The sequence below is a fragment of the Hibiscus syriacus genome, unplaced genomic scaffold (assembly GCF_006381635.1).
Source record: "Hibiscus syriacus cultivar Baekdansim isolate YM2019G1 unplaced genomic scaffold, ASM638163v2 tig00110627_pilon, whole genome shotgun sequence".
Classification (NCBI taxonomy): Eukaryota; Viridiplantae; Streptophyta; class Magnoliopsida; order Malvales; family Malvaceae; genus Hibiscus; species Hibiscus syriacus.
In genome coordinates this window covers 105,875-158,799 of record NW_024062804.1, presented here as the reverse complement: position 1 = coordinate 158,799, position 52,925 = coordinate 105,875, and the positions used below count along the sequence as shown (strand labels likewise).

The following is a 52,925-nucleotide window of genomic DNA, read 5'->3' as shown; positions in this document are numbered from 1 at the left end:
TCGAACTCACTGATGAGGATTTTCGCGTTGGTGTTACTCATGGAATCCCATTCATTGATTTCTCTCTGAGAGTTCACGCTCTCACGCTAAAAAGCATGGAATTCACCCTAGTTCTCAAAACCCTAGGGCGAAAAGTGGGCTATACTACTCCTTACAATAGGCTCCTAACAATCTGGAAACCTTCAAAACTAATCAAGTTAAGTGACATGAGAATGACTTCTCCCTAGTCAAATTCTCCTCTCGACTAGACTATATCACAGCACTCACTGATGGTCCCTGGACTATTTTCGGGCACTACATATCAGTGGAACCTTGGTCGAAAGACTTTAATCCGACTCAATCTCTTCCTAGCCGTATCATGGCGTGGGTTCGTCTTCCTGTCTACCAATCACCTGGTATAAAAGAAGTATGATCGAAGCTATTGCTACTCGTATCGAATCCATGGTCAAGATCAATTACCAAACCGATAATGGTCGTCATTGCCGTTTTGCCCGCATGGCAATCAAAATAAACCTCAAACAACCGTTGATCTCGAAAATAATTATTATTGGGTGCCTTCAAATCGTTGAATATGAATCTCTCCCGACACAACCCTCCCTGGCTCCTGGAACATACCTCTCTTTCACCAACTCCTCCAACCCCAGGTTATTGATTTTCTGTACAACATTGCTCCTCCCCATCCTTCCCTCGGAAAAGACCATTGTTACTGGACTGGTGAGAAGAAGCGGATATTTACTGTCAAGAGTGCCTATAATCTTGTATCAAATCAGCGTTGGGATAACCCCGACCCCGTTGGAAATTAATTTGGAAGCTTCGTGTTCCTGAACGGTTGTGGACACATATTTTCGTCTATTATTTCATGTGACGTATATGATACTATTATATTATAACGTGCATACATGTACGCGTATAATATATAGTATTATATGCATATATTGTATTATATGCATATATTATGTTATTCAATATAACATTTGGTTTTATTTCAGGCCTAAAACATTTGGCCCAGAATAATTACAAAGCAACCCATTACAACAGTGGCACAGAAAACATGCGACCCAACAGAACCCGTGACCCACTTGGAGCCCTGAAGGCCTTTAACCCGAACCGGTCCAGTTAGGGTTTGGAAACCCTAGCTCCTTGCTTTGCTTCCAGTCGCGCGCCACAACATCCTCTGTTCGAAGACCCACAGTCGTACGCCTCTCCTCCAAATTTCTCGGCGACAACGTGAAGACCCAACCACCAACATATAACAAATGTTAAGCTCAACAAATCGAGTTTTACTCGAAATCAAATGCTCGAAATAGTCTAAAAATAGGGTTCATAAACATTATAAATAAACATGTAAATCCAACATAAAGGGGGGATCATACGAAAATACAGAGTTATTCAAAGAAAATACCGAGGGAAACGTGGATCCAAAATCAGAGGAAGGGGCAACGATTTTGAAAAACCGAGGGAGGGAACCAAACACAGAGCAAAGATTTCAGATTCAAGAGCAAAAAAATTCTAAAAGATTTTACCTGTCTTGAAACCGGTAGATCGGACGATCAGGTTCTCAATGGCGGAGCTAACTCGGTGGCTCATGGCTACACTAAAGGCGATGGTCTTGGTGTTGAAATTGTTGGGACCTCTGTTCTTGTGTACACTGCCTTTGAAGGCCACACCAAGCATGCTGGAGAATGGATTTAAGAAGTTTGGACCTATTAAAAGTGGTGGTATTCAAGTTCGAAGCCAGAAGGGGTTCTGTTTTGGTTTCGTGGAATTTGAAATGGCAAGTTATGGGTAAAGTACTTTAGAGGTGTAATTTATTATGGGGCATGTGCATTGCACCCTCTCATGCGAACAGTACATGTGGTCTTAAGCATAGTAGGTTGCATCATCAACTTCAACACCATTTCTCCCGAATTTTTATTGTTATTGTTTTCCTTTTTATTTAATATTTTTTCATTATTTTATTTATTGTTTATTTTTTTCTTTTTTTCTTTGATTTTTTCTTTATTATTTTTATCTAACATTTTGTCCTTTTTTAAAGGAATTTCAATCAATCAAAGGTGAGTAATTCGAGTCGAATGTTTTAAATTTCAATTTTAATTTTCGCGATTAAAGGCAACCGACAAGTTAATTGGTACCGAAAGGGCAGTTCAAGGGTGCTAATCATTCCTTGATCGTAACCGACTCCCGAACTCGACATATTTATGGTAAAGCACAGATCATGTAAGATGGTGTCCAATCTACCTAAATATCATTTTAAAATGATCGGTGGCGACTCCAATTCATTTAATCCAAGTCGAAGCCCAATTCCGTGCCCAACCAAAAGACGACTGTGACAGCTTGACGACTCCGCTGGGCACAGGTAAGTGAATCAGGCCAGAAATTAATTTTTGGTTGTCTTTTTGAGCGAAAATTACGAGTTTAAATTTTAATTTATTTATTCGATTCTAATTATTTATCTTTGATTATTTTCAAATAAATAGTTCTATAACGTTTTTTTCCAATGATTTCAGATTTTTGAAAAAGTTTTCATCTTAGACTCTAAACTGAGCTTCAAACCCTTTTTAAGTGGGGGTGAAAGCGACGCTTTTGTGAGAATTTATTCTCCGTATGGGCCTAGCAAGTAACCTTCGGGATTCATATACCTTATGTCTTCGTGTGAATTTATTCTACGTATGGGCATAAGGGAATGTATCCTCTCGAGTTTAACTTAGTCCACATTAGCTTATAATGGGCTTAAGACTAAGGGTCTGACAAGCCCAAGGGGGCACCGACAAGGAGAACTCGGGTACCTTCTTTAGAACCTAAACCGGGAGACTATAGAGAATTACAGCCCACCCCAAAACCTCATTTCAAACCCTAGATTATGTTAAGATTATTTCCTGCTTTATTTTCTGTTCAAAGCATGTGAACTAGAAATTTATACGGTTTGTCTTGTTCAAAACTAACATGCGTGATAGAGATCATGTCCGAGTAGGAATATAAGCATGTGGGGTAGATATCATGTGGGGTAGGACTTTTATTTTCATGATTGTTTTGATTATTATGTTTATCTCACTAACTCTTTTCATTTTTGTTCTCTTTTATTTTATTTTCATTATTTGCATCATTCAAAAGAGGTGTTGATCCACCAAAAACGTGTTCGTTAAACGTAAATAATCTGCATTAATAGACAAAGGGGTTATAATACAAGAGATGAAAAGCTCAGAAGTCCAACTATGGTCAGAGAATACTCAGAATGGATCGGGATTTACACTATGCACACTAAAAGTTGACTTTTTGATCTGACAAAGGTTGCAGGGGCAAGACGAGAAAAGGTTATTGACATGGAGAGCTCCTTCAAAGACAACAGGCCATTGTTGACAAATCCAAGAAGCAAACAAGTGAGTTTTCTCCCTTCGACAAAGGCTTCCAAAAGCGCTTTCGTTGAGGGCAGACTCGGCAGATAGTGAAAACCAGAGATGCAATATTTTTGGGACAGGTACAAAAAGAAGCTCGTCACTTGTAGGGCTTAGCCAAAGAAGCCAGAGCGGTTTGACAGGGTGTTCAACCGATGATATATGGAGGCAGAAGGCGAGTCAACCTGTCAGAAGCTCTTCGGGGTCTAGAAGACTTAGTAGTTTTTTATCTCTTAAGAAATAACACTTTTGTCTTAATAAGAATTATTTATAATAACAAACGTGTTTTTGGATCAATGCCTCAAACATTTCATGCATCATGCATTCTTGCATATTTCACATTTTTTTATTTCATTCACATTAACTAACAAGAGTTGGACACACCTCATCCACATAACACTCGTTCAAATAGAAAAGAGTAGGAATTTTAAGATGAAAGCAAGGACATTCCCGAAGCAGAAATTTATTCATCTGAGAGTATATCAAAAAGACCCAGCAAGTGAAACGGTTAAAAAATGAGGAGCAAGATGAAGGCTCTAATCCTCAACATTCTGGAAATAATGGGGCATCCTAATGAGGCTTTATTCCATTTTGCAACATCCTCTTTGGACTTGTTTTGAACTTTCTCATATTTCTTTTTGAACCCTGCTTTTAAACTTTGACATATTTCTTTTTATGAGGATATTTCAATGAATTTATGCTGAGCATTGAATCAAATTTACAACTTGAAATTCTTTGAATATCAACTTAATTAAAAAACTCTATAAATAATTCAAAGTCATAGATTTTTAACAAAATGACATGATTTGACCCTTACCCCATAAGATACGCTCAAACACCATACACTCCTCTTACAAAGAACCGATATAACATTCTTCTCTCATAAGGGAATGAATAAAAGGCTTAGTATAGATAGGAGCGGACAACATGGGGCATCTTTTGCGTAGGATATTTCTATACTTTTTTTAGGACGTTCGATGATGATAATAATCTTCACAGATGGAATAGTCTAGTAGGTGAATCTAGTTTAGGTCAGTTGCTTGAAATTGAACTCTAAGGATGAGATTTCTTGTCTTTCAACATCACCTAGACTATAACAGGTTCTTCTTGACAAACTTAAGAAATTGGACCCGTATACCCAGATTATAATATTATATATATATATACAATAAAGCTTGAATTGTCCCTCTAAAGCAAATGGTTAAACACTCAGGCTTTTTGGATAAGTTTCAGCTAGCCTGATAAAAGTGATTATAATATACAATAAAGCTCGAGTTGTCCCTATTGGTTAAACGCCCCAGCTTTATAGATAATATTCAGCTAGCCTGATAAAGGTGATTATAATATATATACAATGATGTTGAGATATCCCTCTAAAGCAATTGGTTAAACGCCCTAACTTTATGGATAAGATTCAGCTAGCCTGATAAAGTGATTATAATATACAATAAAACTTGAGTTGTCCCTCTAGAGCAATTGGTTAAACGCCCCGGCTTTATGGATAATATTCAGATAACCTGATAAAGGTGATTATAATATCTATACAAGGATATTAAGTTATCCCTATAGAGCAATTGGTTAAACGTCCTGGCTTTATGGATTCAGCTAGCCAGACAATGGCAAATTTAAATAAAGAGTTTCGGTAAAAATGGACCAAGGGAGTTAAGGAACACCTGTTATAGTCAAATTCACATGAGCACTCAAGAATTTCATTTTTAGACCGATATTTTTGCACTACCTTTGTTAGAGGAGCTTAAAAAACTTGAACAAATGGAAGATTTTAGAGAACCGAAATAGAAGGTCTAGTAATTGATAATGCTAGTTGCGTCATTTTGTCCGTATCCAATTAAAATGCCAAGCCAAAGAAAAAGCATGTTGCAATAACCGAAAAAATGCATTTTTTATGGCTGAAACCTTAGGTCAACCTAAAGCCAACTTATCCACTTGAATATTTGTCAAAGAGCTATAACTCTGAAAATATTAAAAGAGCTATTGATTCCTTTGATATTCTTTGAACTCATGTTTATGATTTGATTCGATTTGATTACGAGCCTGAATTAAGGGGTAATGTTTTACAGAATTCTTCTATTTTCATATCTTTTTTCCCTCCTAAATAATAGAAAGGAAAAATGTTTTCAAACAGGACAGTCTCAAATGTGAAAGGCTGCAACCCGAGAAGAAAATGGGGCATGATCGATTCCAAGGATCAAGATCGGTAGACAAAGCACGAGACTTCGTCCAAGGCTAATTCCTATTGCATGTATCTTAGACATACTTAAGAGCATTACATTTATCATTTTTCACATGAATAATTTTTTGCAGCTTTCAGATTCAAGTTTCGACTTCATGACGAAAGATACTCGATTCAAAAGCTCTCTTAAAGATCAATGGTGGTTGCTTGACTCAGTAGTGAGAAGCTACACCTCAACCGACTTGACATATCTACAGATCTCAGAATCAATTTCAGATGGGTTCGGGAGCCAATTCAGAACGAATCTAGATCAACTTAACTCAATAATGAGTAACAGGTTTCCAGTTAACATTTTCAAGCCAGATTTTAATTCCACGACGGAAGATATCTAGCTGACAGGATTTATCAGTGGGCTGGCCCGTGAAGGGGAGTCATCCAAAATATCATATCACTTGGTTCAGACCGACTTAGATCCGTGAAGGGAAGCCATTTTTTAAAGGAACTATTGACAACATAACTCAAGGCGAGAAGATTTGTCTGTCAGCCAAGACCTTCGAGTTCGATTACACTCAGCTCAAAGGCACATCATTTGCAGCATAGCTCAAGGCAAGAAAGGTTATCTGCCAACAAAAGACCTTCGAGTTCGATTCCACTCAACTCAAAGGCACATCATTTATAACATATCTCAAGTCTAGAAGGGTATCTGTCAACAAAGACCTTCGAGTTCGATTACACTCAGCTCAAGGCACAACATTTGCAGTATAGCTCAAGGCGAGAAGGGTATCTGCCAACAAAAGACCTTCGAGTTCGACTACAGTCAGCTCCAAGGCACATCATTTGCAGCATAACTCAAGGCTAGAAGGGTTATCTGCCAACAAACGACCTTCGAGTTTGACTACGCTCAGCTCCAAGGCACATCATTTGCAACATAGCTAGAGACAAGAAGGGTTATTTACCAATAAAAGACCTTCGAGTTCGACTACACTCAGCTCCAAGGCACATTATTTGCAGCATAACTTAAGGCTAGAAGGGTTATCTGCCAATAAAAGACCTTCGAGTTCGATTACACTCAGCTCAAAGGCACAACATTTGCAGCATAGCTCAAGGCGAGAAGGGCTATCTGCCAACAAAAGACCTTCGAGTTGACTATGCTCAGCTCTAAGGCACATCATTTGCATAACTCAAAGCTAGAAGGGTTCTCTGCCAACAAAAGACCTTCAAGTTCGATTACACTCAGCTCAAAGGCACATCATTTGCAATATAACTCAAGGCAAGAAGTGTTATCTGCCAAAGACTTCGAGTTCGATTACACTCAGCTCAAAGGCACATCATTTACAGTATAACTCAAGGCTAGAAGGGTTATATGTCAACAAAGACTTCGAGTTCGATTACAGCTCAAAGGCACATAATTTATAGCATAACTAAAGGCTAGAAGGGTTATCTGTCAACGAAGACCTTTGAGATCGATTACACTCAGTGAAACATTTGCAGCATAGCTCAAGGCAAGAAGGGCTATCTGCCAAAGACCTTCGAGTTCGATTACACGCAGCTCAAAGGCACATCATTTGCAGCATAGCTCAAGACAAGAAGGGTTATCTGCCAAAGACCTTCGAGTTCGATTACATTCAGCTCAAATGCATATCAAATTTACAACGTAGCTCAAGGCAAGAAGCGTAACACCCCAACTTATATCCGATCCGAATACGAGTCCGAGATGTCACATTGACTTTTTAAAACAATATTCTTACAAAATAACAAAACATTTGAACAATAACGAATGCTAAAATTTTCTAGAATGCTACAGGGGTATTGATACCCTGCTACAGTGTACCGATACCCTTGCTAAAGTAATTTCAGTCAACATGTATAAAACTCGTATAACATCATATAATTCCTGTGAAACATTTCATATTCCCAAAAGCATAGCCCATGTACATTATTGAGAACTCAAGGTATGTGAGTACACTAAGGTTGTGCACACATATGCTGTCACCACAGCTCTTATAATAATCTGTCCATATGTCCCGAAGAACATAGATAAACTATTCATATGTCCTGAAGAACATAGGTAAACTGTCTATATGTCCCGAAAGACATAGGTAATACTATCTATATGTCCCGAAAGACGTAGGTAATACTGTCCATATGTCCCAAAAGACATAGGTAATATTGTCCATATGTCCCGAAAGACATTGGTAACCCTCAACTCTTGGCATGCCAACTATACCACTAACTTTCATATCACATAACATGGGCATAATCATTATAACAGTTCAAATCACTTGAATCATTCTTATACAATCTCATAGATCATTATATAATATTCTTGTATTCATATCATTTCTTTTATAATCATGTGCATGTTCTTTCTCTTCTGTCACATACCACATGTATGTGTAAACATATATCTCATATCATATAACATATATTACATATTACATGTAATCACGTAGATCGTTTCATATGTCTTATATCAACTTTTCATGTCATTTCACACTTCTTGTTACATTACTTATATCTTATTCTTATGTCTTCTCATATATATATTCTCATATACATATCATTTCATTATCCTTATTATTATTCTTATCATCACCATTAATTCCTTTTACTTACCATATTCATATCAAATAACACATATACTCATGCACACATATAAATCATAACAAACATATACTTCTATGAATTCATGCATTTTACTATTGGAGATAGACTTATCGCAAGTCTTATTTTCCATTGAACATCATATATTAAATAATGTGCACTCACCTTAGCCTTGATTGCTTTGATTCGATCTTACTTGTCACTTGTTCCAGAACTCGTTTAGGCTCAATATATACATAAACATAATTTCTGAGACGATTATCAGAAGCCTAAACCATATAACTTGATGTTAATAACTTAAGCTAATTTAATAAATCATAATTCCATTTTTTTCCTTTAGGGGGTATCGATACCCACCCTAAGGTATTGGTACCCTTATTCTATTCTGGAATTTTTCGTTCAAGAGGGTATCGGTACACATACATAGGGTACCGATACACTCTGCTCAAAACAGGCTTTTTCACCCGAAAAAATCATCATCTCTTCACTGAATTTCCTCATACAAAGCTCCTTTCATATCACCAAACTCAACTACAACCATTTTAACTAACTTCTATCATTCCCACACCTTATTGTCTGTCACACTTCATTCAAATTCTTAAAGCTAAAAATCATACCAAATTTTCACATGTTTTAAATCCAATTCTAACACTCCATATTCCTTAATTAGGTTGATGAAAAGTCAAATATAGATTCGAATTCAACTGATCAACTCTGTTCCAGAAATTCATTTAAAAACCCATTCACTTTAATCTTTCATAACTTCTTCATCTTTTGATTTTAAGACAAATTAAGCTTTCCTTAAGCTTAATTATCATATAAGGATCAAAACCAAAGCTTTAATTGAACAAATAATTAACAAATTAAGAAACTCACCTCTACTTGTATGCTTCACGTTAGAGAAGAGAAGAAGATGGAGAAGATAAGTCTGGAAACTTATCTCCTCAACACATGCTCCACATGGGTATTATAATACTCACTAATTATTATTTAATTATTTTCCTTGTTCAATGACCTATTTTCCTTTTAACTCTTTCAATAATTACCAATAACCCTTCAAAAAATTTTTTAAATAAGTCATTGAACTATTTAACTTTTCCACTTTAATCACCAAATTATAAAATTTTATAATTTAGTCACTAACCCGTAGTTTGGGATGTTACAAGAAGGGTTATCTGTCAACAAAATTATCGAGTTCGATTCCGTTCAACTCGATGACACATTTATCACACTACTTTCCATTGGCAGCTGAGGTTTTCAAGTCGAGAAGAAGACCTGGTTAGTCGTACCTTAGTGACAAGAAACTGTTTTCCGACAGCACATCTTAAGTCGAGAAAAGCTATCTGTTAACGAAGACCTTTCGAGTTCGATTTCATTCAGCTTGAGGGCCTATCAACCACATGGTGAAGTCAAAGAATTATTTTCCAATCGAAATTTTAAACCAAGGTCTTTAAACCGAGAAGAAGACCAAAGCGGACTATAATTTGACAACGAGAAGCCATTCAATTTAAATTTCGAACTACGGCTTAAATTCCATATCATTTCAGGATGGACTCGACTTCGCATCAGATGAGTCATCCAAAACTCAATTCGACATGGAGTTACTTTAATGGAAATATCAGAGTTTATTTTTCGACTCTATCGAACAAAAATTTGTGTCCTTTTGTCTTTGTCCTATTTTTCGTTCCACGAAAAAAGACAAAGAGGGGCAGCTGTAGACTCCAATTTTCGTCTGATATTTCATGTGACGTATATGATACTATTATATTATAACGTGCATATATGTACGTATATAATATATAGTATTATACATATATTATGTTATTCAATAATAACATTTGGTTTTATTTCAGGCCTAAAACATTTGGCCCAAATTAAAAGCAACCCATTAAACAGTGGCCCGGAACACATGCTACCCAACAGTAACCCGTGACCCACTTGGAGCCCCGAACCGACCTTTAACCCGAATCGATCAACTAGGGTTTAGAAACCTTAGCTCTTTGCTTTGCTTTCAGTCGCGTACCGCAACCTCCTCTGTTCAAAGACCCACAGTCGCACGCCTCTCCTTCGGATTTCTCTGCGACAACGTGAAGACCCAACCACCAACAGATAACAAATGTTAGGCTCAACAAACCGAGTTTTACTCAGAATCAAACGCTCGAAATAGTCTAAAAATATGGTTCATAAACATTATAAATAAACATGTAAATCTAACACAAAGGGGGATCATACAAAATACAGAGTTATTCAAAGAAAATACCGAGGGAAACGTGGATCCAAAATCAGAGAAGGGGCAACGATTTTGAAAAACTGAGGGAGGGAACCAAACACAGAGCAAAGATTTCATATTCAAGAGCAAAAAAATTCTAAAAGATTTTACCTGTCTTGAAACCGGTAGATCGGACGGTCAGCTTCTCGGCGGTAGAGCTAACTCGATGGCTCATGGCTACACCAAAGGCGATGGTCTTGGTACTGAAATTGTTGGGGCCTCTGCTCTTGTGTACACTGCCTTTGAAGGCCACACCAAGCATGCTGGAGAATGGATTTAAGAAGTTTGGACCTATTAAAAGTGGTGGTATTCAAGTTCGAAGCCAGAAGGGGTTCTGTTTTAGTTTCGTGGAATTTGAAATGGCAAGTTATGGGCAAAGTGCTTTAAAGAGGTGCAATTAATTATGGGGCATGTGCATTGTACCCCCACATGCGAACCGTACACGTGGTCTTAAGCATAGTGGGTTGCATCATCAACTTCACATCATTTCGTCCGAATTTTTATTGTTGTTGTTTTCCTTTTTATTTAATATTTTTCATTATTTTATTTTTTATTTTTTCTTTAATTTATTTATTATCTAACATTTTGACTTTTTTAGAGGAATTCCAACCAATCAAAGGTGAGTAATTCGAGTCGAATGTTTTAAATTTAAATTTAAATTTTCGCGATTAAAGACAACCGACAAATTAATTGGTACTGAAAGAACGGTTCAAGGGTGATAATCCTTCCTTGACCGTATCCGACTCCGAACCCGATATATTTCTGGTAAAGCGCAGATCAGGTAAGATGGTGTCCGATCTACCTAAATATCGTTTTAAAATGATAGGTGGTGACTCCAATTCGTTTAATCCAAGTCGAAGCCTAATTCCGAGCCCAACCGAAAGACGGCCGCGACAGTTACGTAGCTTTCTTTGGCTTGCTATGAAAGACAAACTTCTCACTAATCATGTTCATTGTCGCGGAGGTTTCACACATGACCTATCGTGCCCGGCCTGTGCTAATTCTGACGAGACACTCCTTTATATTTTACGCTATTGCTCCAACATTCGTGGAGTTTGGAATTCTATGGTGCAATCTCATTTTCCTGGATCTTTTTTTACTGCTCCTCTTGATGAATGGCTTACTATAAATCTCTCCTGTAATGCTCCTCTATAATTTTTGTCCTTGGAATATTTGCTTTGTTTCGATTATCTAGCAGGCTTGGAAATGGCGTAACATATATATTTTCCAAGGAGATACTATTGAGTCATCCTCACTGCTAAACCTCAGCATCTCCTGGGCTAAACATTACCTCGACGCTGCTGTTTCTTTCACCGATTTTCAGCCTTATAATGCTGAGTTAATCCGGTGGCAACCTCCAAGACATAGTTGGGTTGCCTCAACACCGACGGTGCCGTCTTTGTGTCATCCAATCTCGGCACTGCTGGTGGCGTTTTCCGAGATCACAGGGGTACGTTTCTCCTGGGTTATAGTCCTCGGTGATCCATGCAGAATTATGAGGTGTTTACGAGGGTCTGAAGCTGGCTTGGTCGAAGGGATTTCACCACGTCCTGGTGCAAACCAACAACGTAACTGTCCTCGATCTCCTCTCCCCCTCGTCCTCGGAGAGTCCATTTGCTCTGGTGCGTAACATTGTTGGTCTGTGCTCAAGTTCCTAGTATGTCGAATTTGTTGCAATTCGAAGAGAAGAAAATTTTGCTGCCGATCGCTTAGCCAAACTTTCGAAACCTCACGATCGCCTCCTCACTGTGTATGATGCACCACCGACTTCTCTCTTAGATATCCTGCACCGGGATATTCATGGCCCCCCATATGTTCGTATGAGCACTTGATTTCCTAGCTTTGGCCTCATCTCCATTCAAATAATAATAATAAGAATAAGAATCATCAAGGATGAACCATATGTTAAAAACCTACTTAAGGCAACTAAGCCTAATTTGTTTGTGCATTATAAAGTCAGATTCCACGAATAAAACAAATTAAAGATAAACACGACAATCCAAAGTAGCAAAGGTCAAATCAACATTGGGATTTGATGATGCTTCATTGCTTTTGATTTTATATTCTAATGAATGGAAAATAACATTTGCTCCATATACTATATTTTAACTTGGAAATTACGATGGAAATAATGAGTGAAATAGTAAAATTGATTAGTTATGGTTCATAGAAACGTGCATTAAATCACACCTCTTCATTCATTCTCAGTGAGGTCCATGATTTTTATTGTACACAAGGACATAGCATTGCATGCAGAGTTTGATTGAATGCTGATCTTGTCGTTTACCATACATCACTGTCCTTTTTAGCCAGTTGAGTATGGGGACAGCTTCAACATTTTATTGCATGAAGACATAAAACTTAACTTTGGGGCATGTTTTGATTGTGACATGCCCTTCACCGCACATCACAACCTTTTCTCTTAACTTAATTCCACTAATTAGTGGATTTGAGGATTCTAATCTCATTAATTTTCTTCTTCTTTTGTAGTTATAAGTGTCCTCATTTATTTTACGATCTAAAATGACATTGTAGTATGCCACATCACCTTATTTCCATAAGTCCAATTCGAAAGTAATTATTAATTTGTCATAGTGAAAGGGTACCAAATAAGTTACTTGTTTGCTCTAGAAATCTTGTAGTAAACAAAGAAGGTAGGTAAAGAGAAATGGACCCACACACGTTCATGAAATATCAAGACAGTGGAGACAAGTCCCCTCAGGCTTAGGATCAGGGCCTCCATCCTTTCACTGTCTCCTCCAATGGTGTGTAATGAATTTGCAATTAATACATCATCTTTTAATTGCAAATCGCAATTTATCTCAATGCTCAATTCGTTTTCTCCACACTATTCACCTTCAATTTAGTTCCCCAAAAAAATATTATTAGTTAATATTATAGATAAAATACGAACTAAATGATATTAGAGGTTAAGAAATTTGTTATTTTTTTGATCTTAGAGGTTAAGAATTTTGTTGTTTTCCTTTAAAGTTATGAGTTCAAGCATAATAAATGTAAGAAATATGAGTGTTTATTATTAAATGGTTAATAATATTTATATATTATTTTTAACCAATAATCCTCGTGTTTTAATTTTCTTATTGTTTTGATTTATAAACTTTTAAAATTGAATATTCATCATCATCGTCCATCGCCGTTGTTTTCCTAGGATGCCAAAAAGCTACTTTTTAGCTATGGTTGTCTCCATGTCTTCCATGAGGTATACAGTTCCTTTAGCTTTCATTAGTTATTACTTTAACATGATATATACAAATATTATCTGAATTAATATAATCAATTATTAAAGATGATAGTTGTTGGTCAAGAAAGACAGAGATCGAGAAGAAAAAAGAAAGGCAAGATAAAGGAGAAAATGTTATAGTTTTAGTTGTTTATTGATTCTTGATCTAAAGGTAAGATAAATAATATAAAATTCATTAAATATATATTAATGTTATTGAATGTGGACGATTGGAACAAATGAGTTACCACGATTATAGGTGGTTAATTTTTTTTGACTCAGATGAAAAATCACAATTGATGAAAGAACGTCGTTAGTTAGTGTTACTTCCGGTTTTTTATGTTGTGGGGTAAATTTTTAAAATTTTAGGAGATGACGAACTAATAAAATTATAGGGGATAAAAATATATTATTTATAAAAATATAAAGAAAATATAAAAAATATATATGATAATTTAAAATTTTTAGGGGTGACTATTCCCATCTACTCATTTATTTCCGGAGGTGATAGAACATATATATTTATTTATAATCTTGGAGCTGAGGCTCTTAATTTATACTTTTATTAAGATTTGGCCCATGCCCTTCCCCAAATATAGAGAAGATCTTGGAGCTAGAGTTCTTATTTTGCACTCTTATCAAGAATTGACTTATGTCGAGGAACAGAACAATGAATGAGTTTATGTATGTTGGTGTCTGGTTGTTGAGATGTTATAATTAGTTATGGCAATAAGGGCTTGAAAAGAGTAAAATAATAAAAAGAAAGGGGTTATATGAAACGATTATATTATGTTGGTATATTACACTCATTCAATGATTTAAATGATATTGACACGGGTTAAATGTTCGCTAGCTGGTTCATGCATCTCTTAGATGCTTTGTTCGGTTGTTCGGCGTCTAGGTTAGCCTAAACTCCTCGGTTAATGTTGCTATAATGATAAGCTTGATGGAAAAGCATAAAAAATGTAAGTAAGCGTATGTGGGGAAATTTTTGGCACGAATGCCTGAGTTTATTCACACAAAACTCTCTATTTCCAATGGAGGTAGGGAGGTCTCCTTTTTATAATGAAGTCCCCTTACATCTCATTGTTGAAAAGTCAAGATAAGTGGCCAAATTGATGGCCAAACTATTTGGTGCAAATTGTTGAAAAGAAATTGTTAGGCATCGAAAGTTTGGATTGAAAAACAATTCCACCTAAAATGTTGAAAATATGGATGGTAAAACTATGCAATTAGTCATTGTAATTTAGGGTATTTATAAATTAGTCCTTAAAGCTTCAACTATAAATACCCTAGCTCATTTAGCTTCAAAACCATCCCAAAGCATTCTAGCTTTCTTCCAATACTAGAGAGAATTTAGAGAGTTTCTTAAGAGTTGTTTTCTCTTTTTTATCAAGAATGAATTATCATTGTTTTCTCCTTGGTAGATCGAGAGAGGTTGTAATTCCTATTTTTCTCATAGTGAAATTATTCTACCATTGCCCGTGGTTTTTACCCTATATTATTTAGGGGTTTTCCACGTAAATTTTGTGTCTCTTTTATATTTATTTTTATTTTCTCAAATTATCAGTTGCGATTTTGCTCTATCCGATAGACGTCTTCCGCAACAATTAGTATCCAAGCCAGATTAGAGTGTGTAATATCTGCTTATTGTCTTTGTGGTTGCCACCAAAAGGTGGATCATCCAACATAAAAAAGTAAGAAGGTATTACCCATTCTTTGAAGGTTCCAGAGAACTATTCACGATGGTGAAATAGTGGGAGCTATCCGTAAAAGAATCTATGGAAACGAAATTTGATATTGAAAAATTCAATGGGAGAAATTTCTCATTGTGGAAATTGAAGATGAAGGCCATCCTGAGGAAAGACGGTTGTCTAGCAGCTATCAGTGAAAGGCCGGTAGATTTCACAGACGACAATAAATGGATCGAAATAGACGGGAATGCTATGGCAAACTTTCATCTAACATTAGGAGATGAAGTATTGTCAAGCATCGAGGAGAAGAAGACAGCTAAGGAGATATGGTATCATCTCACCAAATTGTACGAGGCCACATCGTTGCACAATAAAATTTTCCTTAAGAGGAAATTGTACACTCTTCGGATGTCAGAATCTACTTCAGTGACGGAGCACTTAAACACACTGAACACTTTATTTTCTCAGCTTACATCCTTAAGCTGTAAAATAGGAGAACAAGAACGTGTTGAACTTATACTTCAAAGTCTACCGGATTCGTATGATCAACTCATCATCAACTTGACAAACAGTAATGTCACCAGTCTAGTCTTCGATGACGTTGCAGCTGTTGTTCTACAAAAAGAAAATCGGCGCAAGAACAAGGAAGACAGACAAATAAATCTGCAACAAGCAGAAGTGTTGACAACGACGAGAGGGAGATCAACAGAACATGGCCAAAGCAGGAGTTACAAACATGGTAGATCGAAGTCGAGGAGCAAGAAGAATTTAAAGTTCTACAACTGTGGAAAGAATAGTCACTTGAAGAAGGATTGTTGGAGTCTAAATAAAAACTCCAATCCACAAGGCAATACCGTAAACACTTCAGATGATGGAGATGCTCTATGCTATGAAGCGTCAACCACCGTGGAAGGCAGAAAAAGATTTGTAGATATATGACTCATTGATTCGGGAGCGACATATCACATGACCTCAAGAAGAGAATGGTTCCATCATTATGAACCTATCTCAGGAGGATCTGTGTATAGTTGCAATGATCATGCCTTAGAGATCGTTGGATAATAATGTTAGCAAGATTGAAACACGGAAAGGAATCATGAAGGTGTTCCATGGAGCGCTTGTGGGTGCTGAAAGGTGAAAAGATAGCTGCAAACTTGTACATGCTGAAAGAAGAGACATTGCTAGAAGCAGAAGCCTCTGTTGCCTCATGTAGTTCAGATTCTGTAAAGCTATGGCATAAGAAACTTGGACACATGTCAGAACAAGGAATGAAAGTCCTTGTGGAGCAAAAACTACTTCCAGGCTTAACAAAGGTATCACTTACTTTTGTGTGAGCATTGCATAACAAGTAAGCAGCACCGGTTGAAATTCAACACATCAAATTCTAGAGGCAAAAGTATTCTAGAATTGGTTCACTCTGACATATGGCAAGCACCATTAACATCCCTAGGTGGAGCAAAATACTTTGTCTCATTTATTGATGACTACTCCAGGAGATGTTGGGTGCACCCTATTAAGAAGAAGTCGGACGTGTTTTCAACTTTCAAAAACTTCAAAGCGCGGGTGGAACTTGATTCTGGAAATAAGATCAAGTGTTTCAGAACAGATAATGGAGGAGAATACACAAGCGAAGAATTTGATGACTTTTGCAGGAAAGAATGCATCAAAAGACAGTTCACAGTGGCGAACACTCCTCAACAAAATGGAGTGGCAGAGCGGATGAACAGAACCTTGTTAGAAAGAACAAGAGCAATGTTGAGGGATGCAGGCCTAGAAAAATCATTCTGGGCAGAAGCAGTCAATACCGCCTGTTATTTGGTGAATCGAGCTCCATCAACTGCAATAGAGTTGAAGACACCAATGGAGATGTGGACTGGAAAACCAACTGATTATTCAAACCTCTATGTATTTGGAAGTATAGTGTACTTGATATATAACTCCCAAGAAATTTCAAAGTTGGATCCAAAATCCAGGAAATGCAAATTCTTGGGGTATGCTGATGGAGTAAAGGTGTATCGCTTGTGGGATCTCACTACCCGCAAAGTGATCATCAGTAGAGATGTTATCTTTGTAGAAGATAAACTACAAAGAAAAGAAGACGATGAAAGCGTTGAAAAGTCAGAGACTACTCAGATACATGTGGAAAAAGAGTTTGAGCAAGGAGATTCTTCTGAAGCAGAACCAACACATGATGAACAAGAACCAGAGAGTTCTGAAGCTCCAACAACTCGTCAATCAGATCGTGTGATAAGACGTCCCAATTGGCACTCAGATTATATTATAGAAGGTAATATTGCATATTGCCTTTTAACAGAGGACGGTGAGCCATCAACATACCAAGAGGCAATAAACAACTCAGATGATTCACTGTGGATGATGGCGATGCAAGAAGAAATTGAAGCCCTTCATAAAAATAATACATGGGACCTTGTGCCACTACCACAAGGAAGGAAGCCAATTGGTAACAAATGGGTTTTCAAAATCAAGCGAAATGGTGACGATCAAGTTGAGAGGTATCGTGCAAGACTGGTGGTCAAAGGATATGCTCAAAAAGAAGGTATTGATTTCAATGAAATATTTTCTCCTGTGGTTCGACTAACAACAGTTCGAGTAGTTTTGGAAATGTGTGCTACATTGGACTTACATCTAGAGCAGCTAGATGTTAAAACAGCTTTTCTTCATGGAAATCTTGAAGAAGAAATTTATATGCTCCAGCCTCAAGGTTTTGAAGAAAAAGAAAAGAAGAACTTGGTTTGCAGGTTGAACAAATCTCTGTATGGTCTAAAGCAGGCACCGAGGTGTTGGTATAAGAGATTTGATTCCTTCATTATGTGCCTTGGATACAACAGACTTAATGCAGACCCTTGTGCTTATTTCAAGAGGTCTGGTGATAACGATTTTGTATATTGCTGTTGTATGTTGATGATGTTGGTTGCAGGACCCAACAAGATCATATTGAAGAATTGAAGGCATAACTGGCTAGGGAATTTGAAATGAAGGACTTGGGATCAGCAAACAAGATTCTAGGGATGCAAATTCACCGAGACAGAAGTAATAGGAAGATTTGACTTTAACAAAAAAATTACTTAAAGAAGATCTTGTCACGATTCAACATGCAAGATTGTAGGCCAATTTTTTACCCCTCTTCCTATTAACTTCAAATTATCTTCCAGTATGAGTTCTAGCAGTGAAGAAGAGAGGATAGAGATGTCTCGAGTACCGTATGCATCAGTAGTGGGAAGTTTAATGTTCGCTATGATATGGACAAGACCAGACATTGCACAAGCAGTGGGAGTGGTTAGTCGGTACATGGCGAATCCAGGCAAAGAGCATTGGAATACAGTAAAGAGGATCCTTAGATACATCAAATGGACCTCAAATGTTACATTATGTTACGGAGGATAAAACTTACTTATAAATGGGTATGTCGATTCTGACTATATAGGGGGATTTAGATAAAAGCAAATCTACTACATGATATGTGTTCAAAGTTGCTGGTGGAGCTGTAAGCTGGGTTTCAAAATTGCAGTCAGTTGTGGCTACATCCACAACAGAAGCAGAATATGTAGCAGCTACACAAGCCAATAAAGAAGCAATTTGGTTGAAAATGCTATTGGAGGAGCTTGGGCACAATCAATAGTATGTCTCTCTGTTTTGTGACACTCAAAGCGCCTTGCATCTAGCAAGGAATCCAACATTTCATTCAAGGACAAAGCACATACGAGTTCAATACCATTTCATTCGTGAAAAGGTGGAAGAAGTGATGGTAGATATGCAGAAGATCCATACCAAAGACAACATAGAAGATTTCATGACGAAGGCGATAAATGCCGATAAATTTACTTGGTGTCGATCCTCCTGTGGCCTGTCAGAGACGTAAGCAACATGAAGGTACAAGGTAGAAAGAATGGTGTGAAGATATGATTGTTCCAATCAAATCTTCAAGTGGGAGATTATTGAAAAGTCAAGATAAGTGGCCAAATTGATGGCCAAACTATTTGGTGCAAATTATTGAAAAAAAATTGTTAGGCACCGAAAGTTTGGATTGAAAAACAATTCCACCTAAAATGTTGAAAATATGGATGGTAAAACTATGCAATTAGTCATTGTAATTTAGGGTATTTACAAATTAGTCCTTAAAGCTTCAACTATAAATACCCTAGCTCATTTAGCTTCAAAACCATCCCAAAGCATTCTAGCTTTCTTCCAATACTAGAGAGAATTTAGAGAGTTTCTTGAGAGTTGTTTTCTCCTTTTTATCAAGAGAAAATTATCATTGTTTTCTCCTTGGTAGATCGAGAGAGGTTGTAATTCCTATTTTTCTCATAGTGAAATTATTCTACCATTGCCCGTGGTTTTTACCCTATATTATTTAGGGGTTTTCCACGTAAATTTTGTGTCTCTTTTATCTTCATTTTTATTTTCTCAAATTATCAGTTGCGATTTTTCTCTATTCGATAGCCGTCTTCCGCAACACTCATGACTACTCCTAGTCTAACTACAAGAAAAACTCTTTACTTTAGTTGAAACTCCTTGTTTGAGTCCTATTCAAACAATGACTATGTTACTTGGCTTTATTTTCCAAAGGATAGCCGGCTTTGCTTGGTGGACAGGACCTAAGTCGGTGCTGGCCTCGGTCCTTAGTGCACCCTCGGTGTGTGCATGCCTCGACCCTGTGTGCCCCCGAGGTGTGCTGCCCTCGTCGTTAAGTGGCCCCCTTTTTGCGTTCATCTCAATTCTAGGTGCACACCTGATGTGCGTTGGCCCCAACTCCGAGTGCGTCCCGTTGCTTACTGGCTAGAGCCCTCAGCTGACATTGTCTTGCGTTGGCCTTGGCTCTAGGTGCACCTTGGTGTGCGGTGGTCACGACCCTAGACGACCCTTTTTGTTTGATGGTCGTGCTTGTGAGTAGTTTGGGGCAAGCGTGTCTTGACCCTATTCGGCTCTGTGTGTGCCTTGGTCTCGGCGTGTCCCTTGTGGGCCTCTTGGACTGCGTCTGTCGCACTTTGGTGGGTATTAGTCTCGGCACCACAGTGGAGCAGCCTACCTTGTGCTGGTTGCGGCCCTATGGGTAGTCTGTTTTGGGTCGACCTCGACCACAAATTCGTGGTCAGTGACAATATACACAAATTAAACGATATTAATGATTAAAGAATTTATTGTTATTCTTTGGAGTATCGATTCTTGGATTTGAACACCGTGTATACAAGAGTATGAGCATTCATTATCCTAGAGTTATTCAAATGATACTAGTCAATCACATTTGCAAAACACTAATAAATGTTTGATATGAATCTACAAATATGAGATCTTATTGAAAGATAAACTCATTATTAAATTTTGTTATAGTATGATATGAATCTCGTTTGATTTGATCTAAAAATTAAAAATACAAACCATTTATTGAAGGGATAGAATTGAAGATTTGTAAAAACGAATGTATGAGAATCGAATACAAACCTTTTCGCACATGTTGAATTTATATAAGACTATACTTCTAACTATAAGTTTTATTGTTACACGTCAATTCAACCATAGAAATTAAATAAAAATACAAACAAATACATAACTAAACCTTAGTGAGATTCATTAGAGCCAATAGAGACTTTTAAATATTTATTTACGCTTCGTGTTATCATTGTCAACTTGAAAAATTAATAATTAAAATGTAATAAAGTTAAGAGACTTAAACTATTCATTCTGCCTATAATATCTAAGTTCAAATCATTTGAGCTAACATTGAATTTTATTTAAAATGTTCTATTTAAATTAAAATTTCGACCAATTCAGTATTAATTAAATTTAATGAATATATAAATATTAATAAAAATAGGTGTAAGATTCACTTAGATAATGTAAAACTTTTTTAATCTTATATAGATTTAGGATCGTTTGATGAATAAAAAAATAGATGGTTGAGACTAATTCTTTATTTCTTTCAGTGAATATATTTTTATTTTCTACTGTTAATCTTAGTCATCTATTTTTACTTATCTAATAAAAAATGTAATGAAACTAAAATAACGTCCCAACTGTTGCTATACCCCGTTTATTTCATAGAATAGACAAGGCCCAATTTTATACCAAGTTGACGACATTTAGCCCATCATGCATTGATCCATGGCTTAGAAGCTTTCCGAAAACACCACGCGAACAGTACAGTAACAAATCTGGGGGTCGAACGCTCCGAACGCGACTAACGCTTTCGCTTTCGCTTTCCTCCAGTTCTGCTTGGGAGCCTTCCTAAAAGAAAGAATTGACTGACCTTGCTGCTTAGGACTTTTCTTTTCTAAAGTCTAAAGAGATTTCCCGGTGAGAACTCCTTTCTTGTAGCAATTCCGACAAGAGCGGAAATAACTACGGTTATTTCCATTCTTCTTTCTCCTGTTCTTCTTCTATCTAAGGACAAGGCGGAAGGTAAGGCCTGTGCTTGCTTCTAAGCTTCTTTCTTCTATCTTCTAGTCGAGGTGAAAGCTTTCAAAGAGCTGAGTCCTTCCCCCTGCAAAAAGCCGCTCCACGGTGGTAAAGTCTCATCACATTAGTACCGAGGCCCGAGCGGACCCATGCGAAAGCAGTAGTAAGGACAAGGCTTCTTTAATTACACCCTGAACCGCGAGCGGAAAACGATCCGTCGCAGAAGACAAATCAAAACTTCGTAATGATGAAAGTTTTGACAGCCTCCGTAAAGGTGCAACCTGATCAAAAGTCCCCTGTTTTCCACATCGTTATTTCCTCCATCGATATCCAATTAATTTATCTTGCCATTTCTTCTTTTTGGTTTTATTTGCTAATCCGTGGACTAAGGGATGTAGGCCTAGGAAAACTGGAAATCAAGTTATCGGCGGGCCCGGCTGTTCGTGTCGGTAGGTGAACGAAGTCAATCCCGGGATGGAAACAGACTTTTGGGGTGCTAAGATCAAAGTCGAGAGGGAAATAGCCCAGATCGTACCCTAAGCAATCACTTAGTGGAAAAGGTTGGTCTAGGAACCCGAGAAAGGAGAATGTTCAAAGCTTTCAGCGGGCTAGAGTCGTCTTCTTGCGCAGTACGCATCAGAACTAGTGGAATGGGGATAGGTTGTTCAAGAATAGGGGACTGATGACTTTCCTGTTGATGCAAGTAACTGAAGCCTTAAGATGAATATGAAGTCGGTGGTCGATGAAGACCTTATCTACCTCAAGCCTCATGAATCAGTTAGGTTGGAGTTGGAGGAGTCACTATTAGTTGGTGACTGTGGAAGTGTTATGTAGGTCCAAAGCCGGTGTAAGAGATTGAACAATCCTTTGCGGGATTGGATTCTTTTGATAGTGGTGTGGTTGTTTCGGTACTTCTGTAAGCCTTGCCTAACATACCCCCTTTTGACCCACGTCGGGGAGAGGAAGAACTACGGAGCGAGATCGATCTCGTCGTAAGCCCTATAGAAGAAAGGTTCGTTCACTTGACATCTTCGACCCCTGTTGAAAAACCATCTTCTCAACCTGGTTTTGAAAAGCTCCTAGCGGACCCTGGTATCTACTTTTTGAGCTCTCTTATTAGGAGACCTTTTTAACTTGATTTGCTCTCTTTAAAAATATCAAAAGATTCAAACTTTTGATTTTATTTAAGAAATATAATATCTCATCCTACTATCAAATTATTTCAACCACTAATTTGGATGTCGTAGTAAATCATATTTGAAACACATAAATTGAATTATAGACGTGTTTGTTTATATATACAACTTACATCAAATATATTAACAAATATTATTAATAAAATTTAAAAATGGTAATTTTTTAATACGTTAGGTTCAAATTATTATTGCACATTATAAATATAGTACAAGGAGACTAAGAGGGAGATCATTAACCTATAGCTTTGAGTTGGAACAAAACCTAGAAACTATAATTTTGGCATACACAAGCAGAAATCGCCTAAATGATCATATAAACATTTTGGGATAAATGCTAGTGATGTATCACACACAAGCTTCTCCACGTCGTCTAGTATTTACAATCCCGAGATTTCGGGTCTTCTTACTGGACTTACTCAACTGAAACACCGAGTGTCTGCATAACCGCAGTACACCTTTTCTTAAACTTAGCCGGTCCTTATTATTGTGCCAACCTTTGCATTCATTTTCACATGCACTTGGTGTGCTGTTACCTGAAATGGACTCTAATTCCTCTTCTCCCTCACCTCTCCCAGAGGTCCATGGTTTCTCTTCAGGGACACATTCCAGTCTACTCATTGTGGCAGCCCGCAAAAGCTTTGCAGTGGAAGCTACCTTAGATGGACTTGCACCGGGAACTTGCTCATCGAATACCCCACTGTCTGTGGTGGTTGCGGAGTGGATGTCGATAATGCCGGTAGGAGAATACAATGGCAGCAACCTGTCCATGGCAGCTGAATCCTCCCTTTCACCAAGTGTCTTTAAGATCAGTGTCTTGAGGAAGTTCATTACTTGCACAGCATGAATCAATGCTGTCAGAGGATCAGCCATCTGGACCACATAGAGATAGACTCTGGTTTAAACTTTGACGGAAATTAGTGTTCAAAATGCAAGAACTGAAAGTAAAAGAAAACCTGAGTCATGTTTGGTGCAAAAACCATAGCGACGTTTCGTGCGTTCATTTTGTTGTATTGTTCATGCTGCACAACATCAGCCATCAAATTGATAGACCAGTCAAGGAGAGCAGCTTCTGTTTGAGGAAGTAACTTGACGAGTTCAGCGCAGTCATCCTCGGTGTTGCAGTGCATCACCTGCTCCGATGTGAGGGAATCGAGTACTCCGCTAGGAAGTTCTCTAAGCCATGCCTGCAAACGATTCCAAGTACAGGCACCGACTGAGATATAATATCAAAATAGTCAAGCATGAAAGCAAAATGTCATAATCTTGATATTCTGGCATTTAGAAACTATACCTTTATCAGACCAGCCAAACAATGGACATTGATTCCGCGTGGTACTACACCTTTGTTTAACTCGTCTCGGACATACTCTTCTTGGCTATTCTCGGCGTTAATCCGGAATATCCCTTCCGCCTTCAATCAACATAACCAATCGTCGTCAAAACCTCAAGCATTAAGAACAGGATTTAGTCATTAAACCAAAGCATAGGCTTAACCTTAAGGCCTCCTTCTGCATACAAACGTTTCTGCATCATAAGAAGAATAGTTGGCACACTGTTCCCTCGGTCATCATAAGAACACTGCATTGATTCGGCAGAAACTCCAAAAACACTTGCACTGGACAATGAAAAAGATCAGTTTAGCCTTTAAATGTGAATATTAACAACTAAGCTTACAGGGGGGAAAGCACACACATCCCAATGAAAAAGATCATTTTAGCGTAGAATTTCCATCATAATCAAAGACTAAAATTTTCCGAGAAATCAAGCATTTATTGCAGAACAACAACAGCTTCCTCATCGAACATGGCAAAAGTAGTTGGAATGTCCCTTTCTCGTACAGATTTAATCAAAAACATAAAACCTCATATTTGACAAACAAGAGAACGACTGAATTAAGTCAGATATAACAATCAAGCATACAGATACACCTCCAAGAACAGTTGCAATTGAAGAAAATTTGCGAAAAGTCTAATAAGTTTCTTAATGAATTCGAGAATTGAACAAATTTGTAAATCAGCAATGCAAATAAACTGAATTGAACGTGAATTTGAATTAAAATTCAGAACCAAACCTGGCACTGGGAACCTTTCTGGGAACATCACGCTGGAGCTCAGTAGGCAAGCCTAGGAAACCATTGAAGCGGTCGAAGGTCACGTGAGAGACGTGCCTGACTTCAGTCGGCAAGCTAATATCCATGGAAGACACGTCGTCGGTATCCACGCTGCACGTCACCAGCGACTTTCTTAACAACGCCGCCAAAATGTCCAGAAAAGGGAACTGGAACTGGAATTGGTTATTGTCTTTTGAAGTTGAATCACGGCTTTGACCCTGACTACTAGAACTACTACTAAATCTCGACTTGGGGCTTATAAACGGCGTCGTGGCAATGGGATCTCCATCATATCCATTTTCTTCTTCGTCTTCGTCGTCAAACTCTTGTTCCTCTTCTTCTTTGTCAGTGGCTTCATAGTCGCCGGTTTTTGCTTGGTGGAAGAAGGGACTCGGAGGAGCATGGCCGAACTCAGTGATTCCGAGGAATCCACAAGATTTGGATCGAAACAATCCACTCATATTTTTCCTAGAGAAGAAAGGAACATGCAAATATAATAATAAAAAGAAGAAGAGAAATGAAGAAAAGTGGAGTTGGTTAAGGAAGGTGGGAGAGTATTAGAGGCAGAATCCCAAAAATTAAGAAGTAAATGATGTTGTCTTGATTATAAACAAAAGAAGAGGGAGAGGGGGAGAGAGCACAAGGGGTGGAGGTTGCTTGGGACTAGAGATTGTAGATATGGCAAGGGAACTGATAAGGACATTGGGGTGTAAATTTGGAAATAAAGTGAAAACCAAAAATGAAACAAATGTTGAGGACAGTCATTGCTCGACTACGAAGAGCCATGGCCACACATCAGAGTGCGGGAGCTCTGCCTTGGATGTTCGTGGACTTCTCTTATGTGTGGCAGACTAAAAATAAAATAAAATTATAATCATAAGTACATGATCTATCAATCAATTAATTTGAATATAAAGTTATAAAGATTTATTATAGAAAACAATCCTCTTAATTTAATTTACTTCATTCACGTTGGAACAGTATAAGCGAGTTGGGAAAGGAGGAAGTAGGATTTACACATTGCATGCCCAATCCCCAGACTGTAGTCACATGGGTCACATGGCAAGTGTTTGCCATCTTGTCCCAAATCTTAAACCTTTTCTGGGCTCTTTCAACCCTACTACTATTTGAACTGTCATTTCCACAAGATAGGTTTTCCATTATCCACAACAATGAATGGAAGGATTTATTGAGTTTAGGTACTAAACTAACTTTTTTGTCTAATCAAATATCTCATTTATATTTCATAATCACTTTAAATTTCATCATTACTTTTATTATTTATAGTAACAATATACATTCATAAAATGATAAACCATACTATCAGAAATTAATATTTGATAAAAATAGATATCTGATGTAATAAAAAATAATTTAGATATGAAAAGAAAAAACACATAGTTTAATAGTTTATAATATAATAAAACCTAAACCAAAATCGAAAACTAAAACCACATTCCTCCATTAGTTCATATACATAATTTGTATATTTACAAAACTCTATATAAGTTAAAGCTCATGCCAACGCATCTTATGTTATCTTTAATTATTAATGTTTTAATAAAATTTATACATAAATTGTCATTGACATAATAAAAGTGTGGTCCAAGCATATAAACTAAGTTGTGACAGCAGGGGCACGTGAACTCTTAACATCTACCATGCAAATCAAGTAAAAAGCACCTACTAATCTGACATTAATTTCTTTTCTCTTTTTTAACAAATGGGAGATTGGGTTTTTAAAAATTATTTAAACTTTTATTTTGGTAATCAAATATATAAATGATATCAATGGTGGTACTGTTGAGACCTGGCTGGCAATGGGACAATAAACAAATGAAATGAAACCTAATTAGAGGGCATATTGTACTTAGTTTTCGTGGAATATTTCAAGTGCTAGTTTCTTGGAACTTTTCATTTTAGGTCTCTTTAGCATATTTATATGTATACTATTTCCAAATGTCTTATTAAAAGAGAACGTGTTCAGTGTAGTCCGATTAAAAAAATATTGTCTTTGATAGGATAGATGCAAAAATTTATATTAAAGGTGTGAACTTAAAAAATTATATTACAAATTTAGAGGTACGAAATTATAAAATGACAGGGGATGTAAAATTAGATAATTAATAAAAGATAAAAAAAATATGTATAAAATATAAAAAATTAAAAATTCTAGAAGTGTGACCGTATTCTCTAACACTCTCTCAATCCATCCTTATCTCTTATGTTTAATATGGATTAACTTACTACATACCAATACACTGAAAACGAATATAATTATATCAAATAAAAAAATTTATGTGGCATTAAATAAATTACTTAATGTTTGATCGGAGCTGATAATAAAATTCATCTGTTTTGTTTTGGCTGCATGTCGGCCTGCCACCTATCCTCCAAATGGACTGTAAATATCAACAACTTTTTTTTCTGGGTAGTTTAATTCAATATGCATCATATGATACAAAGTATGTTGCCCGCTATACCACCCGCAGTCTATTTTGAATTCGGTCGTCGAAACTCAATTGTAAATTTGTAGGAAGCAAAGAGTAATTTTACCATTTTATTAACTAAATATTGTATATTTTTAAGAATTAAAAGAATAAATTTATTAAGCTAGTGGGTCAGTTCTCAATTTTTATTTTTACTCTTTTGAAAATGATATAGATATATTAACGTAACTAAAATCTTGATACATCAAAAAAATATATAATAATTTTGAGATAAATCGAGTCAAATTATAAATCAAGCACATGATTCTAATGACATGAAGTAAGAGTATATGAGCAGACATATTAGCTGAATAACTAATACAATAATTACTATGATTAGCTAACAAACCACGCACACCTTGTAGATAAAAAACCAATATTGAAAGGTCACTTTCTTGACATCCAAGCTTGTTGATTATCATCGCAGAGTTTATCTCGAGAGAAACGCTTTGTCAGTCATGCTTACAAGTCAAACAAAAATCAACCTCAACAACATGCAACTTTGTCAGGTCTGGTTTTGGGAATATTGTATTTTGTGTTTGGTTGGTTTAGCAGGAATGTAAGATTACCGTATTTGGTTAAAGTAATAAAAGATTATTGGAATGTATATTTGACCAAATTTTCCTTATTATATATTTGTATAATATTACAAATTGTAAAATATTTATATATTTTCTTTAAAAAAATTAAATTCATAATATTTATATAATTTTTTTACAAAATTAAAAATATAAAAAAGGTTTAATGAAAGGGTAAAAAAAATTTAACCCCTTAACTTCATATAAAATTTTAATTATAGATTTTTTTTTGTAAATCTAAAATAATTTAAGGATAAATTTTGTAATTTAATCTTCGTAGAATTTTTATTATTCAATGACAGAAGAATGATATTTTTGAAAAAAAATAAAAATTTAAGGGCATTTTAATCTAAAACGTCAGTAATGTTACAATACCTAAGGGAAGGGAGATAATGACATTCCCGGTAATATACCCAAAAAATCTACTATTGGTAATAAAACATTACCGGGAATGAGATTCCCGACCAACCAAACAAGGGAATGTGAGATTCCCATCCCATGTGAATCCCACAATCTTTGAATCAAACACCCCCTTTAGGGTGCGTTTGGTTCATTGAATGTAAGATTACCAGTGGGAATAAAAGATTACCAGGAAATAGAATTACTGGGAATGTTACATTACTGTGTTTGGTTGGTTTGGCAGGAATGTAAAATTACAGTGTTTGGTTAAAGGAATAAAAGATTACTGAAATGTATATTTTACCAAATTGTCCTTGTTCTATATTTTTTAACAAGTGAAATTCTAAATATTTAAATAAAAATTATTTATAAACAAATTATATTTGTTGATAATATATTACTTGAGTATTTAAATATATCATGTATTATTTTAATTTTAATTAATATTAAATTTTACATAATTTATGTAAAAATATATTAAAATTTTACATCAACATTTAATTAAATGTTTATATTGTGAAAATTAACTTCGGTTCATACGTGACGCATTCACTGGAAGGTTTCTTGTATTTTTCAATCGACAAGGTTTACATTCTTCTATATACAATAATTTATCATAGACATTCATAATAATAAAAAGTTGTAAATTATTTTTGTTATCTAAGATATAATATTTATTATATTTTATATGTACAATAATTTATTTATTTATCTTTTATATTATATTTAATTCTGCATACTTTATCTATAAATTATAACACGATCCTAGTAATATTATGTAAACACAACTCGATAGATACATCATTAGATCATTACAGAAGTGATCATGCGGATTAAACTGCTTATTCATTATATGTCAATTCCGATCCAAATTTCTCATTGGTGCCTTGTACAAACCAATCAACGTTACACAATAATGAAACTATATAATATAAAATAAAAAATTTAACATTATCAGTTTTGAATCTCAATAAATCACTGTCATATAGAAGATTATGCGTCGTCTTCACCAGCATTTACAGCAAAGTGCCAAAGTTCCTATCCTGAATATCAAGAAAAAAAACAAAAACATTAACCAGGAACTTTGTTTGGGAAACACTACATCCATGTCCCCCATCAAACACAGAAAAACCTACCTTAGATTGCATCCGCTGGTTGTTCAAGATCTGGGTTCTTGCTTTGCTGATAACTGAATTTGGTGATTTCAACATTCTCTGTACCACACAATCCCAATAAATCTATATCAATTTCGCATGTCCGAGAAAGTCTAGTCACATACGTCAACCTAGAATATAAATATTCTGTCAAAACTATATAGCGGTTCATGCCTCAGTGATGGCCTAATGAATTATAGACCAATCTTATACCTATAATCAGAATATCATAGAAAGCATTCAAAGACAAAACACTTAACATCGTTAATTAAATATTCTGGTCAAGCTAACCGACCTTTTGACCGTTGGATATATGTGCACTGCCTAGAAGATTCCTCCTTTTCGGAGTAAAACCAAAAACAACTCGAAAGAACTCGTTTTCCTGCACACAGTAAAACAAAATATGTCGAGCTTAATCAACCGGAAAATAGAATACAAGCAAACTGCACCAAGAAGCATCAACTTCACTAAAAGAAGACCGACCTGCATGTGTTTAGTGAAACCTCCACCAAGAAAGTGCCTCAAAAAGTTCAGCTGTAGCATTGAAGTTTTATATATAAGAATTCATGGCATATAACTAATGTAAGAAACCAAAGAACAGGAAGAGGAAGAAGAGGAACCTGAATCAACTGAGACCATGTTGATGTCTGCAATGAATCCCCGCCAATCTTCATTGATGTCTCCGGGCAATAACCATCCTAACATCACCAAGATGATAAAAGTTAACATGAGATGTCCTAGAATTGCAAGTCATGAACATGAAAGACAACAATATTAGTACCTCGAGGAACTCCAAAACATCTTTAAACAAATTCCTCTGGTTATTAAGATCTTTCTTGGCAGAACCTTTACCACCAGCTTCCACAGAGAGGTCTCTGACTTGATTCAGAATTTCCCCTCAGTCCTTGTATCTGTAAGAATCCTTCTTTAGATTTATTTCCTTCAGATATTGAGCCAATATTTGAACCTTTAGCTTCAGCAACAAACTTCTCTAAGCTTCCCATCTCAAAAATTACTGCCAGTGCTTCTCCAGCAGCAATGCGGAAAGATCGGTCATCCTTATCTAGCAAAGTAGACAAATATGCTATGGATCTGCATATTTTTCCAAGATTGATCAGTCTCATCCCATTATACTGGGGAAACATTGAAGTCTCACAAGGTTTTTTAACCTACTATTCTGATATTTAAACTCAAAAGTACATTTATAACCATGATATATATGAAGAGAATTTAAGACTACACCCCACTAGAAAAAGAACAATTTAAAACAATAACTGATGCAGTGAACCTCAATACACTATTCGATGTTTTTCAATTAATGAAAATCAGGATACTTACATTAGAACCTAACTTAGGATGAACAGATTGCCACATAATTTGCATTGATTTTTTTGTTTCCTCTGGATCGATCCCCCCAACAAAAGTGATAATAGCCAAGCACTCCAGTAACTATAACAGGAAATCAGGTAAAAAGAAACTGGTTAAGCATTGTAGTACCAACAAAATACTAGAAGTAGAACAAATCTCAATTGAACTTCTTGCATACCGAAGCTATCTTAGAAGATTCAGAACCAGATTTAGAAGCCTGTGAAATAGGCATTATCGACTCCTCCAATATTTCCCGTGCATTATCTCCAGGACCAACAGTTAAAGCCACCAAACCTACAAAAAGAAATTTATCAGATTGAATACTTAATTCGTGTGGTCTCTTCCATGCATTATGCATTAGAATCTGCAAAAGCTTTCAAAAGTAACCAATAACATGGGGAAGCTAAAGATATCTCTTTGTTGGACCCCTTTTTGATAGAATTCAGACACTGGTGCAGTAAGTAGCAATCTGAACAACGGAAAAAGATAACATGACCATTAGAGGCACATAGATTCAAGTACTCAAACCACATTTTAAATCAAAGAAACATTTGCAACCACAACTGCAAATTTGCTCGGCAATAGAAAATCACAATCTAATGTAACGTATTGAATCTGAAGTCTGATTAACAAATGAATCCCACTAAATGAGAGATAGTTCTAATTCTTCGGGCGCCAATGTTTTATAACCAATTCATGAATTCTCGCCAACCAATCAAAACTACATGAAATCTCATAGAACCATGGTCCTAATACATTGGGCAATCCTTGCAATAAAATAAATCGAAACCAAGATTAAGAAACACTTGGAAAAAGAGCAACTCACTTCTTTCCACGAACTGATGCTGCAAGTCGCTGTTGAAAGCCTCAATAATCGAGGCCAATGCCTTCTCAAGCGTAGAACCCCTTCATCAACAAAGGTGAAAAAACACTAATTGAGTCAAATCCAACTCAAAACTATAATAATTCTAAAAATTTGAGAAATCTCTAAAATATGGCTACGTAACTAATTTCATCTAACCAAACAATTCTTCCCTAAAAAATGTAAACAATTCTTCATCAAATTTTCATCCAAAACATAAGTAAGCTAATATAGCAAAAAAAAAACAATATCAGACCTCTTTTCGTACAAAGTATCCACAGCTTCATCAAGTAAACTATCCTTTTTAAATTCGAGTTCTTCAGTTCCAGAAACTGAGAATTGATCCGATTGCATGGTAGATGAACTTACACTACTACTATCATCGTCACTATCTAGCATCATCTTATTCTTACGCTGATTTTTACCTGCAAAATTCATATATTCCTTTTATTTGCTAAAAAACCCTAAACGAAATATAAATAAATAAACGCCAAAACACCCCAAAACAAATGATAGAAAATTCTTATTCTTCAAACGCAACTATTAATATCAATTTGGAGAGATAATAACCCATAAACTATATAAGAAAAGAAGGTAAAAGCAAAACGTTAATCAAATTAATTAGCAAAAATTACGCAAAGAAAGAATTTCGGAACAAAAAATCCTACGTTTATATCGGTGATTACTTCTCCGCCTTCGGTTGTAATATGTTAGAAACTACAAGGTCTACTAAAAATCTAAGAATGAGATAGCTTTGAAATTAACCCATTATCGACGAAACGATAAACTGAACAATAATCCAAACAGAACAACAAAGACGACAACAGAAGTGAATCGAAGGACGATACAGCCATTAAATTGATATACGGAGTGGAAAATATTTTGGATTATAAAACCAAGGAAAAGAACTCGGCGTTAATTTTTTTTTTGAAGAACCCTAATTGATTCAACTATGAATATAACTGGACCCTATCAAATATCCTTGCTTTTACTTTACAGTTTACAACCCCTCTTTAAGACTATTCAATCTTCCATTAAAACTCAAATACTGCACAAGATTATGAAAAAAATGGTAGAATGGATCCAAGCAAAACAACAATTATAAGGAAACTATCGCTCAAGGTTAACTTAAATCGACTACACTAATTTTTCTGGAAAAATTAAATAAGTAAAACATTGTAAAGAAAGGGAGAGGAGAAGAAAGGGAGAGGGGAATAAATCTTACCAGGAGAAGAGAGACATACATGTTGGTGTCTACAAACAGGCGACAACGGCGTGATGTTTCGCTTGGGACGATGACTGCAGAGGCCTTAACACACGAAAATGGATGGTAAATGATCACGAAAATGACAGAGACATATAAAGACATCGCGATGGAAACGGAAAAACAAGGGTATTTTAGCCCTTAACACACGAAATGAAAGAATACCTAAGGGGTGTGAGGGAATAACATTCTCAGGAATATTCACTGATGGGAAACAAATATTACCTTGACTTGGGAAATGATACTCAACCAAACATGGGTATATTTGGTTAGAAAAAAAATATTCCTACCGGGAATCTTAAATACCTCAATCCAAACGCCCCCTTAGGGTGTTTATGTGACGACTTATGTTATTGACATAATTCATGTGTGGATGATAATTTGGTATATAGATTTAATTTATTCTTATAAATTTTTTGAAGGTTTATTTAATATTTGAATAAAATTAAAATTTTAAAAATTAAATAATTAAAATAATTAAAACATATATTTATTTTAATACAACTGGGTAATTGCACTCCAAATCATAAATAAAATAATTTTTTTGAAAGAATGAAAAAGTTTTTAAAGAGACTTTTGAAGAAAAAGTATTTGTTGTTTTACTTATTCATCAAGAACATGTTTAAATAATAACGGCAGGCTCAGGTTGATAGAAATAGTTAGAGTTTTATGATGAAACTGTTAATTTTTTAATACTTTATAAATATTTTTAAATTTTAAATTTTAAATTTATTATTTTTTTAAAATTTTTAATACTAAATTTTTATTAAGCTAAAGGTGATTTTACAAAGTAATATATATTCTAAGTACTCTCAATCATTTAATAATGAATAAACAATAATGATTTCTCTAATCACTGAGATAAATTGGTTCCTTCTTTAATACTATTTTTATTTTTAAATATTCATTTTTTTTAATATTTTTAATTTTAAATAATTTCATATATTTCTTTAAATATTACATAATCCCTCTAATTGTATAAAGGAATCAATTAAATATATCTATTACGTCAGTGTTATGAACTGCTATATAAAATTTGTGAACCATCACGATCAACGTCAATTTTCTTTAATCAAAATTTTATATTGATTAATTTTTTCAAAATTAAAAACTTTATTAAACGCAAAAAAAAAAAAATCAAGAACCACAATAAGGTTTTTTTTCAAGTTCAAATGCCTCAAGAATCAATAAGTTTTTTTTTTATTTCCCAAAGATGTTGCATCTCTTTGAATGTTCAAAAAAATAGTTTTAATTGCTGTAAACTTATAATATTAATTAAGTAATCAATCTAAAAAATAAATATAATTTAATATGCACAAATCAAGTAATCTCAGTGGTAAAAACAATTGTTGTTTTTTCTTGATGTCTCGAGTTTTAGTACCATGAATATAAGAGATGTGAGTGTTCAATACCAAATGGTTGGGAGTTATATTTAAACAAATATTGCATTGTATTGACCCTCAATATAATTTAGTACGAATATAAAATATATTTCAATATTTTATGATTTTGTCCAATCAAACTATTTTTAATTAATATTATTTTTATTAAAGAATATTTATAAGTATATTAAAATATTAATTTTAATATCAATTTAATAATATAATGAATCATAACAGATATTTCCGTCAATTCAAAGATTTCTTCGTATTCGCACTTTTATTTATTATAGGTTACAATTATAAATATTCAAGATTTTTTAATGGGTAAATTATATAAAATAAAAAATTGTTGGTTAGACTAATGACAGGTAGTAGTTGACCCCTCAATATAATCCTTGAATAGTTGAATGTTCGAGCGACAAATTAATAATATATTGTATGATTGCATAGACGTGTGAATTTATATAAAAAATTATACGAAATTAAAGAGGTTATTATTATTTCTAGATATTTCAAATTCAAACATTAAATATTGTAAAGGTGTTTGAACTTTTACCGTTAAATGATGAAAAATCTTGACAAATTAATAATATTGTATGATTGCATAGACGTGTGAATTTATATAAAAATTATACGAAATTAAGAGGTTATTATTATTTCTAGATATTTCAAATTCAAACATTAAATATTGTAAAGGTGTTTGAACTTTTACCGTTAAATGATGAAAAATCTTGAAAATAGATACTTAGACACTAAATTATTAAAAAAAACAATCAAATCTATAAACATAGACGTGGTTAAGATTCAACTCGTTACTTCAGAAATAAAGGTGACAGTCAAGTTGGTTTGATTCAAAATGCCGATAAAGAACAAATACAATGGGACGAACAAAATATTAATTAGTTAATAAGTTATATATTAATTATGACTACTTCCCGAAACTTGACTGATCCAAAAACATAATACATAAGACGTGATTAATCAAAATAAAGAAGAAAATTAATGTTAACAACACTTTTATATAAAAAAAACAAACCAGTAACTAAAATAGAAAATACGTGATTAATGGTGTAGTCTATCCGATATTTTAATAACATGTTTGGTTACCTTGAATGGCAATGCTACTCATGCCTAATACCACACTCAACATTGAAGCAAAGGTTTGGTTGGAATGCATCTTATTCCACCGAATAACTCATTCTCAAGCGTATTAGGTGCAAGGCCGTAATGGCCTTTCTTTAAGGGGATCTCGGAATGATGAGTCATTTACATTCTTTTATATAAATAAAATTTTTACTTTGATTAAAAAGAGAATATTTAAAATTATAAAGAAGTTACTAACGACCGGCTAATCTAGTGGAATGAGACACTAGATTCCCTTAAGTAAAGTCGGAGTTCGAACCCTGACATTTACGATGAAACAAACTGAGTTAGGTGAGTCACTCTCGTCTTTGCAGTACCCAATCTAATGCCAGTGATTAATTAAAAAAACTATAAAAAAGTTGAAATTAAATAATAATTAGAATATTTTCTTATAACTATTGATACAATAAATTGGTTACTAGAGATCATTTAGACTTTATAAGGAAACTCATCCAATAAAGTCAAACAAAAGATATATAAGAACAAATTTGACAGTATCGACAAACGAACCACAACAATGATTAAACTGTTGAAAGATCACCGATAATCGTGTATTAAATAAAGCTCTTATGAAGGTAGAAAAAATGTATCATAAAATAGAATTCTTTGAAACTAAAACAATATATATATATATATATATATATATATATAAAAGTATGAACATTCGATTTATTAAATCCCACAAAAATTTGTTGTGGTATACTTAGTAGTGAATAAAATTCGATTTGATTTGAAATTTTGAGTTTTTTTTTTATTTGAATTAATGTTAAAATAACTCAAACAACTCAAATCAACTCAAAATGATCAACTAATTTTGAATTATAAAATAAAACTCTTCAACTTAAAGTACTCAAAATTTTTATTTCGACTCAACTGAATCAAATGTTGACACTAAGTATATTCATTAGATGAGGTCCATTAGTCCAGAAAAAAGAATGTACACTCTGGGCCAATTATATGGCAGAGCCCAGGCTTCCAGGTTTCAGCCTTATCTTGGTGGAACTAATCAACTTAAGGCGCTACATAGGGTCCCCCTTGCCTTGAAAATGACATTATGGCCATTATAAGCTCCACCAACATGAACAGTTCATTCCCCCCTCATCGATTCCTTTCAAGTAATATGTGTAAAATTCAGTTGGTTTGGGGAACCTTTGGTAGAGGGTCGTGTCTTGAAGTTGAATTGGAAGTGTTTTTAAATGATTTACCTAACACACGGCAGTGGAGTAGTTTTCCCTGTTTAAATGATATTACCTAAATTTATATAAATATAAAATTGGATACCCCCGGTGAATGAGGCTTTTCACCTATTTCTTGCCCATGCAGATCAGACCGCAACCTGTGTGGCCAATTTTAAGTTTATGGGTCTACCTCTTGACCCAGCGTATTAATTCGGCTTTTCCCAATGGCCCGGTTCAACAGATTGGATTTAATGCATGCTAGAATATCAACCACCTAAATCAACTTCATTGACAGTAAACCTTTTTCCGACAATGCAATATGAGGGGGGGGGGGGCTATCCTGTTTGCCGGGGAATCACATGTGTGGCCAATTTCATGTTTTCGTAATGATAGTCAGTAATTACAAGCATCAAACTTTTAACCAGATAAGATTAAAATTCCTTCCTTTCCATCTAAATTGTAGGCTTTGCAGTCCTTTACTCTGTTTAACCTGTTTCCTTTTACTCAAATATAATACTTCATTTTATTTTTTTAAAAAGGTAGCCTTTAATTTTCTAATAACTCCAAGTGATAAAATTCAAATTTCGATAATATATATGCAGTCCAAGTTGATTAATTATATTGGAGTGATAACATCCTACCTAATCCACTAAAAAGTAGAAAGAATACGTCATTTTCACCTTAATACCTAATTTTTTTTATTTACTTTGAAGTTGAACGCTTCGAATCGAATATGTATATAAAAGATTTTACTGTATCAATTTATTTATAGTTTTACCGTATCATGGGGGCAGTTGCTACGATTACACTGACCTAATTTGTTCTTTTCCTTTAAGCAAAGCAGTTAGGATACACGTGGTGATATATTATTAGATTAATTTGAAAAAGTTAAGTATTCGCTGCCAAATATATTTAATTCGGTTATAATAATGCTAATGTATCAACTTTATTCTACAACTAATTCACAGCAACAATGTGCATATAAGACATGTCTCCCTCACTTATTTTAATATTTGATATAAAAATATATAGCTGCTTTAATTTTACAATAATGTAAATAATTTATTTTTAAATATGTATCCGTTTTAAATGGTCAATATTTAATATCATTTGACCTTTAAAATTAAAAAGGAATTATGATTAACTTTTATTTATTGACTATTTGCCTTTTTGCCGATGACATGGGGTTGCATAACTAACATCATCATTATCGTCATTGTGTTAACTATTCATATAATTTTTTTTTGGATAAGTAAATTATATTTCATCCCAAAGAAAAAGCATTAGCTTCTACAAACAACCTGCCTCAACCTAGATCAAGTCCTAATTTGTGTACAAGTATCTATTGCCATCATCAACTCTGTGTGTACTAAGGCTATACATTTTGGTTTTCACTGCTACCTTATTCTATTACAATTACCTCACTAGCGCTTGAAAGACCTCGAAACTGCCTGTGGTTGCATTCTTCCCAAATATAATAAAGGAACCCGGTCCAAGCAAGCTTAAGGATCCGACTGCGAAGGGTTTTGTCCTTCAAGTTCTCGATCAACCAATTAAGGCGCTGATCCCAACTGAAATCCACACAGCGAATCCCACACAGCCGTAGAACAGCACTCCAAACATCCTTAACATAAGGGCAGTCAGCAAATAGATGATCATGTGATTCCCTGCCAGAACCACATACCATACATACATCATCAATATCCAAACCAAAAGGAACAAGCCTGTCCTTAGTTGGCAGCTTATCGAGGGTAACCATCCACGCGATAAGGGAAAATTTTGGAATATGAGAAGGGAACCAAATAATCTTGTGCCAGCTCACATTCTCTTTGCTAATTCGAATACTATCCCAATCCATTTACCATTGATTGCTCAAATCGATACCAGGAACAAAGAATCTCCTCGCATCATCTCGAAGTCTCAGTAGTTTGCTTAAAATCTAGCTGTAATGAGGCTTACTAACAACCTCCCAGTAACTTTCTGATTTAAGACAGTAAGCCTTTATCCAAGCTATCCACAATAAACCAGCATTAGATAGGATATTCCTAATTAGCATCAGGCAGCACGATTTACTCCATAGAGCAAGGTCCCTGAGTCCCAGCCCACCCTCAGACTTCAAGGAGCAAATCTGACTCCAGTCTACTCGGGCTCCTCTAGCCGGAGTGTCACACCCTTTCAAAAAAAAAACGCATGCAAAGTCTCTCCACTTCCTTAATAATCCCTTTAGGAATGATAAGCTGCCTACACCAAAAATTAAAGATGTTGATAGAACATATTTGACTAACTGCAATCTTCCTCCAAAACTAAGTTTTTTGTTGGACCATTGCCTCAATTTGTCCTTAATTCTTTCCAGAAGAGCAGTGCAGTCTTTACCAATGAGCGGGTAACTAAGGGAACCCCTAGATATCTAACAGGGAGCTGAGCCATTCTAAACCCAGTGGCTAGTCGGATTTGATCGAGGGTAGTTTGATTCAAGCCACTAGCAAAGAACTCAGATATCTAACAGGGAGCTGAGCCATTCTAAACCCAGTGGCTAGTCGGATTTGATCGAGGGTAGTTTGATTCAAGCCACTAGCAAAGAACTCAGTTTTCGAGACATTCAACTTAAGTCTTGAAAGCTTATAAAACTTTCTAAAGTATTTGAACACCAAGCACAGACTCAAGGGACCCATGATAGAAAACTAGAAGGTCATCCGCAAAGCAAAGATGGGTTAATTGATTCTTTACATTTTGGTGAAAACGAAGATTCCCTTCATGGCTGCAGCATTCAAAAGAGATGACAAAACATTTATCACCATGACAAATAAGTAGGGTGATAAGGGATCACCCTGCCTAACCCCCTTTGCACCCTTAAAAAACCCCACCAGGCTGTCAGAATACATGGGTGTAGTAATGTATGCTCTAATCCAATTACAGAATTTATTAGGAAGTCCCAAGGCTCCAAGCACAACAACAAATTTCCCAATTGACAGAATCAAATGCCTTCTGGAGATCTATTTTGATAGCAATCTAGGAGATAACTCTTCTTAGAGTAACCTTTAACCACTTCCTATGCTAATAGAGTGTTATCCACTATTTCTACCTTGACAAAAGCTGTCTGATTGAGGGAAATCATACCAGGAAAGTATGGAATAAGTCTGTTTACAAGAATCCTGGTTATAGTTTTGTAGACCACTGAACAACAGATATGGGTATAAAATCTTTTGCCAAGCAAGCATTTAAGACTTAGGAATCAACACCAAATTTGTAGAATTAAAAGCAGACAGCAAGCAAGAAGTATGAAAAAGTGCCTCACAGCATAAATAAAGTCATTACCAACAATTTCCCAAGCAACCTTAAAGAAACCAGATGTAAACCATCGGACCAGCTTTTATCCTTCCCTGTCTGAATAATGCCTCCTTAATCTCCAGATCACTCCTCCTTGGTAAGAACAGAATTGCTCCCTCAGGCAGGGAATACCCCAATAAATCCTTCAAAATCTCAGTAGAGCAACCCTTGACCATAGGATCGCAAGAGCCAATAAGATTAATGAAAAATTCAATAACTCAGCAGCCATTCCTTCAAAGGAATCGTGTCTTAGCCCATCCTCACCTACGACGATCCTGATAGTATTCTTTTCTTATTGGCCTGAGTCCTTTGATGAAAAAACCTGGTATTTAAATCACCCTCTCTAAGCCAATGTGCTTTCGCCTTTGTTTGTAAAAATCAGATTCTGCCAGTTCTAAATCCATTAATTCAGCATGAATCCTCTTCTCGTCACCAATCCCTGATCATGGTTAGCCAGATTAAAAATCTGGATCTGTTCTAATTCAGCCCTTTTGTTGGTAACCCTACCCGAGATATCAGAAAAATATCCTTATTGAAATTCTTTAGGATAGGTTTGAGCCTCCTCAACTTTAGGAACAAACCATCCATGGCATTATCACCACAAGAACCCTGCCAAGAATCTCTAACAGTGGCCAAGAATAGCTCATGGCCAGCCCAACAATTAAAAAATTTAAAAGGTCGAGGCCTCTTGGTCAAACCCTTTATGAGTCCACAATAACCCGAGACAATGGTCTGAAACGCCCTGAGCAGTAAATTCAGCAAAAGATTCTGGATGATCAAAAACCACTGATGTTAACTAAGATCCTATCCAATTTATGCGCTAAATAGAAATCTTGTTTATTGGACCATGTGAATAAAGGACGAAGAAACAGATGATCCATGAGGTCAAGACTCTCCAAGCAGTCTTGAAAATCTTTTATGTCTGGGGTGCAATGAATACCCATGACATCAAAGTCAGAGTTCTCCTCTGCTTTGGTTATGATGTTGAAATCCCCTCCAAGGATCAAGAGGAGAAACCAATATCATTTCCAACAGAATTTAAGTGGTCCAAAGTCCTCTTCTAGCAGCTCCACTATGTTACCATAGACAGCAGTTATAAATGTCGTATGCCCATCAACTGTCCCCCAAATAGTAATAGCTTGGTCATATTTCTCAGTATAGAAAAAAACAAGTGCTTCCTCCAAAAATCCACAGTCGACCCCCATCAATTAGTCATAATTTTCAGCAAAATGCCAATCAACAGACAATGCAGAGCAGAAACTATCAGCATTATCCCTCCTAATACGAGACTCCATCAAACAAATAACGTCCACACCATATTTATCTAATCTTCTAAACACTTTCAGTTGTTTAAGGGAGTTTTTAAACCCCCTAATATTCCAAAATCCTATTATCATTAAGAATGGATGGATTGCACAGCACCACCAGTACCCAAATTCACCATAACACTCTTGGTTTTCTCAAAATGGTCTTTCTTTTTCGACTTATTTCATTAAGCAACACAACCACCCCAAGGAAGCAACTCTAGCTTTTCTAGGACCTTCAGCCACACCTTCAGTTTACTAGAAGAGCCAACAATCTCATTCTTCCTACCTTTTGTCTTTCTCTTAAAGAGTCTTGAAGCGAAGGAAAATCCCCATGGTGAACATCCTGTGAAGGATCGTTAACAGGAACAGTCTCAGTCATATGAGGTTGATTCATTTTGGAGAATAATACCAGTTAGAGAAAGCTTAGCAGAGTCCTCCAACTCCACATTTACCCCACAACCCTCCTGCAAGTCTTTAACTGATAACTCAATTACGGTACCAACCTGCAGATCCACCATTTTAGTAGCCTTATGAACGTTGGCAGAATGAGGCTCAGCTATTGATGGCTACTTTAGAAATATTAGAATTTTCAGGTAACACCTCAGAAGCATACGCAATTGCTGCAATAACATCCTTGCTACCATTACCCAAAGAATACATATCCTTTTTCCTCCAAACTTGAATCTCCTTAGGCTTCTGCAAAGACTGTTTAGCCACGGTACATGATTGAGCATGGTGACCAAAAGAGTTACATTCTGTACAGCTTTTAGCCAACCAAGGCACGTAGACTTTAATAAACACAGATGACCCATCTTTTAAAACTACATGAATAGTGTCAGGTATAATACTTCCAGCTTCTATCTCAACGCAGACCTTTGCAAACTCAAGCCTCTTCTTAGAAGCTCTTATGGTGTCCATATACAGAGGCCTACCAATAGCACTAGCTATGTAACTTAAACCCTTATGAGAGTAAAGCTCTAATGGAACCCGATAGAGCTGCACCCAGATTGGCATGCATGTTAGATCGAAGCTCAATTTCTGCGACCCAGGTAGTTATTTCCTCAAAACTAATGGCTTATTCTGGACGTGCCAAGGACCATTATCCAGAACCCATTTCTTCAACTCACAATCAAGGAATGAAAAAACAAAGAGATTAGGGCCGGCTAAACTAACATTCACTTGCGAGGAATTGCCCCAAATCGTCTCGATGGTACGCTGCATAGATCCAAAACTTAGAGCAGGACCGAGAAATTGACCAATCAAAGTGTTGTTCCAATCCACAATTCCTTTATCAATCACCTCAGGCGGAGGAATTACAGTGGCCACACCGTCTCGAAGCTCCGGGGGAAAGAAATCGAGAGATTGCTCCTTCGAACCCACAAATAGCTTCTTCCAATCCAGACTCATAGACTCCGAATCCATGCGAAAAAACAAGATTAATTTTTTATATGTTAACTATTCATATAATTATTACTTCTTTTAACTTCCAAAAGTTTGACGAGGACCAAGTGAAAACCACAAACAATAAAGTCAAATTTATTAAATCCGTCATTGATTAAAAAAAGAAAATCGATTGTGCAAAAAAAGAATAATAAAATAGAAGATTAGATTGAGCGGCTGATTTTTTTTATTAGCATGATTTGGTAAAAAGTGATATATGTTAAAAAATAATTATTAATAATTTGTATATTTTACGGACATAGTTGTTCGAACCCACATTTCAGAGATAACATTATTTCTACAACTGAATCACTTAACTATTTAAATAATATCAACCAAGTCAATTGCCATTAACATTTCACGGAATTGCTAACATATCAATTAACAAACTGGTATAAGTACACATTTGATCATTAATACTTATTATTCTATTAATTCGGTCCTAATTTTAATTTTATTAAATGAATTTAATCACGAATCAGATGACGATATGGTAACTATATCAATTTTATTAATTGCTACATCAAGCACTATTTAAATAATCAAGTGATTTAATTATAAAATTAAAAGATCGGTGATGAAAATAAAATCCACTCATAATTAATTGGTCACGGTGTAATCAATCAAATTTTTTTAGGGGACAAGGAACAATTTACTATTGTTTCACTTAAAGTTTCTCAGATTGATAGGGGATATGACCCCCGTAGGTCCCTTGATAATTATCAAAAATTATTTTCTAATTTTTAAATAAAATATACATATCTGAATTGTAACATTAACTACTTATTACTAGTCTAATTAGAAGAAAAAAAACTAGAAACAAAGAATACCAACTTAAACAACACACGTACGAAAATTGGTTTGTCTGGTATATAGTACTCAAAACAAGCCATTTTTTCTAACGGTGTCAAATTTTTGCATAACATATCAAACTACCCTACTGTGTTTCTCTCTCTCAACTTACTCTAACTTCATATCAAAATTATGGACTTAATGAAATTTTAAAATAATAAGGGTTTACTGAAACTTGAAAGGTCTAATCAAAATTCCAAAGAATTTAAATCAATTAATAGATTTTAAAAACGACTTAATATTTTTTTAATTCTAGGGGTCAAATTAATTTTTTTAAAACAATTAAGGGCACTTGTAGCATTTTCCCAACAAATTGAGAGGGCTATGACCCCCTCAGGTTTCCATTGTGTTCCGCTAGTGCCATGCTCCATCTAATTTCATATGTTACATAATAATGCCCTCCTTCCCACCGCCAGTGATGTCCTCGTCTCTTCAAGTCCTCTTGTTATCTCTTCGGCTCCCCCAATCACCAAAACCAGAGATGAATCGAAGAAAACGGTGAGAATAATCATCTTCCTAATTTTTTTTTTAATTTTAATATATTTTAGATTTTATGTATATTTTTATTGGTAATTTGCTTTTGCTCCTTAAAAATTTTATAAATTTATTTTTCTCTAAAATTTTATAAATTCATTACCTAACATAATATTCTGCGTCCATTCTTGATCAAAGCTACCTATTATGCCTTCGTTTTTACTTCATATCACCCCTTTCAGTTCACCTTAATTTGCTTTTTCAACGCCTTCCCCTCGTTTTTTACGACATTGCAATGTTGTGGGTTGCACTTTAGGCACAATTGTGTGCCAATGGCTCACCTACACCTAAGCGTGGCGATTGAGTTATTAGACAATTGATTAATGGTTCGTATTCTCAAGGCAATTATGATTCATTTCTTTTGAATAATTACTCAATTTATTTATATTCAATTAGACTAATTTAAGCAGAACGAAATTTTATAGATTCTGTTGATAGGATCATAGTTATCATCTCTAGATTCAACATATTAATTCGTTATTATCTGATGATCGATGCCCGACAATATGATTTGGTTGTATAATATTAATGATTTAACTGCTGATTTTTATTCGTTGTAATAACTGTTTATGATTAGGTGCTTTTTCAATACGGCATGATCTTTAATAAGACAATAATATTATTTTTAACAAAATGTATAACTTAGGGCATAACTTCCACTAGACAAGCAACGAAGATTTCAAATCACATCATTATATAACGTTCACCTAATTAAATGGAGAAACGTATTATATTCTCTGTCATTTCGTAAGGATTCCACTTCAAGCCCATTTGTAGTATATACCATACCACTCTTTTTTTTTTTTTGAAAAGGGATATACTTTGTATTGAATAGTCAAAATTTACAAAGTAGATCATAATCAAATACCTCGTTAAAAAATCTCCCTAAATCTATCTGGAGGAAAAATAGTGCGCTTGGAGTGAACAAGCTAGAAACACGAAACAACAGCAGTAACAATCTAACATCCAACCATGCGAAACAAACAATCAGTTGCACAATACAATAATAATTCCTACAACAGCATCCCGACACAACCTCAATGCAGCGCAATCAACCGAAAATGAGCAGTAGCACACAAACAGGCAACTAGACCTATAGTTAAATGAACATACATATAAGACCTATTTCCTTAGATTAACTTATCAACTTAATTAATTTAATTTTTTATTTTATTCTATTCATCAAATATTCACCTAATCTTTATTCACAATGTATATTTTGAATAAGGAAAACTAGGAGGAGAAACTTTAGTTGTTGGCCAGAGTAGGGATAAAATTTGTTTCAAGGGTTATAAAACAAATTTAATTTTGAGGATCAAAATTAGTGTCATATGGGATTAAGGTAATCTTTAATATTGTATTTAATTTTTTTCTTAAAACTTACTTTTCAATTAAAATATGAAACTAAAATTTTAACTTTTCAATTTGAAGAAAATATTTAAAGTAAAACTTATAATTTGACCTTCATTTGTTATTGTATAGTGTGTTTATTTTGTCATTAATCGTATAATTTTTTAGATAAAAAAGTGTTGTATATATTTATATGAAATTTATAATTATTATAAATTAATTTTTTAAATAAAAATATAAATTTTCCTCGCATTCTTTGAAAACAATAAGGTAATGCTAAATTAGCGATCCGAGTATAACTGAGAGTGGTAATTCGAACCTTGGACCTGCGTTGCGTCAGCTCTGATTCCCTCAAATCCAATTCTTACTTTCCATACTTTATGTGCCGGGGGAGTAGGTCATATGTTAGAGCGCTCGCCTGGCATGCGAGGGACACGGGGTTCGATTCCCCGCTCCTGGAATTTTGTTTTGAACTAAAAAAAAAATACTTTCCATATTTTACGAATCCACATTTAACCACGACGCGGACAGTCACACTCTTTCACCAACCCGAACATGCCACCTTTCCCTTTCAGGCGTTTTTAGTAATTACTTATCCCAACATTTCCCACTCAAAGTCCGAAATACCCTTTCTGTTTTATTTGAACATGCATAGAATCAAAACTCTCGCCTTTTTCATGATTAAAGATAAATAATAATAATAATAATAAGTAGAAAAAAGTCAAAATGAAAAGGAATTTATACGAATAAGAGAAAAAAAGTAAAAAGAAATTTCCCTATATTTTCTGAAAAATAAAAAATAAATATATGATTTCAGCTTTCGCTGTATAAATTAAATAAGATTCCATAAATCTAACGTCTCAAAATTAATCAGGACATTTTCCAATTTCAAAATTTAATAAAAATAAATATATGATTTCAGCTTTCGCTGTATAAATTAAATAAGATTCCATAAATCTAACGTCTCAAAATTAATCAGGACATTTTCCATTTCAAAATTAATCTTCACTGTAAACAAAATTAAATAATGAGTTTTCTTTATAATTCATTTTATCAACCTTCTTTCTCTGTTTCTGTGTCTTTGTCTCACTTTCTTGTTTTTCTGTTTGCTGACTCGAATTTCTATTTCATTCTTTTCTTTTATCGTTTTCTCGCCGCACTTCTGTTCCTGCTATCAGATAAGGTAGGGAAGGTTACTGGAACCATCCGATGTGTGGACTTTTGACTTTGCTTTGATCGGAGAGGTTTAATTTAGGATGGGGCAGTGTTACGGTAAAGTTAATCAATCGGGAGGAAATGAAGGGACTACGACGACAGTGGTGGTTTCAGCGGATCGGGACGAAACTTCGGTACAATCGGTTAATGCGCTGCTAATGTTCCTTCACTGAAGAATACCCAGCTAGGTCTTCGAGCCAGAGTCCATGGCCCAGCCCGTATCCGCACGGAGTGTCTGCAAGTCCACTTCCTCCGGGTGTATCACCTTCTCCGGCGAGGGCTTCAAGGGGTTCAACTCCGAGGAGATTTTCCGGAGCCGTTTCCACCGCCTTCTCCTGCGAAACACATAAAGGCCTCTGGTGAAGCGGCTTGGCGGTAAGCCGAAGGAAGGACCGATCCCTGAGGATCGCGGAACTGAGCCGGAGCAAGCGTTGGATAAGACTTTGGTTATGGCAAGAATTTTGGAGCCAAGTATGAGCTTGGAAAGAAGTCGGGAGGGGACATTTTGGTCACACTTGCTCTGCTAGGTAAAAAGGGTGAGCTCAAGGATCAATCTCTTGCTGTTAGATCATCAAAGCTAAGGTACACTGCTCGCTCTTCTACTAATTTCTCCGTTTTTTCCACACAAAGTAATTTTAGCTAATTTTATATTCTTGAGATATTTAGATTGTTTTCTTGTTGCATTTGAAGGCATTGTTCTTATATTGGATTCCATTACAACATTCTTAAGAGGAAGTCTTTAATTATTATGGTATTGTTTTCTATCGGAACATTAGATAAATGCTTGTCTTCTTGATTCAAGTAAACTCTGCCTGAGTTTGTTCTTAGTTGAAGAACATAGGTTAGATAAGCTATACTAATTATAGAACGATCATGATCATTGATATTTGGCAATTGCATGAGCTGTATAGGATATACGTTAGTTTAGGGATACCTCTTGCTTTGATTAGCCGAATCGTGTCTTGTCTTTTTTTTTCGGTTAGGAGAAAGAGCAATCGTGATTGTAATTCTGGAAGACCGAAAGAAGACAAAGGCGGATTTGTCTTTATTTGAGGATCATCAAGTGTCTGTAGCAATATGCGGGTGACTTGAGATCTTTTGTATCTCAGTCTAAAATGGAAATGCAAACTGTAGCCACATCAAGCACAATAGAATTAGGTTGGAATGAAAACTTTGTTTCTCCAATGATAGATTTTTGATGTAATATCCATGTTTTATCCCCTAAATCCTCAGGCCAATTTTCTGCCTACATAATGGCACTGAGGTGGTTGAGCTTGTGGTTGACAACCCCTTTTTACCTTATTTTGTGTCAAAGTAACTCTTCTAAATTTCTGACTTGGTATCACTCCAATTTTTCTTCCTTTTTTCATAATTTAAGTAGGTAATTGTTCTGTTTTCGCTATACTTTTAGTTAACTTCCAATATAATTCTTTATCTCCCTCTTTTTTTTTCCTTTTCACAGCTAAGTTCTCAAAAAAAAAAAAATGATCAAATGTGTTGATTGAGCACAGGGCTTGGCCCGGTGGCTTCTGCCCTCCTTTATTGGGGTGGGACTTTAATAGGACTAGGGTCAATTCCAGGTCCTGTATTCCTATGGGCTAGCTCTTCTTCCTCAGGGAAAAAATTATGAATTACGAACTTTTGATTGCAATGGCTGCGATTTAACCAGGTTTTTTGACAGATGACAACAGCAATATCAATTGAAGATGTTCGAAGGGAGGTGAAAATTAAAAGCATTATCAGGACATAAGCATCTGGTCCAATTTTATGATGCATGTGAGGATGCCAATATGTGTACATAGTCATGGAGTATGTTCTTCTCTCAATTTTGTTAAAATTTGTTGTAGGAAACTGGTTGATCTTGAATTATACTTTCTAGTTGCAAATTATTATATTTTTTCTTCTTTAAGTTAGTTCCATTCCTTTTTAGGTTTACTTTCATAACTTTTGAACTGTCCTGCATGCTGAATTAAAAAAAAAAAAAGCTGGCCTAACCTAATTTGATCTGTCGAAATTCATGGTGTATTACAACTGCAGCATCATAAAAAATTGTATTGCATTTTTAAAATTTTGGTCGACAGCTGTGGAATTCTGTATCTTATCAGATTGTGTGAAGGTGGAGAGCTATTGGACAGAATTTGGCGAGGTAAGTTGTTTTTGATAGTTTCTGTGATTTAGACCAAGTTTTAAAACATTGTTTTTGAACATCGTTAGCTTTATAGAAAATAGAAGTTAGGTAAATGTCATTGTCTCCCCCCGCGCCAATTATATTTGACATATAGAGAACACTAAAGGCCCCAATGTGATTAGTTAGTTATATAGGACACTGAGATGAAAATTTCTTTATTTCAGGGGAGGAAGGTACACTGAGGAAGATGCCAAAGCTATAGTTGTACAAATTTTAAGTGTGGTTTCATTTTGTCATCTTCAAGGAGTTGTGCACCGTGACTTAAAGCCAGAGGTTTTTACTTTTGCTTTTGACTTTATGGAATGTGAAGATGTAAATTTATATATTCTGGCTTATAAATCTCTGATTCTATTTTTGTCGCTTGAGCTACAGAACTTCCTTTTCACTTCAGTGGTGAAGATGCTGACATGAAACTAATAGACTTTGGTCTTTCTGACTTTATTAGGCCAGGTATGCTATCAAATGAAAGACTTGCTTCTTTGTAGATGAGTAATGTTCTTGGATTCTTATAGGTTTGTTTAGACCTACAAATTTGCTGTAATGTACTAGCACCTCTGTTTGGCTGTAAATTGGAGAATAAATTAAGTTGTTTTCTTACATATAAAACCTTAAATCCCTAAGCTCTATTATTGCAGAATTTTGCAGGGTATTACAATTTGCATTTAAGTATGCCTGCACATGTTTAAATGGGTTATTAATTAAGAAATAATGTAATATGAAGCGGGTAGAGTTATGTTGGATGTCAATCAATTTCCTAATCCCACTTTATTATATGATGATCGTATATCATTAGAATGTCTAACCACAGCTAGTAGTCTGTTTTCTTTATTTAACTTTTGTGTCATGTATGTTTGTAACAGATGAAAGGCTTAATGATATTGTTGGAAGTGCTTATTATGTTGCTCCTGAAGTTCTGCATAGATCTTAGTCTGGAAGCAGATATATGGAGCATCGGAGTAATCACCTATATCTTGTTATGCGGAAGCCGGCCTTTCTGGGCACGTACTGAATCTGGAATTTTTCGTTCCGTGCTAAGATCTGATCCCAATTTTGATGATTTGCCCTGGCCATCTGTCTCACCAGAGGCCAAAGATTTTGTTAAGAGACTCCTGAACAAGGATTACAGAAAAAGAATGACTGCCGTCCAAGCTTTAAGTAAGTTTGGAATATGTGCTTAACCAGTAAACACATGGATTTTACCCCATTGTGGAAATGATTAATTACATTTGTCCAACAAGCTAGTCACTTTTGGTGGTAGGATTAACCCGTATCGGTTACATTTGTCCGGGAAGCCAGTCAATTTTGCTGCTACGGTTGGCACAAATAAGATGAATTAATTCACTTTTATGACATTTCAGCTCATCCTTGGTTGCGTGATGACATTCGTCCGGTCCCTCTTGATATGCTGGTCTATCAGTTAAGTCGTATCTACATGCAACCATTCAAACGTGCTGCTAAAGGTACAGTTTTTCTCCATTATTTTTTCTGACGACGGAAATGCAAACATTAACTTTTTAAACCTTTGCTTTTTTCCCTGGGTCCAGCTCATTTCCTCTCTCTTAGGACATCTTTAAGGGTATTTCTTGCTCTTGGTTGCCAAAATGCTTTGCAGGACGCTGCAACAACCCTAGTTAAAGCTAAGATTAATAGAAAATAGCTCAGTTGAATTAATACTGTGATTTTTCTACTATCCAATTATTTAAACTGTCAAACATCGTTGTCAACTGTAAACTTTTTGTGGATGGTAGTGCCATAAATGTAGAAATTCTAAATTATAATTGATATTTTCAGGAGAACACTTTATCTTAATTAAGATCATTGTTATTTTATACTGGAAGCATTTTCTGTAGAAGTTATGTTTTTTGGCTATTTTGTATAAAAACTAACTCTTTCATTTCTTGTACCATGTAAGTCTTTAATTAATTTTGCTGGAATGTTTGACTGGAACAAATTGTGAGAATCTTCTTCTGAAGCAGTTAACCATGATATCCATATAAATACGATAGTTTTAACTTTGTAAAGCTTGTAGTATGCGCATCTGCAGGGACAGTTGCATGAACATTTAGTTGGCTTTCTGTTAAATATGATTGTTTTTTAACTTCGTAAAGCTTGTAGTACGTGTGCATCTGCAGGGACAGTTGCATGAACATTTAGTTTACTTTCTGTCACTCTCTAACATGTCTTTGTATATTTGTAGGCTCTTTCGAAAGCATTGACTGAAGATGAGCTGGTTTACCTCAGAGCACAATTCACGTTGTTGGAGCCGAATAGAGATGGGAGTGTCTCTCTTGAAAATTTTAAAATGGTAATTGACTGCCTCTATGAACCTATCAATTCAAGTTTTAAGACTAAAATGGTTAATGATTTCAAGCTGATCTCTGTCCGATTCTTTGGCATCTCATGTTGACTTAATTATACAATTATAGGACATCTAAGTTATCCGTCTTTTTCCCCACTTTTTTAGGGCTCTTATCTTTGATCTCTCTGTTTTTCTTTTATATGACATCAGCTTATCAATTTTTCAGGCACTTGCTCGAAATGCTACTGACGCAATGGGTGAATCAAGGGTACCGGACATCCTTAATGTAAGGCTCTTACTAAATCTCCTGCGTATCAACTGATAGTCTTCATGTCATGAAAAAATGGTTTCATTTAATTTGCTTTGTTTAACGTTTAAAATTATGCCTTTAATAATTGTGCTTTCTTGGAATACCTCATGACAATCTCCCACAATCCCCCCCCCCCCCCACCCCTTTGATCTTCATTTGCCATGTGAATTTCAGTTCCTCACCACAGCGTTGCCTTTCTGCTCAGTTAGGAACACTTGCATATAGGAAAATGTACTTTGAAGAGTTTTGTGCTGCTGCAATTAGCACACATCAATTGGAAGCAGTTGAAGGTTGGGAGCAGATTGCCTCCACAGCTTTTGAACATTTTGAACAGGAGGGCAATAGAGTAATCTCAATTGAAGAATTGGCGAGGGTATGTTGCTTGTTGCTTCCATGCATCTTACTACCTCATTTTGTCTTCTTGTTATGCAGTTTGACTCCTTTTGATTTGATTGCAGGAGCTGAATGTTGGCCCTTCAGCTTATTCATTCCTCAAAGACTGGATCAGAGTCTCAGATGGAAAGCTAAGTTTACTTGGATATACAAAATTTTTACATGGTGTGACGCTTCGTAGCTCAAATACAAGGCATCATTAATCTATAGCCTTTGGATATATACAGTTCTTAAAATTCATGGCATTCAGAAATGACTTGTGATAATTTCTTTTTTCAAAAAGTTATTTTTGCATTAGGAGGAAAAATGTGCATAAGTGAATATTGTTAGTGAGATTGTTAAGGTAATTTACAGTGGGAATGGTTTTTGCTGGTTCCATTTTTTTTTCTTCGTGCATATATGTATGTGGATTTGACCAAGATGCCGAAGTACGTTCCACTCTTTGACTTCTCTCTAGTTTCTCTCTTGACACAAAACTAGATCTAAGCCTAGGACGGCTGTTCGGTCCCAGCAGTCGGCTGCCCTGTTTCCTCATTTGTCGCTCTCGGCAAAATAACCTCTCCCGTGGGTTTTGTAACCTAAGTCGACTGCCCCTTTTTGGATCTGTCCGGCAAGTTGATGGATAGTAGGTTTCCATTGTGGATGAGTGGTCAACGGAAACTGTGTGCTCCTCCCCTTCCTGCCAGGCTGCCACCACCGTGAACTTTTCTTTGTTTTGCTGCCCGAGGATCCAGGCTTTTGCTAACACGGCTGTGTTGCTTTGGTGATGGTCCGCTCTCCAT

The 52,925-nt window shown here is 35.4% G+C and overlaps 3 protein-coding genes and 2 pseudogenes across 4 annotated transcripts; 1 reads left to right on the top strand and 4 right to left on the bottom strand.

The window, feature by feature from the left end:
- Positions 1–12,446: 12,446 nt before the first annotated feature.
- On the bottom strand, positions 12,447–25,685 carry LOC120136400 (rho GTPase-activating protein 3-like). 2 transcript variants are annotated; one of them, XM_039152446.1, is made up of 7 exons: positions 25,073–25,685; positions 24,496–24,616; positions 24,293–24,412; positions 23,955–24,185; positions 23,312–23,871; positions 13,121–13,125; positions 12,447–12,460 (listed from the first exon to the last, which is right to left on the bottom strand). In XM_039152446.1, exons 1-5 carry the CDS (start codon positions 25,570–25,572, stop codon positions 23,347–23,349), a joined length of 1,497 nt encoding a protein of 498 aa, XP_039008377.1. In that variant the 5' UTR covers positions 25,573–25,685; the 3' UTR covers positions 12,447–12,460; positions 13,121–13,125; positions 23,312–23,346. The 2 variants fall into 2 exon arrangements, with proteins under 2 accessions (XP_039008377.1, XP_039008376.1); XM_039152445.1 differs by lacking the exons at positions 12,447–12,460; positions 13,121–13,125 and having other exon boundaries at positions 23,311–23,871.
- Positions 25,686–29,578: 3,893 nt separating this feature from the next.
- On the bottom strand, positions 29,579–31,632 carry LOC120136364 (annotated as a pseudogene).
- A 44-nt stretch (positions 31,633–31,676) lies between these two features.
- On the bottom strand, positions 31,677–32,363 carry LOC120136361. Its single transcript, XM_039152417.1, has 2 exons — positions 32,218–32,363; positions 31,677–32,005 (listed from the first exon to the last, which is right to left on the bottom strand). Exons 1-2 carry the CDS (start codon positions 32,361–32,363, stop codon positions 31,849–31,851), a joined length of 303 nt encoding a protein of 100 aa, XP_039008348.1. The 3' UTR covers positions 31,677–31,848.
- Positions 32,364–38,330: 5,967 nt separating this feature from the next.
- On the bottom strand, positions 38,331–38,786 carry LOC120136360. Its single transcript, XM_039152416.1, has one exon. The coding sequence runs from the start codon at positions 38,784–38,786 to the stop codon at positions 38,331–38,333; it is 456 nt and encodes a 151-aa protein (XP_039008347.1).
- An 8,019-nt stretch (positions 38,787–46,805) lies between these two features.
- On the top strand, positions 46,806–52,532 carry LOC120136406 (annotated as a pseudogene).
- Positions 52,533–52,925: the final 393 nt, after the last annotated feature.

Bases quoted from the DNA above. Each gene is read 5' to 3' on its own strand.
- LOC120136400 (XM_039152446.1), bottom strand. From the start codon at position 25,572: ATGAGTGGATTGTTTCGATCCAAATCTTGTGGATTCCTCGGAATCACT. The intron at 24,617-25,072 runs GTTTGGTTCTGA...TTCATTGTCCAG, and splicing joins AGAAAGGTTCCCAGTGCCAG to TGCAAGTGTTTTTGGAGTTT. The intron at 24,186-24,292 runs GTATAGTTTCTA...AATCGTTTGCAG, and splicing joins GTTTGGCTGGTCTGATAAAG to GCATGGCTTAGAGAACTTCC.
- LOC120136360 (XM_039152416.1), bottom strand. From the start codon at position 38,786: ATGGATTGGGATAGTATTCGAATTAGCAAAGAGAATGTGAGCTGGCAC.
- LOC120136361 (XM_039152417.1), bottom strand. From the start codon at position 32,363: ATGATGCTAGATAGTGACGATGATAGTAGTAGTGTAAGTTCATCTACC. The intron at 32,006-32,217 runs GTCTGATATTGT...TTGTTGATGAAG, and splicing joins GATACTTTGTACGAAAAGAG to GGGTTCTACGCTTGAGAAGG.